The following is a 70,313-nucleotide window of genomic DNA, read 5'->3' on the forward strand; positions in this document are numbered from 1 at the left end:
TCCATGGAGCGGCGCGCCCAATGCACCGGAAGCTGCCACTGGTACCGCGCCGCCCTGGGGCGGCGCGGTGCCTGAGCAGCACATGACGCGCAGCGAGGCACAGCCGCAGCAACCTCGCCCACAAGGGGAAAGGGAGGCCGGCAGAGAGTCTCGGGCCGGAACCTAAGCGATTCCGCCGATTGACTCCCGCCGGACTCGACACTGAACTACCGACATCAGGCCGACATAAAGGGAGAAAAATTTTCGCCCCACCCACCCGCCCAGTTGTGGATCCCGCCCACCCGCGGGCTCCAGCTTTTGGGCCTTAACACTATCCAGGAGTGATGCTCTTGAAGGAGGGACAACCAAGCCCCTCCCACAAGTAGCTCCTACTCTCCTTCTGAGGGGAAACCCTCAGGAATCCCAAACCCTGTTAAAGGGAGAGGTATAAGAGGAGAGAGAAGGAAACTCACTCTACTCAGCCCGTACCGGGATGACTTGAGGGCTACAGGAGTAGCACCTGGGTCAGCCCAAGTGAGAATAATCCCACGGAAGAAAAAAGAGCCTGATGGTTACCCAGGCGACACTCACCCGCCCGCGGCACAAGGTAATGCCCAGCACAGCAGAATGGATAGATCTCGAGTTGTTTTCCTTCATCAAGATGTTTCCCAGATTCATAGTGAGCAATGCCACAGGCCAAATTTCACTTAAAAAAAAAAAATGCTGGCAAGGCATCATCTCCGGCTGCCCAGTGGCATCGCCGGGAAGCGGGCACACGGTTTAACTGCTTGCAGGAGTCTTGCCCAGAATCACCGCCCGGCAAGCGGAAGAAGCTCCAAGGATGAATCCATAAATAGGTACATGTACCCAAATGCCGGAGATGATTCCTCCCTGGCAAGTACCTTGATGTTGTACCTGCTTGCCCAGGTCCTTAGCAAGCAGGTACAAGATGCCCACCCAGGGGGAAACCTCCTGGACGCGCAGAAGAGAATCCATTGTTGCCGAGTGGGTACCAGTCTGCTTGCTGAGGCCCTCAGCGATTGGGTACAAGGTACTTGTCCTGGAGGAATCTTCCAGGCAAGCCAAAGAGATTCTATCCCCACCGGGTGGGTACATAGAAAGAAACATGAGGTTGGTTATTCTCATTGACGAGAACGCAAAATGACACCACTGAGGCGGAGGCTTTTGACTCTTGCTCAGATTCCGGAATCATCCCCGGCAAGCGGAAGAAGCTCCAAGGTCTGCACTCGCCCCGAGGATTCCTCCGGCGCAAACACTTCTGGAGGAGCTGAAGAACATTCATCTCCGCCGAGGACAAAGGCACACCCGTTTGGAAAGCCTCCCAAGCAAGTGTGTGTACACTTATAGGTACATGTACCCACTCGCCCGCCCGGAATGATTCCTGGACCATGGCAAGCAGGTCCCGGGTGCCCACCCAAGAGGAAGCTGCAGATAATACGTAGTTAATCTAGTATGTACATATATCTTCTTTTTTTCAATCTGATAACCATGGGGATATACCCAAAAGAGAATTGTTTAGGCTGGATTCATCCTCCCGAGTCTCACCCTCTGTTCTTCTTGGCGTCTTCGATCAGAGGGATATTGCTGGGGCTTAATAACGAGGCTCGCCTCCAGGGACTTGAGTTTGAGAGAGAGAGAGAGCGAGTGATTTGCTCTTGAGTTGATTAGGAAGAGAGACTGGGTGATTTAGGATGTGTTTCTCAGAAAAGGATGTCAATCGGGACAGGGACGGGGCACTTTCTATGTGTATGTATAGTTATGAATTGAGAGGTAGAGCATGTGAGATGGGAAGAGGAAGCAAAGGACTGGTTGGACACATCATCCTTCATTTCAATGCAAGCTGGACATCGTCGTTAACCAATTTTCGTCAGGATCGACCATCGTCGGCAGCGGAAAGAAAGAAGGGGTGGGTACGATATGTGTTGCAAGGTCAGTGTTCTTTGCGGTCCAGAGCAGGAGACGGTGAGCTTACGTTTTCTCTGACAGTAGACCACAATTTCTATAGAGAGAAAATAATACCGGAGTCAGTTCAAAGTTCATTATCTGAGTAAAAAGGGGGGATGGGGTGGCGGTACCTTTTTGTTGTGTTGTTCCCACCAGGCAGAAGTGAGAGAATCGAAGCCGATGCTGAACATGAACGAGCCGGCAAAGATGGTCGAGACGTAAGTCGAGTTACGCTTCATGATCGCGTTGTAGATCATTCTTGTGACCTGTTGTGTTTTCGAGGAGGGCGTCGTCCGGAAGAGCTCATCAATCTGTTGTTCTCTGTTTGCTGGAATCGAGACCGTAGTGGGAAACTTACGGCCATTGTTGGACGGTGTTGCGGTCGCTAGTTTTCGGATGGTGGGGCTGGTTTGGTTTCGATCGTTTGGAGCTGGTTTCTGGAGATGGTCAGTTTTCTGATCAACCCGGAAGTGGTTCTGGGGGGACGAGGGTGCAGGCTGGAGGGATAGATGAGGGAGGGGTGTGTGGTGAGTGGACTTGCCTGTTTGATGAGTTTCGTGGTGGTTCTTCGGGAACAATCGAAACTGGGAGTGAACCGAGGGGACCCGGCGTCCGTTCGGATCGTCGGGGACCGACGGGCACTCGGGGTGGCGGATCCGGATATGACATCAATCGATCGTCGCAAACAGCAGGATGCCGTTTGGCGGAGTGACCCGTACGCACTCGGCACACAACTTACATCACACATGCACCGGGGGCAACGCCGGCCTCCACTCCGGACTGTTTCTGTTCTTGTCACTGCCAGAGTCGAATGAGTCAGGTGAAATTTTAAAAATAGCCCTCGGGGGGAGCGAGGGGCGGGGGAATGAGCACTGACGTAGGGCGGGGTGGGGATGCACCAAACGCAGACAGATCGAAGAACGCTCTCTCATTGTTCCCCATCTCAACAAACACCACCACGCAATCACCACATCAGCAACAACAACAACAGCAACAGCAGTCGAAAACATCCAGGATGGCGATGGACCAGACACTGATCAAGACCATCAACAAGCTACAGGATGCATTTGCATCGGTGAGCACAATCAACTAACTACTAGCCATGGGACTACCTGCTAACACCTATCCTCCAGGTCGGTGTCCAAAACCCGATCGATCTCCCCCAAATCGCCGTCATCGGATCCCAGTCATCAGGAAAATCATCAGTACTCGAAAACTTGGTCGGAAGAGACTTCTTGCCCAGAGGAAGTAAGTCACATTCCCATCTACCACCTAAACAACACGGAAACTCACCCTCTACATCATCTTAGCCGGGATCGTCACCCGAAGACCACTCGTCCTCCAACTCATCAATCGACCCGCCACCTCTAAACCAACACCGGCTGCTGCCAACGGCGCTGAGCCTGCAGACCCTGATAACCCTGTCCCGCTCAAGCCAGGCGAAGACTCAAATCAAAACCCAGACGAATGGGGCGAATTCTTGCACAGTAAGCCACGCCACTCTATCTACCCAGTAATAATCACTCATCCACTACGCTTCTCTCTCTCTCTCTCTTTGAAGAACCTGGAGAGAAGTTCTTCGACTTCAACAAAATCCGAGACGAAATCGTCCGAGATACAGAGACCAAGACCGGCAAAAACGGCGGAATCTCACCCCTGCCGATCAACCTGCGAGTCTTCTCACCCCACGTGCTCACACTCACCCTGATCGATCTGCCCGGTCTGACCAAGGTACCCGTGGGCGACCAGCCGCGGGACATCGAGAAGCAGATCAAGGACATGCTTTTCAAGTTCATCACCAAGCCCAACTCGATCATCCTCGCCGTCACCGCCGCCAACACCGATCTGGCCAACTCGGACGGCCTCAAGCTGGCTAGAGAGGTCGACCCCGAGGGCAGCCGAACGATCGGCGTGCTCACCAAGGTCGACCTGATGGACCAGGGCACCGATGTCGTCGATATCCTCGCAGGCAGAATCATCCCCTTGAGGCTCGGATACGTCCCCGTCGTCAATCGCGGCCAGAGAGATATCGAACAGAATAAGAAGATCACCGCCGCACTCGATAACGAGAAAGACTTCTTCGAAAATCACTCGAGCTACCGAAGTAAGAGCCAGTACTGTGGTACGCCCTTCTTGGCTAAAAAGCTCAACATGGTAATCATCTCTTCCCTTCCTCGCGTCTTCAACTCTCATCAAGAATTGACGGCCTACATATTCTCCAATAGATTTTGATGCACCACATCCGCAACACGTTGCCCGAGATCAAGAACAAGATCGGCCAATCGCTTGCGAAATACCAAGCGGAGTTGACGGCGCTAGGCGGACAGTTCGGCGAGCCGAACTCGAGCAACGTCGTCCTGTCGATCATCACCGAGTTCTGCTCGGACTTCAGGACGGTCATCGATGGTAACTCAAACGATCTGAGCATCAACGAGCTCAGTGGCGGCGCCCGGATTGCCTTCGTCTTCCACGAGCTCTTCAGTAATGGCATCAAACAATTGGACCCTTACGACCAAGTCAAAGACGGCGATATTCGCACGATCCTCTACAACTCCTCTGTTCGTATTTATATATATATATATATACCACCGCGGTTGCCGAGACTAATCTTGTCGGTATCCTCGCTAGGGCTCTTCTCCTGCGCTTTTCGTCGGCACAACAGCATTTGAAGTGATTGTCAAGCAGCAGATCAAACGTCTCGAAGATCCCGCCCTGAAATGCTCCTCGCTGGTCTATGATGAGCTGATTAGAATACTGACCCAGTTACTCAACAAAAACGTCAGTCGCGTTATTCTCAATCTTAAGCCGAAGAAGAAGAGGAGCTGATTTTCCTGTGAGTATCATCTCCAGCAAGGATTCAAACGCTATCCTGCCCTGAAGGAGCGATTCTATTCAGTGGTGGTAGCGTTCTACAAGAAAGCGATGCTCCCGACGAACAAGTTAGTATCCGACCTAGTAGCGGCAGAAGCGACGTACATCAACACGGGCCATCCGGACTTCATCAGCGGCCACAAGGCGATGGCCCTGGTGAATGCGAAGATCGAGGCGGCCAAGCCGCCGCCGCCGTCGGGACCTGCGGCGCTGGACAAGGCGGGCAAGTTGCCCCCCGGCGCAATTAATAACGGCAGAGACCTCGACGTCGATATGAAGCAGGACCCCGGCTTCTTCGGCAGCTTTTGGAAGGGCGGCCAGCCTGGGCCTCGCAGGAAGGGCGCCGCGGGCTCGCTCATGGAGCCCCCGCCCCAAACTCTCAAGGCCTCGGGCACCCTCTCGGAGCGCGAAGTCATTGAAACCGACGTCATCAAACGTCCGTCTACTCCCCGCTCTTTCCTCTCTTCTCCATCCTAACCCACGTGTCTGTTGGCAGTCTTGATCAGCTCGTATTTCAACATCGTCAAGCGCACGGTGATCGACATGGTCCCGAAAGCCATCATGCTGAAGCTCGTCTCGCACTCGAAGGACGACCTGCAGCGCGAACTGCTCTCAGGTGCGCGCTCTTCTTCTCGTGTTCTGTGTGCAGCTGGGGGCTGAGAGACGGGCTCGTGCGTAGAGTTGTATCGGCCCGACGTCCTCGACGACCTCATGAAGGAAAGCGAGACGGTCGTCAATCGGAGGAAGGAGTGCATCAAGATGATCGGCGCGCTCGAGAAAGCTAACGAGGTCCGTCCCCTCCCTTCCCCCAACCCCCCTGTCCCCCTCGACTCACTCTCTTCATTTCTGCTTTTTCCTCGCAGATCACCGCGACCGTTTGATTTGCTCTCCTTCTTCCCTGTGTCTTGATAGCCCTCCTTTGTTTTTGTCTTGTTCTTAATTAAAGAAAGCCCTCCCCTCCCCCCCTCTCTTCCTTGTTTTTTGGATGATATTAGAGAACTACTTCTTACGGCCCGGACTTTCTCCTCTCTCGATCCCTCATCCTGCCTCTCCATCCTATTCGTCACCTCTCTCTCTTCCTTTTGTGTGTGTTGGTGTGTGTGTGTGTGTGTGTAATGAACCAAGAATCCTAAGAAAATTATAAACTCTAATCATCGTCGTTGTTCTTCATGTTAAACTACGTTCTTCTGTTTGGGCTACATGTTTTCATCGCTTCACTCACTCAGGGTGCCGTTTTGTCTCCCTTTCTTGCATATCTTTGTCGAGGGATGTGAGGTACCAGGAGAGTCAGATGAGCCTGATTTGCATGTATTCGACTCTTTCAGTATCGACAACCAGTGTTATGTTCTACATCTCTCCATATATGCTTTCTTGTTGTATCTATCACTCTTTTCTGCATTGGAAGAGGACCCTGGAAACCCCCTATAGATGTGGGCAACCGAAAATCCAAGATTTTGGCAAAATTCATACATCGGGGGGCACCGGGGAATGGCTTTTTTTGGCTGATTCATACATTTTTGTGCCTATGCCTGGGGCAAAATCGCCCCGGGGAGCCCGAAATCCCCGAAGTTAAGCGGGGTTCTGCGGGTTTTAGGGGATTTAACTGAGTATCAGCAGAAATCCATACATAAATGCCATGTTTGGTGCGTACCCTTTTGGGTTCCAAACCCCATTCATACCAATTCCGTGCCTAACATTTTGCAAAAAAATGTGAAAATTCATACATTTAGGTTACCCACCTACATTGGGGGTTTCCAGGGTCCTATTGGAAGTCTTCCCTTCCTGCGCTCCCTGAAAATTAACACATGTTAGCAGAGGCGTCTACAAATCCCCAGGACATGGGAACAAAAACTACCACAAGCATTCTGGTTTGTCAGCGACGCACGCACATTGTCCCAAGTCATACATTATTTTCCTGAATTGGGTTTGCTGAACGGGGACCTGCATCATGTTTGCAACCCCTGTGTTGTGGGATTGAGGCAGGGGAACACAATAAGATGGCCACTATCAAGAAGAACCTTTCCATCTCTCTCTCTATTTCCAGGCCTTGAGTGCCACTTGGCTGTCCTCTCCGTCACTATGGGGAGCCGCGAATCAAACCAAGGGGGACTAAATTATGTAGTACGAAACCGTCTGACAGATAAAGTCCTTTCCCCAAACCCTACTTTAAATTTTGAATTTGACACAATTTGGCGTGCAAATGTTTTTTTTTTTTTTGTGTCACAGCTGTGCCATCTGGAATCTGGATAGATACCTTTTCACAAACAGTTTTACATTTTGTATGTGCCAGCTCCCACAGAAAACTTTTGGATGCATATCTTCCTGTTCTTTCCACTCCCCATTGTAAGATTTACCATATTCCTCATTCTCCATCTTCACTACCAAAAGAGTATAACTCATACACATAGCCAGAAACACTAATGCACCCCAACTCAACAAAATCTATGTCACTCACAAGCACAGCATCAAGTCCACCGGTGAATCATATCCTGGCCTTTTTGGCCATAATCATTTCTTGTCATGCAATGTGGGATGTTTGTGAGCCTGTGGATTCCAGGTCTTTATCCCATCAGGGAACTCAAGTCCAACAGAAAAATGACCAAGATCATTGCAGTAAACTGTCATTGAGCGCAGGGATTCAGTTCCAAGCCCAGGGAAATATGATTCAAAACTCATTGGTCCAGATGGACCACAAAAACACTGCCACACTAGCAGGTCTCAGAAAGACTGGACAGCCAGGGCTTGTATCAAAAAATCAGTCTCAGGCTAAAATGGATACTGCCCATCTAGACCTTGGATCTCAAGAGCAAACAAACCATCATAGATCTAGCCTTCTTGAGTGTCCCTCATCCTTTTCAATGTTAAGGAGTGCTAGATTTCCAGAAAGAAATCTCAATCATGAATTTAGGAGTGATTGGCCTGTTAGAAGTACAGAACCCAAGCCATCTCATAACCCAGAATTCCAAACAAGTGCCAACGCAAAACTCAAAGGCCCACTCACTAGCACCCAAACAAAGAATAAAAACAAAGAGGTGGATCTGTTGGGAGATTTCTTTACATCATCTTACATGAACACTGCATTTTCCCAAGGATTTCAGAAACACAGGAAGCCAATTTTCTCAAAAAATCAAGTTTCAAACCACCACCTGAAGTATGATAAGATGAAGGGTGTTGGGAGCTCCATATCAAGTTATAAAATTAGGAAATCTCCTTATAGTAAGAACATTGAATTTGGACCAGTAGGCAAGAGATCTAGAGCCAACCATTCTTTGAAACAAGTTGTATTACAGAATAACAATCATGAAAATGTTTCTTTGGATCAATCAAAAACCAAAGACAGTTCAAATAGAGATTCCAACAATCTCAATCATTTCAAAGAAAGCAATGGTTCTTTTTCAGGTTTATCAATTGGTTTTCAAAAGGGAATGCACTCCATTTCCATCCAGGAGGGTACAAAAAACCATCCAAGACCACTTCATTCCAGCTGTGGTACCTCTAGCCCTATGGAAAATTACAAGCTTAGAAAAAATCATGATAATCAGCTGGAAGAAAGACTGTTGAAGAAAGCCAAAACCAACATGGACCCACCACAAGTTTCCCAAAATGACATAAACCAAGAGGATATAAAAAAAATGGGTCCTTCAGGATCCAATGAACCATTAAATATAGCATCATCAGTCCCTTCCAAAGGATCACTCACAAAGAATGGCCCTCACACAAGCAAAATCTGGAAGATGGTGGATGGAATGGGCTCCAATGCCTCCAAAGAAAAATGTGATCAATCAGTCCCTCTGAGGAAAATGAGAATCAAGCACTCTAATTTAAACCCTGTTTCTAGTCCTGAAGTAAATATGGTACCTGTGTCTAAGCAAAATATATCTCCTTCATTAGGTATCAAAGAGAGAATCCAGGATTCTGCAAAAGCTGGCTCACAATCTGCGTCAGAAACCAATCAAGCAAGAATTAGCCATTTGAAAAGACCTATGGATCATAAATTAAGAACCAGATTCTCATCTGGAGAAGGTGAAAGCTCAGGATTTAGATCAAGAGATTTGCAGGAAGGAAAAATTAAATCTGATTTATCCCTGAAAACTAAACCAAAATCAACTAATGTTGGGTGCCCCAATGCAGGCACTCTGAGCCAGACAGTTTCTTCTCAAAATGAAATGAATAACTCCAAAAAGGAGCTGGCAAAGAGCATTTTTAAGGGTCCCATGTCAGCCCAGGAGCGGGCAAAAGCCATTTCATGTTCAGTCCTCCGCAATAAAATACACAAATTTCAAAATATTGGGAATTTAAAGATGGAAATCATGTATTTTAACAAAAATAGCCTGTTTGCTGAAGATCCGTATAAACATGTTCAAGATAAATTTCAGAAGATTATTTCTTCAATGCCATTAGGCAAAACAGGGAGTATAAAATTAAGTTCTGAAAATTCCCCCATGGTTTTTGCTGAATTATACTCAGCTACTCATTGCTTAATGGTTTTGGAGGACCTTTCTGAAAGTGGATTAATGGACCGACATAAATTTTTCCATTGGATGTGTTTAAACAAATTTGATTTGCTCTTAAAAAACAAACAAATATGGTTCAAATTCTGGGAAAGACAGACTAATGGTGAAATTCAATTTAAAAGAGAAATGAAAAATGAAGTATTCTCATTGGGTGGCTGTGCAAAGGAAATATTCCCTGTGTTCCTATTCCATGTTCAAATGATCGATCACATCATGAATCATGGTGAATCTGTGCAACAAAAGATTCAGAATGCTCCAGGTCTGATGATACAGGCAATAGAAAACTTCAAAGTTTCTGCACCAGATATACTGAATCACGCAACCCTCAAACCACACAATAGAGAGACTTTCCCTGCTAGGATTTGGTGCTTATTGAGATATTGGATTGAGAACTCATGCTCAGAGGAAGTTCAGAGAATTGCATTGAATGAATCAAAAGAGATCAAAGGAATTTTTAAGGCATTTTTTAACCTAATTTTGGTATCCTCATTTGACCAGTTGAACAATCATCTCAGGTTTACCTGCAATTTTAAGATGGAAAGAATGAAGTTTGATCAAGATATTCTTTTTATCCAAGATCACAAGAGTAAAAACATCCAAGATGCAGTTAATAATATCTTCAGAAAAATACAAATAGATCAAAGTACAGGAAGCATCAAATTGACTGACAAAACTGCCCCCAAATGGTTCCTTGAGCTTCAAAAAGCTTTCCAAGCTGAATCTGAAGATGGAAATTATGTGATAAAAAATAGAAGGGTGGACCCAAACTTTTCAGTGAAGTTTCATGCTAAAACTGTTGATGAATTTCTAGAAACCAGACATCTGTGGCTATGCTTCTGGGAAAGGAAGAACAACAACATCAACCTAGTTGATTTAAAATTTGAAATAGAATTATTGGCAAACAAAGAATTCCCAGCAGATCTGCTTGAGAGAACCTATCCAGTGTTTCTTTTTTATGTTATAATGATTTCCACTATAATTAAACTACCAGTAATTGGTTTCTCCACCAACAATCATGATCACAAACATGAAAAACATCTTGAAGAACTGTTGAAAGATGCCAAGAAAAGTTTTGAGAGATTTGCAACTTCAGGTTCTTTAAGAAAATATGCACAACGGAATGCAACCCGGCAGGTCCCCTCTATGACGTGGTACTCCTTAGAACACTGGATGAAGGAGCCTGGGAATGAAGAATTAATGAAGGTTGCTTTTGGAGAACATAGCAAGCTAGGGAATTCTTTCAAAGGATTTTTCAACACAGTATTCAGAGCCTCAATTACAAATTTGAACACCCAATTGGATATGTTTGAAGTTTAAATGATACAATCATTGATTTATAATGTTCCATATTGCTCCAAATTCAATTCCTCCTTTGCTCACTCTTTCTTCCAAAGGGGATTTGCCCACCAAACCTAAACACTTTCTCAGAATCAGCAAAAAAGAGTTTAACATATTTTAAAAAACCTCCCGCAGAAATTGGGGGGTGGAGAGCATATGTTTGTGCATGGTGTTCCTGGTTGCAGATGATATTTGGAGGTATTTGCATACAAATTTTCTTTACAATACAGCGGACATGGTGGAGGCGTTTGTTGCTTGGGTTCGAGATAATCTCTGGAATAAATGATTGATAGACATGCAGTGATTATTTTTACAAAATGTTTATACATGAAATTAGACAAGGAGCAAAATGGATTACTGAGTAGCCCGGTGATGCTGGAGTGACTGGCTTGTATGGTTAGAGGAGCTACGAAAGGAGACGAGGGAATGATGAGTGACAGGTGTATAGCAACACAAGAAAGAGAGGGGAGGGAGCTTACCTGTCCTAAGGGGCCATCCAGTCCGCCGCCGAGGTGAGTACCTAGCGTTTCACCAGAAGCAGCCGTACCATATCCGCCATCGAGTAGGCGAAGGTTAGCGGCGAGCGGGGAGCCGGGCTGGTCGCCGAGCCCGAGTCCGAGAAGGCCATTGTTGGTCAACCCGTTGCTTCCTCCAATCAGTCCGTTGCTTCCTCCTATCAATCCATTGCTTCCTCCTATCAATCCGTTGCTGCCTCCCAACAATCCGTCACTACCTCCTGTCAATCCGTTTCTCAGAAGGCCGCCCAACTTTTCATCCGAAAAACGTCACCCGGGTCAGCTCACTATCTCTTGTCTAGTCTATGTGCTCGGGTAAGGGAAAGCTTACCAGGTCGCCCTGTGACGCCGCGGCTGGGGCCGCATTGTAGATTGGCCCGTCGTGGTACGTCCGGCCGTATGGCGACCCTGTCGGTGCACCATCCGGGTAATATTCAATAGCCTGTGACAAAGGCGCAGGCTGATTAGTTATATGAGGCGAATAGAGACTGTGATGCGGCGGGGTCTTTCAAGACTTACTCCTCCGGCTGGAGCGGCCAGGACGGCGGATACCGAAACCAGGGCTCCGAGGAGGGACAACTTGGTGGTTGAGGATGTGAATTGCATCTTGTTAGAAGGGTTTTTGAAATGCTTGGGTTTGGAGTTGCTGGGTGACCAAGGATGGAGAAAGCTGGGGCTAGGGATAAATATGTAGAAGTGTTTGGTTAAAGAATGTGTATAACGAAGTGATCTCTTGCTATGCTAAGGTGGGTTTGGCGGGATGATTGTCGAGACATCTGGGACGGTAGCCCGTCTTTTATCCTCTGCCAGAGCTCATCAGGTTGCCTGCTAATCCCTTCGGAGTGTCTTAGCTGTCTGTTTCTTCACAAGAGAAACCAGGTTGAGCTTGGGACACAGTCCATGACCAGACCAGCTGCAGCATTGGTCCCAATTATACAGCCTGGACCGCCCGAGTCAACAGCTTGCATTTTGTTCAACAAAACTTGGTACAACAAGATGAGACCGTCAGACCAGTACAGTCCGGCGTATTAAGTTTTTTTTCCGCTCTTGGCCCACATTGAAGTGAGGCCGTCTTATTGGTTCGACTGGGCTGGCTCCTGCCATGGCCATTGGTATGGTCTGCCCGTCAAGAGGACGTCTCGCGTGCAATAACCGGCGGCGAGTGTTTCTCGATGTTGGTTGGTTTAGAGTCGGCCGGCCGGAGAGTTTGTTGACAGCTAGCCCGATTACTGAGCTCTCTCCGGCGTGGTTTAGGGCACTGGCGCTGGTCAGAGTTGTCCAAGCAAGAATGACCTCATTCTCCACGAGAATGACATGGCCAGAGTCCCCGATACCCGAGCCCTCGGGGGTCGGAGTATTACACACTTGTGTTTGTCGATCGATGTTACATAGCTTTTCCATCAACCTCCACCTCACCACCGGCTACGATCAAAACACACTGAATCCTACCGAAGAAATCGTCATGGTCGGGTCTAGGAGTAATGATCCCAGTGGATCGGATCTCAGTCGTTCGGACAATCAACCTAAGCTCGTCGCATTGAATTTCGAGGACCTTGCCACTGAAACTTTGGTCGATCGGGGCGAAATTTGGCTACTACACTGGCTTAAAAATTTGGACTCAAACATCGAGCGGGCTGAAGAAGTTTGTAGTACTTACGGATCCTCCATCGGACTATATTTACAATTGACTAACAGTGTTTCTTCACCCTCTTCAAAAATATTGTGCGACTCTTTTTAAGTCTGCCTTGAAATCACTTCAAGCCCAACTCGAATCTGATCTGATTAGGATCATCACACATGTCGCACCAACTTCACAACCTGCGCCAAAACCTGGAAGGCCCATTAGACATCTTGTTGCACGGATCTTGGTCAAATTGTGTAAGCCATCTGCATCGTTGATCAAATCTCCATCCATCAAACAACCAATCGAACTCAACTAAAAACATATATATATATGTATAAATATATATATTCACAAAAGTTGATAGAGGCGAACGGAGGACCCTCTTTGATGTAATCGCAGCCTTACTCAAAGTGGCTGGTACTGAACCTGCCAAAGGTTTACCGGATAATAAGCTCCATAGAATGTTGGTCCTCATATTTGTGTTCTTAATTTCCCCTATGTTTTTGCTGGACTCAAAATATTTAAATTTGTAGTGCTAGTTTTCACGTCGTCGGCGAACTTATGAAGACGCATGGCTCACAGGTTATGTCACAATTCGCAGAGAGTGTCATGGTTGCAATCAGGGTACTCAAAACAACGACCAACGCAAGTCTTAATCACTTTCGTCTTGTATCCTTACCTTTACTGATCGAGATCTCCTTGATTTATCCCCTCCAGCCGCCCATCCTCCGATCTCAAGCCTTGTTTTGTCTGAATTGCTCGCTAACCGTCGGCTCAAAAACCCTCTCGCCTACCGACAATCTAGGAAGAGAGGTTCTCAAAACACTGAGGTATTCGATGACCGACAAAACGTTTTCTATCGTCCGGGGCAGTGCGGATTGTCTCCTGACTCTTTCAGACAGATCTTTGAATTTGATCAGCTCTCTGAATGATATCGAAGCTTGTCTCGAAATCTGCTTCAAAAGTCTCGAGGGCGTTGATTTCGATACGCGAAGGTCCTTATCAAAACTAATTGCCAGCTTGCTTGCTTCAACTCAAGTCTTCGGATCTGCAGTCACCTCTTCCAATCCTCCTAGTGCACACAACAAAGCCAAGAAGAATAAGGAAAGCCAGGAAGGTGATGAGGAAGATCCATATCCAACGACTATGACAGCTGAAGAAAAAGGGAAGACTCTATTGACACCTGACGAGATGCTTTCACTGCTGAATACTCAATACTGCAAGCCCCATACCTCTCGCCAAGCTCGAAACGGACTGATCGATGCCCAAGCCACTCTCTTCACACTTCTTGGTACCAATTGGGTCGAACAGTTCTATCCCGAAATACTAAATCATATCATCTTCAACATCGGATGCGGCAAATCATCGCCTTACACAAACCCTACACTTTCCATCGCTAGACATGATGCATTGGTATCCCGGAAGCTAGCCAGCATTCTGCTACGCGATGTGATTTCGGTGCGACTTCTTTCTGAACAGGGACAGATCGTCGCGATCCGAGAGATCTCGTCATCCATCATCAACAAATGGCCGGCTTTAATGCCTACTCATCAGCCTCCTAACAAAATCGCTTTGGTGATTGCACTAAACGAAGTGTCTGGTCTATTGAAGCAAGTTGGTTGCGCAACACAGCCTATTCAAGAAGTTCTTTACAATCCACTCATCCGTCTTCTAGGCCATCCCTCATACTCGGTTCAAATCTCTTCAGCTTTGTGCCTTCGAGCGTACTGTCTGGTTGCACCTGGAAAATTGACTAGCACGCTGAATAACGTTTTGGAGCTACTCAACAAGGACTTGTTACATCTAGGCCATCCTGGCGGTCCGTCAGATGCTCACAAACGAGCAATCGGCCATGCGCACGGACTAGCTGCATTAATCACTTTGATTTCATTACGGCCGCTATACGTCTCCTTCGACGTCTCTTCTAAGATCATGTCACTGGCCATCCAATTGCTAAAGGAAAGCGGAGCCCACGAGCTGCATATCTCGATCGTTGAAATTCAAGTCGCATTGATTCTTGTTAGTGCGCTGACTACTCTTGGTCCGAATTTCATGCGACTGCACCTTCCTCAGCTACTTCTGTTGTGGAAGAATGCTCTACCCAAGCCAGCAGCAAGAGATCCAAACACGATTCAATTCCGAAGCGATGCGGAATGGAGTTTCCTCTTGCACCTGCGAGAATGTACCCTTACTTCAATCCTCAGCTTCTTACAACACGATGGGGAAAAGCTGGTGACCCTCGACATTGCTCGTAGAATCGTGATGATGCTGAGTAATGCACTCTCATTCATTTCTGAATTTGAAAAGAAATGCCCACAAGCAGATCAAGAACCAGCTGTTTTCGCTAATTCCAAGTTGGGGTTTGCGCACTGGGAGCTGCTGTTACGAAGGCGCGTTTTTCAATGTTTTACCGCGTTAAGTAAGATATCGATGGCTTCGGTAGAATCACTTCAAATGACACTACTAGAAACCTCACTTGCTTTGTTCGCCGATCCGGAAAAGCACACCGGGTCGTCCGTTCAAGCTGCCATCAGCGCCAGCACTGGCAGTTTCACTAGTGTTTGGGACTCGATCGACGGCTTCAGTTTTGGTGTCACCAGCTTATTGACGGAGAACGGATGTTTGAATGTTGGCGACCAAGGCGATACCAGCATGTCGAATAGTGTCGATAGCTTGATGACTGACTGGCTGAACCGAGATTTGGCTGAAGTTTCAGTGGCTTCCGTCTTACAGCAACCATGCATCGAAAGCAACGAGCATGATTCATTAGTGATTTGCACCCCTCAATCAGTCGATGGACCGGTCCGGGCACTCGGCTCACATGCCACCTTACCTGCTCCGCCCGTTACGACCGCCACAGTTGACGCCGCACTAGAGTTATTTGCACTCTATTTCCCGCTTGTGACGACGAATCAGCAATCAATGCTCATTGATCGTCTTTGCAAATTTAGTCACTCGGCTAAGCTAGAGAAAAACCCCGGAAGAAAGATGGCTATTCTAGTCAACTCGGTGACGGCTATGTTATTGGCAGCAAAATCATGCATGTCATCCGCTTTTTCAGGAAAGTCAAAACACTGGGATCCTGCGGTCGTGAATCTGATGAAGGACATACTCAAAGAGGCACTCGTTCATTCGGACGCGCGTCTGCGTGCCGCTGCTGCTCAAACGTTTGGTCGGGCTTGTGCGCTGGGCGGAAACACGTTCATGTTATCCCAAATTCAACATTGTGTGACTCAAGTTGTCACCAATACTGATCCTGATTCTCGATCCGGGTATGCCTTGGCTTTCAGTCAAATTTACACTCAAGTCGGGTCGCTCTCTGCTGGTGCAACACTCAAGACGGTTGTAGATGTTCTGATGTCTTTGAGTGCCGATCCTCATCCATCAGTTCATTTCTGGGCTCTCAGGGCGTTATCGGAAGTCATTCATACCGCTGGTCTCTCCTACACACCATTTCTGAATTCAACTCTTGGAATGGTGGTTAGACTCTACTGTAGTGACTCTCACGAGCTTGAATCAGGTGGCGTTGGTTATGTCAACTTGCGAGCCAGTCTACCGAGTTATCAAAACTTTTGCAAGATCTTGAATGCTATCATCGGAGTCTTGGGTCCTGAACTGTCCAGTTCTGGAAAGTCCAAAACGTTAATTCAACTCTTGAACGAAGAACTGAACGAAGAAATCGACGAAGGAATTAAGGTGGAAGCTTTGAAGTCCATTCAGCACTTTATGATGTTTTCAATCGAATCAATCAATCTTCAGAAGCTTGTCCAAACCCTACTTAAGCATCTATCATCCAATCGAAGGACTTTGAAAGTTGCATCAATCAATTCGATATACCAGCTAGTCCAAAAGAATGCAATGGTGATGTCAAAGTTAGGTGGCGACAAATTGGTGGTAAACTTATTTTCGATATTGGATGATGATCCTACGATCGAAGGGGTGCGGCATTCGATTAAAAGTTGGCTGAGACAAACGGCCGATTCGAATCCGTCTGCATGGATTGACTTGTGTATGCGAATCATCTCACGAACCACTGCAGCTCAAGCATCGGTAGTTCATGAAGTTGGACCGACGGCGATGATGTTCATCGATGAAGAGTCACAAGGACTTGATCTTGGGCAAGATACATCGGGCTCTAGCAGTAATCACCACAACAAAGTCAGGGCGACCACGTCTCGTTGGCGAACTCAGCTCTTTGCCCTGCAATGCTTGCGCGAAGTCTTCCTCACCGTCATCAGGAGTAAAAAGGTCGAACATTTCAGCGTCCAAGCTGCTAAATCCAAAGGCTTTTCTACGAACTTCAAGCAGTTGATGTTTTGTCGAGTTTCTGATTTGATCAAAATGGCCTTCACCGCTTCGACGGCTAACATCATGGAAATCAGGCTGGAAGGCTTAAACGTTTTGCGTGACGTGATTGAGGTAAAGAAGCTTCCCTGTCCCTAAATAATCTGTCTGAACAAGTTAAACTAATCCCTCCTTTTCTTCGCAGAACTTCAAAAGATCAACCGACCTGGATTTCGATGATTCTCCATTACTAGAGCAACACCAAGCACCGATCGCGGCCGCTCTCACTCCGGCCTTTTCGAACGACTCTTTCCCAGAAGTTTTGGCATCTGCGATTCAAGTATGTGCTGTGTTTGTTGGCTCGGGTGTGGTGAAGGAAATCGATAAGATGGGTAGGATATTAAAGCTGTTAACTTCGGCTCTAGAAAGCTGTAGAGGTTAGTCGTTGTATATGTTTCCGTTTCCTGCAATTTTGAGATTGATTGTTCTTCCAACCCACAGAATCGGAAATCACTTCACTCGGGGAAATGAAAGACTTTAGTGCAACGGCATCGATTATGATCAAGACGGCTGTTTATGCGGCATGGGCGGAATTCCAAGTGATTTCGATCCATCAAGCGTATCTGAGCCAGGTGATAACACCACATCTGGCTTTGCTGTGTCCACTCTGGGTAGCCTCTTTGAGGGAATACGCACGCCTGAAATCGGACGAAGATTCCAGTTCAAATTCAGCCTCTCCATCCCTGACAGTCGATAACTTACAAGGAGGCTTATACCGAGAGATTTCTTTGCCTTACTACGAGAATGCGTGGCTCAAAATGATGAAGGCTACTGCTTCACTGATCAAAGCCAAAAATCCTATCATTCTTCAAGCTTTCGATGGAGTCGATCTGTCAAATCCTGAACAGCAGTCCAAATCAGTGGAGCCTCGTACGGAACCCGCGCTGTATTTCCACGTCTTACTCGGATTAGTTTATGAAGCAGCAGCAACGACGGCGTCGATTGGCACAGAAGATCCATCCTCGATCACCACTCAAACAATGGAAACCGCCTTGTTCTCCTTGGATGCTCTTCTTCAAATAGAGGTCGTTGGATCCGAAGGGCTTCAGAAAGATAATGCGGTCTTTGGAGAGATCTGTAACTTGTGTTATCGACTCACCGCTACCGAATCCGCACGTGTTCAAGTCTTGGTCGTCCGTTGTATCATGCAACTCGCTCATAGTTCGACCGGCTCAGGTCCAGTTGAATACAATTCTCAAGCAGAGTGAGAATACTCATTTTTTCCTCTCATGCTGGAGTCTATTCTCATTGACTGATTCACTTGTCTTTCTCATCTTTTTTCGGGCGGTCTCCGTCCGAAGGTTGCAACTCAATCAATGTCTCAGGGTTATCGTTCAAGTCCTAATTAATTCGAACCCTGGAATGTCTTCGATGGCGGCTTCTAAAGGTGGGCAGCAGATTTTATCCATCCTTTCTCAACATGCCTCCTAAGCATATGCAGCCTTTTGATCTGACCGATTAATTTTACATTTGTTGGAAGCTCGGAAAAGTCCGGTCAATTATGCAGCTCTAGTCATTGCTGCTTTCACTGCTTGTGCTGATTTGGCCGATAGAAGTACCCCGTCCAGTCGTGAACAGGTTTATGGAGTACTGCTAGGTCTATACAGTGGTAAATTATATTTCCCTTGAATAGACAAAGACCCTTTGCAAACCTCCAAATTGACCGCTTTTCTTGAAATGTTAACTTTATGCGTCTACCTACTATTTGCTCATAACTAGAGAGCTTGAAGGATGACTGTAGTGGTAGTAGTAGCTCGGCCGTGGCTGACCTAGCAGGACCTACCTTGCCGGCGCTGAAATTGCTGATCGAAAGGGCATTTTCAAATGCTGCTAGGGCTGACAGTGAACAATCGAAACCCACTGATTCCAAGATTTTAATCCACGTGTTACATGGGTTCATCACACAAACTCTTCAAAATATTGAAGATGCTTCTCGGAAACTTGAAGAAAAAAGTGCGGCAACAGCGATGAAGCTTCGTAATAATCTTCTCGCATGTGTTCTCGTCTTCACGTCCATTTCTCCTGAGGTTCAAATCAGTCAAAAAGCCCTCGAAGAATATTGCTCAATTATATCCAAATTGTTTTTGAATGACTCAACGGAGGTGAGCCATTTCTTTTCGAAAGCTAGAATTCAAGATACTGACCACAATCTCTTATGGCGTCACAATGAAACAAATAGATCGGAGCAACAGCCTTACATTGTTCGAAATCGTTGATTCTTAACAACAAGCGGGGCTTTCCTTCTTCGATCACACAAGTGGCTTTAACACGCCTATTACCCAGCTATTACGAATTGGTCTTCAAAGTCTCTCAACCGAATGTTGATGAGCAGCAACAACAGCGGAAGGTAGAACCCATTCGAATTTCAATGGTGGCCGAAGTCCTCAAGATCTTTTCTGGGATCGTTGGCTTGCTCCCATCTGAAAAACGTGAGTTTTATTTCTGTTGCATATTGATTTGGGCAGGAGTTAAACTGGTAAAAAGGAATGTCTGGAAATCCGTAGGACAACAAGCGCTAGTAATCTTCCTGCCCCTCTATCTGAAAGTGATCGAGTCCGAAGGATTACCAGAGTTACGAAAGATGGGGATCTCGTTAGTCTTGCAACTGGCCTCGACTGACCCGGTTAACTTCAAACAGGCAATGAATTGTCTCGAGGCCGACCAGAAATCAAGCCTCGAATCTGCCCTCAGAGGCTCTATTAACACCACCAAAGTCTCTTCTTCTGGCACCGATGGAGTCACATCGTCCAATCCCGCGATCCCTTCTATCGAACTTAAGAGCTTCGGTTAACCATTCTCTTTCTTCATTCTTTCCATTTAGAGTTTTTTTTCCCTTTGCAATCTCATGGGTCCCTTTTACTTCTTGCTCTCTCGCCCTCTCTTTGTATGTTGCATCCCTGTATATATGTTTGAGGACGAACACACAGTCAAAGCAAAAAAAAAACGAAATTGATGACTGCTTGTAAGTATATCTGCATTGTTGATTTCTCTCTCTTTCATTTTCTTTCATTGCCATGTGTTGAAATATTCCTTCCTTGAAGTCTCTCTCCTATTTTGATTGGTCATACGTATCAACTATGGCTCTCCAACTTATTGCAGCATACCGCGCGTGAATTCACAGATTACTCAAGCAGACACTTGACAGTCGCTGCAAAGAAGGTTTTATGTCTTCATGGCATATTCTGTTATGACTCAATGTGGCTGAACTTTGAGAAGTCCGAACATACAAGATTTGCCAACTACCACACAAATTTGCCTGCTACATAAGTATTGTCTTTTGCTTAAAGCTTGGACTATTTCTCAAATTTTCTGGTTTTCTTGACGGAGGGCAATGCCCTATTGTTCATATCCCTCCGCATGTTGCATCTCCACCACCCGGTGTCTGATTAGAATATTTGTGGAGTAGTAGATAGATCACCGGCTATTCTTGGTTTGCTGGTCCTGGGGGCGACGGCTTTCCGGATGGGTCCCCGTTCTCAGCTCCTGGGGGCGCCGGCTTTCCGGATGGGTCCCCGTTCTCAGCTCCAGGGGGCGACGGCTTTCCGGATGGGTCCCCGTTCTCAGCTCCTGAATGCGCATGTTGAGTATTTCCGTCGTTATTCATGCTGCCGGGTGAGTTCTGAGCGATCAGACTGCGAGTGAGCCCGTATCCGAGAAGGCCCCCGACACCTACGGCAAGCGGGATACCGACGCCTATCCCAAGACCAGCGGCTCCGACGCTTTGGAGAACCGAGCAGACGCTGCCCGCTCCAACCGAACCACCATAGGACGCCATCAAGGCCGCAGCTGGAGTTCCGGCGACGATGCCCTCAGCACCAAATCCTGCAGCCGCAACGGATGCTTGAACGACGGCAGGGCCGCTGAGAGCTCCCAGAGCAGTGCCGCATCCAGCTATGATGCCGTTAGAGTTGCCTGTGTTGTAAAAATCAAGTCCAGGTGAGTTTGATTTCAGTATCGTCCGTTGCTGCATGCTTACCGTCCGAGGCCTTGGGTTCGACCTTGCAGCGGATATTTTTGTCGGGAGAGAAGCCGGCTATTTCCTTCAATAATGTGGATGGTTCGTGCTCGGCGCTGTCGATTTGAGTGTCGCCAACGTACATCCCCAGAAGTGAAACGTTTCTCTTTTCAATTTCGAGGACGACCAGGTTCCTGAGGTCGGCCACGGTCGCAGTCTCCAAGCTGACAGTGATCTCAAACTGGAAGGGTGCGGTCTGCCCGCGCGAAGTCGGCAGGTCTCCGAAGCATTGGACGGTGGAAGGCATTTTGTCTGGGTTTCTATGATTGTTTCGATAAGTGGTTGCTGTTTGGCTGATATCAGATGTTGGCGGCCAAGCTTTGATTCGGTCGTGCCCCAGTGTATTTAAAGGGAATAAAAATGTGTGATTGACACCAGCACATGACAGAAAGATATATCCTTTGTTCTCCTCTCAAGTTGATATCGGGAGGGAACGAGAAGCATCAACAAGGGGAGATTGGCATTGCAGAAGAATGGAAGTTAATGGTACATGACAGTCAAAATATTCTAACATCTATCTTTGCCATTGGGGGTAATTTTTGGAAGATGTTTGAAGATGGCTAGAAACGGCTGTGGTCAAGATGGGCAAGGCCTCCACACAGCCCTTCTAAATATAACATAAACATGCTGGGGTGCCAAATCCAAAGCTCGCAAAACGGTCTCGCGCCTCGCTCTTGGACCAGGGATGATTGGTGGGGGTCGCCGGTGTGATTGCAAACACCTTGTGGGTTACTAACTTTTGCCCAACCTCCTATCAAACCAGAGTGGCCGGGTTTGCTGGGAACTTGGTCGGACTCGCCAGAAATGCATGTGGCACAAGCAGCCTTGCACTCGAACATGACACAGTCCCTGGAGACTTTGGGCTGACATTGCAAAGCAAGCCTCCTTAGACCCTAGCTATTTTGGGGTACTTGGTTTATTTTTTCTACAGCTCACCTATCACACGCGCTCCCATGTGATTACATAGCTCAATGTCAACAGAAGATGCTGGAGAAAAGAGTAGCAATCACTCCATCTCCAATGATCCCCTCTACATTTAATGTAGAGAGAACTGGAACTGTGGAAACTGGGGTGCTGAGCACAGACCTTTTCTAGCTGTGTAAAATCCAAAGTTTGGGTGTTTTTGATGTTTTTTTTTTTTTTTTTTTTTTTGGAGTGAATGATGTGAGATGCCTCAAGTTCTCCATGTTGGACAGAAACAAGCCAATCCTCAACCTCAGAATCCAATTTAATCACTCAAAAGTTTTGGAAGCAAGAAATTATGCACTTTTGGAAATTCCACCCACCAAAATCTATAAGAATCTGGCTGCCCCCGCAAAAAGAGTGATGCAAGTCCCTCCTGCTGAGGGCTGTTGGAGGCTTGCTTTGTAAGACACCCCCCCCCCCCCCCCCCCCCCGCAGCAGTGAGGGACTTGATTACACCACCCAGTCACTCAAATGTTGAACTAATGTTTGTCCCAAACATTTGCCCAACTTGTTTGGCCGGGTGACAAACATTGGTCCCTTTTTCATGTTGTGCTCAAAGGGGAACAATCCGTGAACTGGCTTGTCCAACCAGTCTTCAACATTTTTCATTCACCAAAGCAAGCCCATAAATATGCAAGCTTGACTGAGCCTCTCCAACAAGACTCAAAGCAGCTTACGTGTAAAGTCAGGGTCATGGCCTGAGAAGAATGGGATTTCTGCAATATGTTGTTGTATTTTGAATTCAGCATCCTGTAGCACCTACAAGTAAGCATACTATAAAGGAATAAAAATGGGGCAAGTGGAGCCTACCTTATTGCCCATCATTCTTAAAAAAAACTGTGTCAAAAGTGGCATTATTGAGGTTTCTGAATGTGTTCCAAGAAACCCATTTTTAGGCCCCGTTTGGAGCCAATATAAATATAGGTGACATAATCATTTGTAAATTCAGTAAAAAATACAAAACTCAACATAAAGAATCCAATTTTTTTTTGTAGGAAACCTACAGTACTGGTCTCATCAACTATGAAGTCAGATTTAACTGATTCAGCCATCTTCAGCACCATAATACCATTATATTGCTTTGTTTTGGTCAAAAGTGATATAATGGTACTACAGTACTGAATATGGCTGAATCAGTTGAATCTGGCTTCATAATTGAAGAGAACAGTATTTTAGGTTGCCTAGAAAAAATATTTGGAGGCTTTATGTTGAATTTTGTAGTTTTCACTGAATTAACCAATGATTATATCACCTATATTTATATTGGCTCCAAACAAAGCCTTAGTCTCTGGAGGGGATTTGAGGGTTGTGAAAGGGGGGTGATGGTGGTCTGCCCCCACAAGCAATCTGCAATTCCTGTGACATATTGGCTAAATTTACAAGTGATTTCAACCTGATTGATGGCCTTTTTTGCAGTTTGAAAATGTCAGAATATGTAGGAAATCCTCAGGATTCTTAAGGTGCCATTGGCTTCTCAAATTATGGAGGTGTTGTGGTTCATCTGATGGGTTTTACGGGAGGGTGCTTGAGTTGCACCCCGCAAGCACAGGAGGGACTTGTGTCAAGTTTGGTAAATCCAATATTGCAGCAGTGCAGCCTGTTGCAGGCACCTGAGCAAAAAGATGGCAGGATTCAACTCCACAACATCAGGAGGCACATCCTGGCTATGAGGCGCTCTAACCAATATAGCAGGCCAAATATGCATTGGAGGGCCCCCATAGACACTAGATTGCCTTGAAGTGTGGCCCAATTGTCCAGCTGTGACAAAAGCAGACACTAAACATTGGGGAAATCTTTGTCCAGCCTGTTTCAACCAAGGCCTTGAGCCCCAGAGGCAAGGTGAATTTGTTTGTGCAATACACTCTCTGATCAAGGATTGGCTGGACAAACCAACACCAATCACAGAAAGTGAACTGGCAGTGTAGGGTTGCCTTGCACTGCACAGCAGAATGTGTGGATCCAATCACAGAGGGCCAGGCTCACCCATGAGTTTTGGGCTGACCTGTTGGGTCTGGGGCTGGGCTTGGATCGGCTTTTGCCTCCAAAACTGAAATTCAACCCAACAAACCACAGCCCCGCCCTGGTTTGTGGGGCAACCATGTTAGATTTTGGGTTGAGCTGCTGACCCAGCTACAGAGCTGCCCTGCTGGCGGGCAACCCTGAAACAAGCCACTCAATGCAAATCACTAATTTTCAGGGGCGCTCCTCCCAATCTGTGGTTTGCGGGGGGCTGGGGGCGTCAGCACTAGATTCTTTTCTCAGCAAACACAGTGTGGTCCAGCTTTGAATCCAGATTTATTCACCATGCCTGCAAGGTGCCACACCCAACCATCAGGCCCCCTCAAGTGCAAGAAGCGTGTTCTCTTGATATTAATGCTGGTATGCCCCATCCCATGCCAACTGATCACAAACAAAAGTTGCCTGAATATGAAGACAAAATTGAGATGGCCAGTGGACCCAGTCAAACAGACACTGGCCTCCTTTTGTATGCCTTAACGCTGCCAGCATATTTGGCTGGGATGAGATCATCCCAGCTTAACTGGGATGCACTCAACCAATTTGAAATGGGTTGATCTTGACCAATGTAATGTGATACCAAGGGCGGGGGCACCTTGGATTTATATTTCATCAGTCGAGATCTGATCAACCAAGTTTAAATTGGTTGAGTTCATCCCAGTTTAACTTGGATAACCTCAACCCTTATGCTGGCAGTGAGCTTCTGCCTTGTTTCCCTAAGGCTTCCCAAATCTTCTGGAAGCTCTCCTTGACCTCTTTTCTCTCAATCTTCTGCTCACACGCACTTGTGTTTGTCATGTTGTCTTATGGTCATGTACGCTTTGCCTACTACCTAGTAGACTTTGATTCATGGTGAGATTAGACTGTTGAATTTCCATTATGTTCTCTGATATGTGTGCACTCTGCTTGTGACAGTCTAGATGTTATGTATGTTCTTTCTAGAAGATTCTATGGCTTTCTGTTCAATATACTTCTCTCCCCCAATTCAGCCCTGTGTATCTAGTCTACTTCAACATGTAGCCTAGCCCTGAGCAATCACATCATTGGCTGATCTTCCTCTTCTTCTCTGCTTCATCCTCTGCGCCACATCTGGTGAGCACCCCAACCTCTTGAGCCTCTGGGCTTCTCTCTGAGTTTTCACATCTGAGTTTGTGCGTCCAACAGTCCAGATCCCAACACTTGCACACCTTCAACAAGAATTACACCATAAAAACTATACAAGCTCTTAAACCCACTCAACTCAGCCCCAAAAGAAGTGTCAAACAGCACACGCAACAGGAGATTTGGAGCTAATTCCAATCCAGTGGGGAAGGTCTGTTTAGCGTTTTTGAATGTTGATACAGATATTAAAGAGAAGAGATGTAGGGCTTGCTAAAAGTGTGTGGGGAACAAAATAGCTCTGGATCAGACACCACATGAGCAATGCAGCACTTTTGAATCACAAACCAAGCAGACTTTGGTCCAAGTTTTGAAAATTTTGACTGCATTGAATCAGTGTTTTTTTTTTTTCAGCAAGCGATGTTGTGTGATCTTCTGACCAAGATGGTGGTGACTGACAAGCAATCATTCAGATTCGTCAGTTACATAACCAGCATGAAAGACTGATGTGTCACTTATTAAGAACCAGTTTTGAGTGATCTGAGCCCGCTTCTGAAGAAGTGAGTATGTAGTGATCTTGTTTGAGGGGGTTTGTAGTTCGGGTGTTCGGGTGTGTCCCGGTGCTGTTCCGGGGGCTGGTTAAATGGGCTGGTGCAGTGGTGGGGGTGGGGTCGTTTCCGTTTACCGTCTTCCGGCGAGATGGCCGACAGCGAGCGGCCCTTCCAGCACAGACACACCCCGCCAGCACCCCCAGTCCCGCCGAGGCCAAGCAGAACACTCCCCCAGCTGCCGCCGACGACCCCAAAACCACCGCCCAAGCCACCCAGGCCCCGCCAGCGCAGCCACACCACGGCAGCCGAGCAGCAGCCACCCCCACAACCACCACCCAAACCACCGCCCAAACCACCCAAGCCCCACCCCGCCGGGCCACGCGCATACACCCCCCACAAACGAACCTCGATCGCATTCCCCAGCAGCCACCGAACACCCCCCAGCTACGACTCAGACGACGACGACACCGAAGAGGAGGAGGAGGAGGAGGAGGAGGAGGAGGAGGACTACCAGCCATACGGCTCATGCCCGCCCCCGCCCCTCCCGCCCCAGCTCAGCCCAACCCCAGCCCGCCCCCTCTCCCGGGCACTCTCCGGCAGCTGGCTCGACTCCCCGCTCAGCCACCCCCACTCCCCCCCGCCCAGGAACGAGCAGCAGCAACCCCGGCTGCAGGAGATGCCCGACCCCACCTTCGCCAACCGCCGCCCGCCCACGCTCAACCCGCCCGTCGCCATCCCCGTCGCCGCCCAGTTCTCCGCCTGGGCCCTCCGCGGAAACTGGCTGTGCACCGGCCACCACTCCCTGCGCCTCTGGCACACCGCCTCCGGCGACTGTCTCGCCCACGTCAGCGCCCTCCAGGACATCAAGATCACCGCCATGGAGTTCAAGGCCGCGCCCAGACCCGCCCAGCGCGCCGACCCGGACCGCTTCGTCTGGTGCGGCACCAAGGACGGCCAGCTCTTCGAGTTCGACTGTCTCGAGCGCAGGATCGTCGACTCCCGCGCCGCCCTCCACTCCTCCGCCGTCGTCGGCCTCTTCCGATGCAAGGAGGGCGGGATGTGCTCGCTGGACGAGAGCGGCAAGGCCCAGATCTGGGCCTCCTCCTCCTCCTCCCCCGGGCCCTCCTCCTCCTCCTCCTCCTCACCCCCCGCTTCATCCCCCGTCCGCATCTCCGCCGCCCCCCGCACCCAGCGCGTGGCCGAAAAGACCACGTTCGCCAAGATGGTCTCGCACCGTCTATGGACCTCGTCGGGGCCCTCGGGCTCCAAGACCGCCCCCCTGGCCGCCCAGCGCGGACCCACGATCAGGGTGTACGACCCGGACCCCTCCTCGGCGTGGACGGCGACGCCGCGGCCGCTGGCGATCCCGGACTCGGTCGTCGGCCGGGCCGCCGTCGGCGCCGTCTGCGCCGCCGCCGTCGTGCCCTCGCGCCCCGAGCTGGTCTATCTGGGCCACGACTCCGGCCACGTGTCCGTCTGGGAAACCGCCCCCAAACAACCCTCCTCGTCCCCCGCCGCCGGCGGGCCCAACGACTTCGGAAGGGCCCACGAAGCGGCCGACGACGCCATCCGGTTCAGGAAGATCGTCAAGCTCTCCAACTACCAGATCACCGCCATGGAGGGCGTCACCAAGTACCTCTGGGTCGGCTTCCGCACCGGCACCGTCTTCGTCTACGAGCCCGAGATCCACCCCGAACCGGCCCGCTCCAGCCTCGCCCCAACTAGCCCCGTTCCCCCCCGCACGCTCGGGCCCCAGAGGCCGCCCCCTCTCGATCCTGCCAGGTCTTGGAAGGTGCTTAAGGTGTGGCAGGCGCACAAGGAGGCCGTGCTCAAGATCATTGTCGATCCGTCGCTGCTGTGGGACGAGGTCAGTCGGCGTCCACTCCCTCTTTCTTCCTTCTCGTACTGACGATCTTGGGACGGGACGGGTGCAGGTGGGCAAGCTGCACGTGGCGACGACGAGCACGGACTGGCGGGTGAAGCTGTGGGACGGGACGATGTCGGTGGACTGGCTGGCGGCGGAGATGCGCAAGCGGCAGAGCGAGTACTGCACCTACCGGCCCATCACCGCCCTCCTCTGTTCCTGGAACGTCGACGCCTGTAAGCCGAACGACCTCGCCGGAACCTGCGATAACCTGAACTTCTTGGAGGACGTGCTCCGCTCTGCCGGCCCCTCGACGCCGGAGAAATCCCACAACGACCAGCGCCCGTCGGCCTCTACTCCCGACCTCATCGTCTTCGGCTTCCAGGAAATGATCGACCTGGAGAACAAGAAGCTCACCGCGAGTCCGTCTTTCCTCTCTCTCTCTCCATCGCCTCTGCCAGCGCCGCCAGACCCCACGCTGACTTGGGCCGTTTTTTTTTTTGTAGAGACCGTGCTCCTGGGCGGGCGCAAGAAGGCGGCCGGGACGGAGAAGCTGTCGGACTCGGTCTCCCAGGTCTACCGCAAATGGCACGACAAGCTCGTCGCCACCGTCCGCACCTTCATGCCCCCGGACGACCCCTACGTGGTCATCCACACCGAGAACTTGGTCGGCGTGAGTCTCCTCCTCCTCCTCCTGTTTCCTGGGGGAAGAAGGGCTGACGTGAGGAGGACGCGGACAGCTGTTTACGTGCGTGTTCGTCAAGTCGTCGGAGCGCGCTAAGATGCGCGACATCGCGGTGACCACGGTGAAGACGGGGATGAAGGGCCGATACGGCAACAAGGTACTTTCCAGAGACAGATGTGTGCGTCTGAGCAGGGGGAGCTGAAGCTTGGTGTGTGTGTGTGTTGTGTGGTGACAGGGCGCGATCCTGGCCCGCCTGGTCATCGACGACTCATCGATCTGCTTCATCAACTGCCATCTCGCGGCAGGGCAGAAGCACGTGCGGCAGCGGAACTCGGACCTGATCGACATCCTGGAGGAGAAGTCGTTCTTCCCGGACGCGCCGGAGCGGCCTGCGAGCAGCCAGCCCGCCCCGTGCTCGTCGACGGCGGGGGAGCTGGGCGGATGCAGCGAGGTGTATGTGGGGGGCGGGACGGGGGCGGCGATCGCCGACCACGAGATCTGCTTCCTCCAGGGCGACCTCAACTACCGCATCGACGCCGACCGCGACACCGTCATCCGGGCCATCGCCGCCGGCCACCATCGCCAGCTGCTCGCCTTCGACCAGCTCCTCCTCGAGAAGTCCCGCAACCCCCTCTTCAGACTCCGCGCCTTCAACGAGCCCCCTATCCGCTTCCATCCCACCTACAAATACGACCCGTGAGTCCTTCCCCTCTCTCTCTCTCTGTGTGTGTGTGGGTGTAAGGGGCTGATGGGTGTGTGTGTGTGTGGGGGGACAATAGGGGCACGCATATGTACGACTCGTCCGAGAAGGCCAGGGTGCCCGCCTGGTGCGACCGGATCCTGTACCGGACGCCGACGGAAGACAGCGACACGCTCTCGCCGCCGACGCTCTACATCCAAGCGGCGGCGCCGGGCTCGCCGCGGCCCGCCCCGTCCTTCCCGGTGCCCTCGCCGCTGCTCGCCCCGCCCTCGGCAGCCGAAGACCCCGGCCCGATCGTCGTCCCGCTCGACTACCGCAGATACGAGGTCAACATCTCCGACCATCGCCCCGTCTCCGCCGCCTTCCGCGTCCGCGTCAAGGCCGTCGTCCCCGGCCTTAAGCGCCGCACTAGGGACATCGTCGCCGACAAGTGGCGCGCCCAGCGCGCCCTCATCCTCGCCCACTCCCGCTCGTATTACGCCGACTTCTAGCAGGTCGGGTGGCTCGGGGGCTTGTTGTGTATCCTTTTCGTGTACTCGTTATTCAGAGCTGCTTGTGTACTGTGTGTACTGTGTGTGCTCTGAACTCGGCCGCGTCTGTGGGCCCGTGTGTGCGCTTTGGAGCGCGCGCGGGGCGGCGCCGGGGCCGGGTGTGCTGAGCCCGCCGGCGGCCACGCTCGTCCCGCCAGGCAAGGAAGGAACACGGGGAAGCCCGGGTGCTGCGCGCTGCGCCGCCGATGGGCCCCTCCGAGGCCCTCCGTGGCCGGCCGCGGCCACTCTCTCGACACGGCTTGTCCTGCTTGCAACTGCCCCCCCTCTCGCTCTTCCTTCGCATCCGCTCGGCTACTATTCAATGTGCCAGCCCCGGGCTGGAAGGCTGCGTTGGCCGGGTGGCTTCCGGGCTGACAACCCCGAGAGGGCTGTCGGCCCGCCAGAGGCTTGAGAGTTCAGCCCTGGTTTGTTAACCGGAGGCTAGCCCGGCACCAAATCCGGGCGGCCGATCAGGCTCGGTCGGGTCCACTCGCCTCAGCCCGGCAGCTTCACCCGACCCCGGGCTCGTCCGATCCTTTCTCCGGTCGTGGTGCTTCTCCCACGGCTCGCTTGCGGCGCACCACTGGCCTGGGAACGGCCCCTTCAAAGATATCTAGCCGGCGGCATAGTCGCCGGCATCCGTCTTCGGCCGCTCGCTCCATGAACTGTCCATCCCAAGCGCCCAGAATCCGTCCACACAGTCTGTCTTCGGCACATCATGCCTAATCATGCCCCCAACACTTTGTGTCTCCCACTGTATCAAGACATTCAATCCAAGCCCGCATTCTCATCGTCTCAAATGCCCCGGCTTTGGCTCGGGGCGGTCTGGTGCGGATGGCCTGCAACAGACATGAGAGGGAAACCCAACAGCTACCGTCAAGTCTGGACACCCAAAGCGTGGCTATTTAGCTAGCTAGAAAAAAGGCCGACGAGCGCGTAAGAATTGGCAACTTTGATTCGAGTGGTGTGTGAAGAGCGAAGATATCAGGATACTACTAGAAGTGATGGTAAAACTCCCCCAAGGGAAGAATATGATTTGCAAAGCATGTAGAGTATATATACAAGATTGATTATGTAATTGGGTTGATGAGTAAAACTGTGTAAAACCATAATGAAAGTATGTAGTAATGTATAATGTGATATAATGAAAATACGTAAAACCATGACAATGATGTAAGACCTAGAATGACCAATCATAACACTCCCCCCCTCAACAACCCAGAAAGAAAAGGAAAATAGAAAACAAAAACGCGAAACACAATCCACAAAAAGAACAAGTAAGAAACACAAAATAATAGTAAGGGAACAGCAAAAAAATGGGAAGAAGAAGAGATATCGAGGGACGGAATTCAAGGGGAAAACGAGGTGTGAAGGAAGAAGACGACCATCGGAGAAAACCTGAGAGCGCCATGCCAAAAAAAAAAAATAAAGCATATTTGGTTAACCTCTGTTGAACCAATCACATGGAGAGTCCTGACAACGCGGAGAGAGACGGACAGATGCGGGGGGCGTATGTTCGTCGCAGCTAGCGCATACTCTCCCCCCTATACTTGCCAAGGTTGGAGACGGGCACCGCAAGCCCGTCTGAGTGGCAAACTCATTGACTTTCCTCCATCCCAACGCCTTCGTGAAGATGTCCGCGAGTTGATTGTTGGTGGAGATCCAATCAAGGCGAACCTTCTCCTGATACAAGAGTTCGTTGATGATGTGGAACTCCCAATCAATGTGTCGATGTTCCTTGCGCGTTCCACAATCCTTGCTTATGTAGACGGCCGCTTTGTTGTCGGAAAGAATGAGAGGCGGGGAGATGGAAAAGAGTTTCGAAACCAGGGACAAAATATAGTCTTTTGATGCGAAGGAAAGAGCCATGTATTCAGCCTGGCACGTCAACCGTGCACAACAGGTCTGACGTTTGGAAGCCCAGGAAACAGGAGCACCTGACGCCGTAGAAATAAACCCATGCACAGACCAAGAGCCTTCTCCGCCCCAGTTCGCATCAACAAATGTCCTGACGCAGTCGGATTCATCCCCACCCGCGATGATGGGAAGAGACGCCGCCACAGTGAATCAAACATAACAAACAAGATGATTGAGAGCAGCCCAGTGTAAATCGTTGGGAGCCATGGAGAATCTTGCCAAAAAGTTTACGGCATAAGTAATGTCGGGACGCAAACCTTGAGACAGGTAGAGAAGACATCCAATGACGGAAAGATAGAATTTGTCCATCTCTTTCAAGGGGTTAGACAATAAATTGGATGAGGAAATCGGAGTCCGAGTCTTGATCTTGGAAGGAATAAGACTAGTGATCTTGTCAACAAGCAATGGTTGATCAATCCAAAAACCGCCAGGGACCTCGCGGACTTGAAGTCCAACAATGCTTGACAATTGTTGATCCCACTTCAAGTCGAGGACCAAGTTCAAAGAGATCTTGAGTTTTTCGAGCAGAGCGGCCGAGCTGGCCGTGAAGATCCCATCATCGACATGGACCCAAAGAAAGGCAATGTCGGCCCCATCACGATAAACGTAAGTCGATTGATCCTCAAGATTAGAATGGAACCCAATGGAAGCCAGGCGACTTTTGAGGTGAAGCCACCAGCAGCGACTTGCTTGACGCGTACCATACAGAGCTTTCCGAAGTTTGAGGACGCAGTTTGGGGAAACCTTCACGCCGGGCGGTGGACGAATGTAGACGTCATGATCAATATCGCTGTGAAGAAAAGCGGATTTGACATCGAAAGAAGCAACAGGCCACCGGAATCTTGAGGCAATTGCCAAAAGAACGCGAAGAGAGGTAAACGTGGGTGTGGGGGCAAAGGTCTCGCCAACGCTGACACTGTGAATTTGACGGAAACCTTGGGCAACAATTCGAGCTTTGAACCGAACGACCTCGCCTTCTTGATTCCTTTTCAGAGCAAACACCCATTGACAATTTAAAATCTCGAAATCCGCAGAGTGCGGGACCTCGTCCCATACATGAAGGGAAATCATCATGCCAACCTCGTCATCGCACGCGGCCAACCATTGCGCCCCCAATTCCGACCTGACAGCCTGACTCCACGTCTCCGGGGCCTCAGAAAGAAAAGGAGAGATTGAAACCGCAGACTCGAGACATGCATCTTGAATTTCAAACTCCTTCATGATTGAGAAGTCACCAAGATGCTGGACGGTGATAGAGTTCAAAACAGACGTCAGCTCGCCAGGATTTGATAAAGTACAAGGCAGCTCATTCTCGTGAAACACCACCGATCCACCGCGGTCCAGTTTATTGGTGATCGGATCCCACAGAATCCAGCCGTGTGCGACGTCGGAGATGCCAACATGAACGAGTTCTTTTGCCCGGGGAACGAACTGTTTAGGATAGTTCAAGTCATGAAGATAAGCACGGCACCCGAAAATACGCAACATATCAAGAGACGGCTTGGATTTGATACAGATTTTGTACAGCGTCTTGACGGAACCATCATGCACTACCCGATTAAAAATGAATGTAGCATGCTTGAGTGCCAAAAACCAGAGCTGAGCCGGAAGGTTTGCGTGAACGAGAAGCGTGCGAGCCATGTCAAGTAAACTTCGGTTGGTGCGTTCAACAGCGCCGTTTTGATGATGCTTGTACGGAATTGACATTTCATGGCGGATCTGATTGTCTTTAAGGAAATCATTAAACTTGTTAGAAATAAATTCTCCACCATTATCTGACCGAATACAAGCAACATCATGACCGGTGTGTTTCCGGAAATTACGATACCAATCAATGACAGAGCCGCACGCATCCGCTTTGCGTTTGAGACCAAAAGTCGACGTCATCCGAGAAAAAACGTCATGGATCACAAGTCCATAGACACTTCCATCAACGGCTTCTGGAAATGGCCCAACCAAATCGACAGCCACGATAGCACCGGGCTGATTGGCCAAATTCCTGGAAGGAGACATCACAGGAACATGTCGGCTTTTCGCAAGGGAACAAGAGTTGCATTTCTTGTTAGTCGAGTTGAAACGCCGATCAGGCAAGCCGTACACAGAATTATTGATAATAGCGCGATTCAAAGTGCGAGCTGATAAATGACCGAGACGCAAGTGCCAAACGCGGGATGAAACACTTGAGAGAGAGGAAACATTGACAGGAGGCCGAGGAGAGGAAGAAGGAAGTTGGGAAACCGGGAGAAACCATCTATAATTCTCGAGATAGGAATTGAAAACATAACCAGATTGATGAAAACAGAAACGACCGTCCACAAAAGAAACTGAGCCGTCCCATTGATCGAAGAAACCGACCGATAACACCGTACCGCGAACCCGAGAGCAGAGGAGAACGTTACTGAGCCAAAGAGTACCCTGGCAGCCATTTATCACAGTATCCCCAACACCCTCTACGGGAATGCATTCTTCAGACGCCACACGGAGTCGAAGATTAGTAGGTTGAAGGGACACAAACAGATCACGACGCGACGTTACATGATTAGTTGCGCCAGTGTCAACCAAAAGATCTTCAGACTTCTCGGGGGTCGCAGAGATGGAAGCCAGGGAATTGTCCAATGTTTGCAAACGGTTGGAAAAGGTGAAAGACTTTTTAGGCCTCCACAAAGGATTGTTGATTCGAGGATCGGCAAGAGGCGGAAGACCGTTCCGAGTCCTGGGACAATCCGGAACCCAGTGAACCCAATCCCAACAAGAGCTGCAAGGGGACTCAGGAGAAATGTGAGCCTGTCCCCACAAATCAGCAGGCAAGACACCTCGAGGAACACTACCAGATTGGCCACCACGTCCCGTTTGTCCGCGAAATCCACGACCACCTCGAAAACCCCCTCTTTTACCCTGTTGAGCGGCGATACCCATGACCGTGGGTTGAGAGCTGGAAGTAGAAAAGGTTTTTGAAACCCTAGTGGCAACATTGAGAATGTCTGTGGCCGTGACCGCAGTGGCTGGCGAGATGGCCAGTCAAGCATCCATTGCGTTTGTGACTTCAGGTCCATGACTGCGCAAAGCTGAGTGGAAAGTAAGCGCCAGAAGTTTGTCGGTGCTCCATCCACCCAATCGCGCCTCCAAGTCGATCAGTCCACGCTTGAAAGACTCAAAGGTAGCAGCAACCGAGTCGGAAGCATCATCCAAAGAGCGAGCAATGTCCGTCCAGCGAGTGGTGATGGCGGACCAAGATGCAGCCGCAAACCTCGAAACCAGAGAAGTCCAAGCACCGTGTGCCGTCATGCCGTCAAGAGACAAATGGAGAGCTGGATCGATGGAGTTCTTGATGATAGTCAAGACGCCGAGTGCAGTGTCCGAATCTTCAGAAAAAGAATTGTGGTCAAAGTAGTCCTCCTGTTGGGTAACCGTCGCGATGAGTTCCTTCAGTGACGCCGACCAGAGATGAAAATTGGATCTGTCGATTAAAAGGGATGGCTTCAACTTCTCGCCGGCTTTCTGCCAATGAAGATGGCTCGAAATCGAAGAAGATGACACCGCATTAGTCTTAGGAGGGACAGCAAGAGCATTGATGAGTAAAAGCTTCAAAACGTCCTTGTTAAGACCATCGAAACCCTTGGGACCCATGACTCGACGGAGAAGTTCAGCACCAGAAAGACCGTCCAAATCGGGCTTAGCAGGAGAAGCAAATTTGGGAGAAGGAGGGTCAACAGTTTCTCGAGTTTTTCCTTTGTCTGACGGACCGGGAAGAGGGTCAAAAGGAACCGGAGGAGTAGGCGGGCGTGAGACTGGTGAAGGAGCCGGATGTCGAGAGGAACGGAAGTTAGACCTCATGTCGACTTCAGGATTCAAAGAAACAACAGGAGGAGAAGGTCGAAGAGGAGGATTGAGAGGAAAAGAACCAGGAACGACTGAATGAGAGCTATTGTCGTCGTCGGACATAGACAGCGCTGGTTCGACGGAATGGAATGAAGAAACCGAGGAGTTCAATGAATGGATAGAACTCGTCGTGATAGAGATGCGTGGTGGAGTGACTCTGGCGGAGAAGTCGGGGAGGATAACTTCAGGATTCCGCGAGCGAGTGTGAACCATAAAAACAGAGTTAAGGAAACTAGCTTCGACGTGAGTAGATACAAAGCTAATCTCAGAATATCATGTAATGTGGGGTAGAGTGCTTAAAAATCCCGCTGGTGACAGCGCGGGCTCATAACCTGAAGAGCGAAGATATCAGGATACTACTAGAAGTGATGGTAACACTCCCCCAAGGGAAGAATATGATTTGCAAAGCATGTAGAGTATATATACAAGATTGATTATGTAATTGGGTTGATGAGTAAAACTGTGTAAAACCATAATGAAAGTATGTAGTAATGTATAATGTGATATAATGAAAATACGTAAAACCATGACAATGATGTAAGACCTAGAATGACCAATCATAACAGTGTGGACATCTTGGCGAGCGGTTAGTTTTTCTCCAGCACACTGAACGCGGCCGGCTCTCCTGCTGCCGATCGGCGAGAAGGCCCCGGATAAGCCTCCCAAGCCCGATTGTCGAGCCACATCTTTCTGAGAGCCTCGCCTATGTCCGCTGTGGTCAGCGGCCACCACTTTCTCCCGGATTTGCTCGCCCAGGCTCCCCACTCATCAATCTGAGTTTCGAGCACGTTTTGAGCCATCCGGTCTTCATCCGTGTAATACCCCTGCCCGTCGATCTTGGTCCTCAGTCTCGCCGCTTCTTCCACTAGGCCCTGCCCCGGCATCGCGCTGTATTTTTCCTGGTATTTCGCCTTCAGGACATCCAGAATCTTGTCTGGCGTACTGCTCGTCTCTGCTGTGAACAGGCTGCCATCTACTCAAGACAATTCATCGGTCAGCTTTTTTTTTCACTTTCCGCGGAAAGAGGGGGGGGGGGCAAGTGGACGCTTATTTACTTCTGTCCGAGGACTTTTTACAGTTGCCAGCCTTGATCTCCGCACCGGCCCAAGCGTCTGCCTCTCCTGCAGAATCGTGCGCAAATTTGACACGTGGACTAGTCAGCTGGCAATGTCCGGAGTGATGCAAGCTCCCTGGAGCGAGAGACACAAGCAAATATCTTACCGGGCTTAATCTGCCAACCCGCACGTACCGACATGTGACTGGCCCCTAGCATGCAGAGAGCGATGTACAATAGCATCTTCTTGGCCATCATTGTGGTCTCGTGCCCGTTATTATTGGAGGAAATTATCGACGGGTCAAGCGGTCTTGCTTGAATCTCAAGTATGGACTATCGTTAGTACGAGTGGTGGAGAGGACGCGGCCTGGAATTGTGGCTGCTGAGACGAGCGGGCAGGCGCGGCAGACCCTGTCTATTTATGAGGACCACGGCTGGTCGCTTGAGAGCGCGCGACGCTTAAACGCTCGCCGGGGTGGGATGTTTCCAGTCATCCGGTGCTCCTGCAAAACCCTTACCGCAACAGGTTTGAGGGATCCTGGGAAACACATCGAGGATGTTTCCAGCCATGAACGCGCTCTTCGTGCTGTTTCACAGCTGTAAGCCGGCGTCCCAGAACGCATGGAGTCGGGCCGGGAAATCTTGGAAAGCTTGGTGCGTCAGGCTTGTACTGCTTACAAGTGTTGCCGGAGTGTTATAGCCGCTGGCTAGGCTGAAACATGCAGTTATCCGCACCAGGTTGATTCCCGGCGGCTCGGCGAAGACCAGCGAGGCCACTCCCTGAAGTCTAGCAGGGCCGTCCAGCTACAAGCCAGATACCCGTGTGGTGGGTATGAAATGGAGTAACCGGGATGTTGGCATGCTCAGAAACTTCCGGACAGGAACAAACATTGGGCGGGGTAAGAGATAGGACGGCGTGAGGCGCTGGATTCCAAGAAGAAGCCTGAGGAGATTGTAACAGGTGTTTCCGACTTGAATGCTGTCCATATACATGCCGAATGTGGACGAATTGATTAGAATTGTCGCGACAGGAAAGATCTTCTCAATCATCGACCAGACCAATGCGTTTTTCCAGACCACAATGTGTGAGGCCGACATTCCCCTGACAGCAGTGAAGACGCCGTGGGGTCTCATGGAGTGGCGCGTCATGCCGATGGGACTGACAAACGCCCCAGCCACTCACCAAGCCCGCCGGGAGGAAGCTCTTGGGGATCTCATCAACAATATCTGCGTCCTGTACCTCGATGATATCGTAGTATACTCCCAAACAGCGGAAGAACACGACTCTCATGTACGATCCGTCCTCGACCGTATTAGGGTGGCCAACTTATACTGCTCGCCGAAGAAAATCTTTCTCTTCCACGACGAGGTGAAATTTCTTGGCCACTATATCTCTGCCAAGGGAATTCGACCCAATGAAGAAAAAGTAGAGGCTGTACAGAACTGGCTGTCACCTAAATCACCAAAAGGGGTTAAAAAGTTCCTGGGGACGGTCCAGTGGATGAAGAAGTTCATCTGGGGCCTCCAAAAATATGTAGGAACACTCACCCCCCTGACGAGTACAAAACTAAAGCCGAAAGACTTCGTGTGGGGCGAAAAAGAAGAGGAAGCATTCGCCAACATCAAAAAATTGATGACTTCTCTCCCTTGCTTGAAGAATGTCGACTACAAATCCGACGACCCGCTCTGGCTGTTCACTGACGCGAGTGGATCGGGCCTAGGAGCGGCGCTCTTTCAAGGCACCGATTGGAAGGCGGCCTCCCCCATAGCATACGAATCGCACCTCATGACATCGGCAGAAAAGAATTACCCGGTCCACGAGCAAGAACTGCTCGCGGTAATCCATGCCCTACAAAAATGGAAAATGTTGCTCCTGGGCATGAGGGTCAATGTCATGTCAGATCATCATTCACTGATCCACCTCCCGGAGCAAAGAAACCTTAGTAAACAACAGGCGCGCTGGACAGAATTGATGGCAGACTTTGACCTGCACTTCAACTACATACGAGGCGAGGATAATACGGTCGCTGACGCTCTCTCTCGGAAGGACTCACCCGCTGAAGATGAGGAAATCACACCGGTGGACATCGCCTGTATAGCCGCACTCACCGAACTCTCTACTGAACTGTTGGACAGTATTAAGACAGCAGTCACGGCAGGATACGAGAATGACGAGTTCTGCAAGGCAATGAAGGCAACAATGCCCTTGAACGACGACTACTCAGAGATAGATGGGTTCCTGTTCGTGAAAGGACGACTAGTCATCCCGGCAGACAAGGCTCTCCGACACTCGCTACTATCGGAAGCTCATCAACGGATGGGCCATATGGGCCACCTAAAAACATTGACAGAGCTCAGGCGGGATTTTTTCTGGCCTCGTATGACATATGATGTGCTGAGGTTCGTGCAATCGTGCTTGACCTGCCAGCGCACCAAGGCACAAACCACAGCCCCCGCGGGAAAAATGGCGACACCAAGCTTCCCCCGACTGCCCTTGACGGACCTGGCCATTGACTTTGTGGGCCCACTCAAGTCGGCGGCCCACTACGACATGATCCTTACTTGCACGTGTAGATTATCAGGCTACACTAGAATTATCCCGGTGCTGCAAAAAGACACCGCAGAAAAGACGGCAGCGCGGCTCTTTAGCGGATGGATGGCGACGTTTGGGGCGCCCAAATCCATCATCAGTGACAGAGACAAGGCTTGGACGTCGCGGTTTTGGAAATCGCTTATGTCCCGGCTTGGCATTAACTTCCACATGACGACATCTTTCCACCCTCAAGCGGACGGATGCAGCAAACGCACTAATAAAACTGTGGGCCAAATACTACGCTTGTTCACGGCAAAGAAACAATTGAAGTGGCTGGAAGCGCTCCCTTCTGTCAAACTGGCAATCAACTCGGCCGTCAACGTAGCAACAGGGTCCAGTCCATTTGAACTCCTGTTTGGTCGACCTCCTGGCCTCTTCCCCTCAAAAGATTCCTCAGATGACTCACCGGCAGCCCTGTTGGCATGGCTGAAACTGCGCAAAGGGGCTTGGGCTGACGCAAGAGATGCATTATGGTCCAGCCGGGTGAAACAGGCCCGACAACACAACAAACATCGCAGTACTCATCCCGCGCTACTCCCAGATGACTGGGCCCTCCTGAACTCTGCAGATTGGCGAGGAAAGCACCAGACCGGCACAGACAAACTGAAGGAACGATTTGAGGGTCCGTACAGGGTGAAGAAAGTATTCAACCACGGTCTCAATGCAGAACTAGCACTACCGGACAACAACAAGCGCCATCTGGTCTTCCACGTCTCCAATCTTAAATGCTATGTCTTCACGGACGACAAAGACCCTCCCGGCTTATCGACTCCTCCTCTTTTATAGGGGGGGAGACTGCGAAGCCCTCACCACCTCACCGGCTCAGGGTTCACGGAACAGTCCCTTATGCTTACTCAGCAACAACCACCGCGACCTTTTAAGCTCGACGCCTCCGCACCTGCCTAGCTCAGTAGAGAAAAAGCTGATTCCTTCTACTGAGCTAGGTATGTCTCACAATTCCCCTTCTCAATCTTGTTCCATTCCCTTCCCTCATCATCCATTGTACATAGAGAGAAAAAGCTGATTCCTTATACTGAGCTAGATTGTGCAATTTATACTGTTGGGTTCTAGAATTCTCTCCAAGACATAAGGTCTTGTCTAGTCCCAAATCCATTACTGGATCCTTCTGGATCATACTTCACTGGACTGTAGTGAAGGACCTAACAGAGGTCCTTACACTGGCTGTTTTGACGAGTTGGAGGTGGCTTTTGAAGCATCAAGAGGATCTTTCAAACTTTTCCGAATTGGCTCCTTCAACGATTCATCGGGGAAATCTTGCAACACGCTAGTTTTAATTGACTTTTTGTGAATTGGATCCTTCGAAGGGAGTTTATTAAAGTATTTGCTGAGATTGTTTGACTGCTTGGTATCCTTTTGAGGAAGCTTTTGAATGGGTTCTTGTGTAAGCACGCCACCAGAACCTGATTCACAATTGATAAAGTATACAAATCAAATTAGCTGTTATCTAGAGTGACTCAGCCATGCTGGAAAAGGTACCTTCAAAGCATTTGAAAATCTGCTCCAGTTTGATGGCAAGAAGCTCATCCGCATTCCATGAGGAGTGTTCATGAGCTTTCTGCAAGTAATTCACAACCAATTCAATTTCAAACTTTCCAGACTTAATATTTTGTTGGCAGTTTTCCACACCAAAGAGAGAATCCATATTCTTATTGACAACAAACCACATCCCCTCGTCTTCTTCTTCTGCAGGAACCACTGGAGGACTACTGAACCGCTGAAAAATTGTGTTGTGTTGTGTGGCTTGGGGTATTTGGGAAGGTGATTGGGATATGTTGAGGATATTTTCGAACAGATCTGGAACAATACTATTGGAATGCATCCTTAAAACTGAAGAGCCAAATTTTATCAAGTTGTTAGTTTTTGAGTTGGGTTTGGCCAGGTTCGGCAAGGGATAGGCTTGAATGAGTCTAGAGTCTATTTTTGGATAACCACACACCCACTATTCTTTATGCATGCAAACACATGCAAGAATTCAAACTAATTCAATGCGGGCAAAAACAGGCAAAACCCAAGGGCATTTCCAAGTGCTGTCGAAATCATCACCCGGGGGGTGGGAGGATACATAAAAAAAAATCAAGCTTGGGGTCAGCTGCCGAGGGGGGGGGGGAAAGAGGAGCAGGCCCTTTCCAGACCTTGGCTTGCATACATTTCAAGTTACTACCCTCCCATCCCCAGGATTTTTTTTATACCTTTGTGGTGTGTATGTTTGATGACAAAAAAGGTCATTCATACACATTTTGTGCGTACCATTTTTGGTTTTTGCCCAAAAATTCATACATTTTTGTTATGGTCATTTATGGGGGCTTTCCTGGGTCCTGGCGGTAGTACGACGCGTGCTGTTGAAGCAAAATTGGGCTGTCAGCTGTCAGATCTTGTATACACAAAGAGATTTTTTTTTTTTTTGTCTTCTTTGGAACCAAGGTCGAGAGGGCGCTCCCAAATCAAAGAACTGCCTGAACAGAAAAAGAGAAAGAACCCACTTCCAAGAAGTGGTCCGAGGCGAGAACAAGTCCACAGAAAGACTGAGTCAACTTGAGAATCAAAGCCCTCATTGAGTGCTGGTGACGTAGTCGAAGAGGTTGGAAGATCGGCGAAGTCGAAGGGCTGGTTGCTGGCAGAGGACAAGATGTAGAGGATGTCTCAATACCCCCTATGGGGTAAGGTCGATATACATACACATACCCCCCTGGCGGGGTTGGGAGTAAACACTTGAGACCCGAACGCGGGGTTGGACGTTCGCAGCACCGCAGTCCTCTTGTCGGATTACATACGCGTAATCCAACAAGACAACTGCGGCGCATTGGATGAACCCCTGCGGGACCCTATAACTTCGGGCGGGTACAATCAGCACTAAGTATCCGGGCCCCCAAGCCCGACCAGCCAATCATCAGAGGCGGGGTCGAGTCCCCGATCACTACTTGCACACCGAGGCTTGCGGCTTCAATAGCGCGCACCCTAAGGTGCTAGAGCAACAGCTGCGGCCGCAACCACAGCACAAGCAGCACCACTGCGCAACTGCGCAACTGCGGACTACAGACTGCGCGCAGCACTTTGACTCCCAGAACTGAAAAAAAGTTATTGTCAAGAAAAACCCCAAAAATGACAAAAATCAATTTTTTGGCCAATTTTCACCCTGTGCAGCCTCTCAAGCCACGTGGCCCAGAAGACGTCACAATCACCAATTCTCCAAGGATCCTGAAAATTACCACGTAAATTCACCATTTCACAGGTTCAAAAGTTGACAGAAAGCACTTTTCACGTCAAAATTGTCTGGGGACAGACAATAAGTTGGGGGAGGATGTGGTAGACGGAAAAGTGGAAAAATAAAAAGTTTTTTCTATGCCGCACAATTACTCATAATAGGCCTCAAGATACCATCAAATGGACCCCAGAAATGGATTCTACGGCCAATTTCATCCCTAGTCACCACTGGAAGCACCCCTGGACCCCCTCTAGTGTGGAAGTTACACCTCATGGACATCTATCACACGGCCAGCCCCAGTAACCCAGCTGTCACCTGCTTCAACCCAAGTTTCACAGTAGTACACTTATGCATATCACAGGATAAAAACATACATCTCCCTGTCAGGCTACACTCATTACATATTAGCTAAATACACTCGTTTATATACATAGTATGTCCGCCGGGCTACTATAATAAGTTAGAGCCCGGCTTACTAGTGTAACATTACCAAAATTGTATGTACTGATAGCGGCGCAGAGCGCCGCGTACAAATAAACTTCTTTCTTGGGAAGACTTAGCTGCGGCGTGGAGCACCGCGCACAGAATAAAAACAACAAATAATTATATACATAATAACAAGATTCCTTAGATGAGTAGGGATAACAGCTCCGGCCGCAGAATAGACAGGAGAAAGAACAATAGTTTAAAACCCGTTCTCAAGCCAAGAGAACGGGTTGCCATACAATTTCAAGAGATCACTCAACCAAGAGTAGTCTCCATGAGAAATAGAAAGACTTTGGCTGGAGAGGAGAGAAACAGAACTATACTACTCCTCCTCCCCCGGCCAATGGTTAAAAACAAACCACGCTATTCCTTGAGCCGAGGAATAGCAAAAAGATCACATGACAAATGAAAATGAACGGGAGCAAAGGGACTAGTAGAATCCCCCTTCACTCCCGTCACCCTTGTCAGAAGCACGCCTTCCTCCGGCCGAGAACCTAAAGAAGCATTTGCGATAAGAGCTACAACCCTACCGGTTGTAGCTCGAATATATAATGGAGGGCCTTCGGGCGAGGGAAGGCCCCTCAGATACCTGTTATAACCAATTCGACGCCTCGCCAGTCTCGCCACTCGTCTCAACGACCAGTTCGCCAGCCTGACTTCGCCTCGACTTTGGTTTCCATTGGATCGATCATGTTTTTTGCCGCAGACTTCCTTGTTAAAGTAAGTCTGTGTTTTTTCTCTTTCTATCGGGATCTCTATCCCCATCCATCTCCTGGGAGCGTTCTATCGCGCAAATACCACCTTGTTAAAGGGCCCCAGACGTCACAGGCTACAAAAACCCCTGCACATCCTGTGCGCAGGCCCTGTAAGAACTGCGGAGGGCACTAAACCACCCCAGGCGCCCCTGGCCCCTCCGTTAACCCCTTTTTTGGGTTCATCAGAAATAGCTTTTTAAGCTATTTCACACTTATACCGCGCATTTGCTGCGCGCGCTACCGCCCCATGCTCTGTCGCCGGCGTAGCTAGAAGAGTATTCATACTCCTGGCATCACCAAGCCTGACATAGTATGACATCATTTACACTGTTTCTGCAGCCTCAAACTTTGTGTATACAATAATTCCCCCTGGATGACAGCTCATGCAGTCTACCGTCACCTCATGCATGCGTTAGAATGTTTTTTTGTATATTCTGACATCATGTATGCACCCCTGGCATGTTTAGAATGTTCTGTTGTATATTCTGACACCATTCATGCGCCCCTGAGGGGTTATGGCATCATTTGTATCTACTCCCACCAGCTAAAATCCCTCACCCTGTTGTCTAGATTAGCTGAAACCCTAACCCACAAGCCCCTTTGGGGCTCCACTTTTGTCTATAAAAGGAGCTCTCTCCACCCCCAGTGGTCTGCTCCCCAGTTCCTCACCCAGAACTCACAAGTCACCCAACACTCATCCACACTCAAATCCTAAAACCCTTATAACAATAAATCAACCCTTATAACAACAATTTGACCCTTATGACAAAGTAATTAAAACACTTGCACGTTGCCAGTCAAACAGATTTCACCTGGAACAGACCAGACCTATCACTTAATAAAACTTGCCAAGCTGAGCTTGGTGGGTCTTGTTGACTGATAACAGAAGGGCAGAGCTTGCAACTCCACCATACCCTTCACCATTCAGCAAAAGGGTTTCATTACCACTTTTGAGTCTTACAGTGGTACGTCTCAACCAGAATAATTATCAAATTTTCCTGATTAGTAACTGTGGGAACTATTAAAGACGGGTTTTGATCAACGCCAATGCTGAGTGTCTTCATAGCGCTATGAATGAACAGATTTGAGGTGTGGTTTACACGTCAAATACAATGTTGAATTTTGGTTATTTTCGCCTTTTGACTTCAACAAACAAAGCTGCTAATAGTGTCTAATGTTGTTTGGAACGCTTCATATGCATAACGTGTGATCTTCAGCTAATCTCACATAAGTTTCAATTTGATAATCATTGCCAGTGTGCTGGATTGTTCCCATAGCCTAAATCCTTATCACGACTCATTGTCATATGGATATTGGCTAGCCAGTCTGAAAGGGAAAACATTTGTCTTCTCTGGTTTTTCAGGGCGGACCATTTGCTTATTTTTTTGTGAACTCTTTGGATCAGGTGCTGGACTGATCTTGATTAGGATTTCATTATCACAGGAAATTTAGCATAATGTGCATCTTGAAATTTGAAGGTTAAGTCAAAGCGGTGATAGGCATGTCAAAGAATAGGGTTGACTACAGTAACTAACTGACGTTTTTGCTAAACTTCAGCTTTGACTTGGCGGGTTTGGAACTCAAAGCTCGAGTCGGTGAGTCTACAAACGTATACATGTGTAATCTACACCTGGGCTCATCGACTGTATATTAAACAAGGTTGATGATGCCTTTCTACAACCGGGTGGACAAGCCTCCAGCTGCCTCCAGCAACCTGATCTTTTTTTCTACATGGGTCAAACAAAGATAAGCATGCAATCAAATCTTTGACAAACGCGAACATTCTATAAACCGCACTGGCTAACATGAATGGAGATATATGGTCGCTAAGACAACTGGCTCAACCCATGAACCTTGGTGCGACGCAAGCCGCTTAGTGGCGCGGCGAATTATAATTATGGGTAATTTGACTAACATGAGTCCCTGGCACGGCGGACTTGATGTGCGTTGCATCTGTTGACTGTTGTGGGCTAATTGGTTGTTGTGAACCACGACCTAAGCTTCGCTCTACCAACAATTTAAAACAGGAATGCCACCTCCCTTTGCTCAGTTCAGGCTTGGTCTATGGTGAGCATGACAACACCTTGTGGACAAGGCAAACCCTTTGCACAAGGAGTTGTTCCTGCGAGCTGTCAAAGTATATTAAGCGTGAGTTTACCCTGTCCCGGGCTCTATACAAAAAAAGTTATATTTTGTACTACTTGCTTATTATCAAGGAACTCATCAGGATAATCATTGCCCGAAATCACCCAATCAGCAAACAAACGTAGAATTATGGTTCAAAGCAACCGCGCGCTCAGGTTGATGAAAAACTCACTCTGCGAAACAGACCGCCTGGGTTTTTGGGGTGATATTTTTGTAGAGGATGACGTGAGTCAATTGAACCTTATCTAAATCAACACCGCTGACACTCTTGCGCAGGTTTTGGACAATATCAATAGGCTTGGTGTCATAGAGACTAATCTTCTTTGGGCTTCTCTCCGGTCAAGCGCGCCTGGGCTGATGCCATTGTTTCCAGTTAACCTGAGCGCAAGCGTTTTCAACGGAACAAACATATTGTCTTGGCGAAATTACTCAATGAAAGGTTCAATTTGTGGCTTCAGTCGCGATGGATTGCTTCAACTTGACTTCAGGTCGGCGACTCCTCTCCCGACTCCGGACTTGACGTCTCATTCAGGTTTTAAACACCTAACGGTAAACGCCGTTGGGACGATCGTAGAAATCTCAATGTCATTCGGCAATCACCCTGGTCTGGGGCCGGAATATTCAATTATGGTAGATCACGAGGTGTGTAGTTTTGGATATGAAGGCCAAGTCAATGGGAACTGATGAAAATATATAGGTGAACTTTAAGCGGGTCCATGTAAACTTCGTCATTTCTCCAACCCTAGCTACAATGATAGGCTTGAACTCAAGTCTCTTAGGGTGTCGAGCGTGGTTTTTGGGCTTGCTGGTTGGTGTTGATCATTGGACGCGGCGGTGTATTGTTAAGGTGAGATCACCCTATAGGGGCATAGATTAATGGTGATTTGCGATTGATCTTGAATTTTCAATTAGGTTCATTAGGGGGGTTCACAATTGAAATTTACAAAACTTTGGGACACATTTTAAAGTGTTTATGAACATTTTTTAAAAAAATTGATAAGTTGCACTGATTGATCTGTATCACCTGCTACTGTGCATTTTCCCAAAATTTTAAAATTTTGTTCATAAAGGCCTTAAATTTGCCTCCAAAGTTTAGTGAAATTCAATTGTGAACCCCCCTATTGAGGCCGCGTCGCCGGCGCCCTCAATATTGAGTAGCGCTTGAGATTAGCCCGTGGTTAAATGAATAGCTCTTTTTGATAACAAGAGCACTCCTTGGGCCTGTACAACTCAACTACAATACTTGATTTGATTGAGTTATTTTTTTTTGAGAAAGGCTCACCATGTGGTGAAGTGTTCGACAATTTCAACATCATCGCGGTTTGACCTACTATAAACTGTAAAATGTTTACGCTGAGAACAATATGGCACTGCGATAAGAGCCCAACGGAGGTATGGTGGGGAGCGTCTTGGCCTTTGCGATATGGGTTTATTTGAGATGTTGCATCAAATCTTTTAAGAGTTCACCTGAACATGATGTGGCATAGAGGTTAACTTTTGTAGTCGCACGGTTAAATTTGGGTTCAAACCCACAGCGGCGGAGCCGCCGTGGCCTCTAGTGAGAATTTATGATAGAAAAGCTACAAATAAGAAAAGAATAAAAAATTGAATCTGATCCCTGCAGCGGTGCAGCCGCATTGGCCTCTATTTTTACTAATTTTTTGTATGTAATACCTTTTTTGGACGCTTTCTGGGGCCAATTCTTAATTATACAATTAGTACATGAAGGAATAGGAATAAGGGGTTACTTTGAGTGGGTGACCCCCCTTAATTTATGATGAGGAATCTGATTCTGCAATAATAATTCCCTAATTATTATTATTTACTAAGTTATTGCAGTCTTTTGAATACTTGATGTATCTCTAAGGCTGACAGAAGTGGTGAAGGTAAATGTCATACAACAGATAATGGTCCAAATGTTTAGGCAAAAGGACAACTCATTTTCTTTAAAAGCAGGGGTTGGCCAATAACCAGTCTTTGGCCGTTCACAGTAATCTTCAAGCTGTGTGAGATCAAAAACCTTTTCTTGACCTCTTGCCAAAGTCTTTAAAGGTGTCAAGTCATGTACCCCCTCTTGACTAGCACAACTTATGAATCTACTGAGACCAGCTTGTATTATCAATCTTTCTTCTTGATTCTCTATCAAAGTTCTAATAACATTCAGGCGTATGACAGTGAAGCAAACACCCCTTGCCTTGCTCACAGTCATCTCGTGGCCACCTTACTGTTGGCGCTTAGAAATCAACAGGCACCGCAGGTCCTTTTAATTATGCATCCCTTTCTGCCTCATCTTATGAAATACCTGCTTGTGTGTGCTACTCATATATATTGCTCCACCTGTTGTATGCGTTCTTTCCCTGATTAAAGTTTCTAGCACCTTTGGTTGCCTTCTTGTGCATTTGTTACTCTGCACCCCTTCTAGTGTTTCTGGCTTAAAGCCTGTTTATCAAAAGCACCTCCCCAAATTTGGAAGATACTTCAATCTCAGCCTTTCATTGCTGTTATTTTTTCAATACTTGATCTCATTCACCTAGTGCCCACCCACCTGCCTGTACCAGGCGCTGCGTGACAGTAAAGGACCCAGGTACCTGCTGTGGAATCTCTACTGCTTGCAGTTGACAGACAGGGTGCTCCACCACACTTCCAGTGCCATTGTAACCTCACTTGTAATTACATAATTGCCTTTTAAGCACAGTCTCACGGTTCAGAAAACCCTTTGAAAAAGGTGGGGGTAACACCAAAAGCCTCCACCAGGGAAGAAAGTGTTGCACTCTCTAGAGAGTGCCAGACCGTAATTTTTGTCTAGAAGTCTGCCAGATATGAGCCATTTCCCCATGTGCAAATGAGTTGTGGGTTGGCCATGTGTTTATACTCACCTAATACTGATCTTATCTGTATCAAATCTTGTTGGATTTGGTGAGTTAGACTTGTATAATGGCTTTCTCCACTCCACCGCCATTACACACACATATTCTCCACTGACTGGTGTGTACCGGCCAGGAATTTGAGACAACCTCCAATTGATTACTGTGTTGCATGGCCATCAAGTGGAGAAAACCTCCGTGTAATGACTGGTTTAGATGGCCATCAGGTGGAGTGATTCCCAACTCCATGATGCTGTGTAATGGCCATGAAGTGCATCCATCCTCCAGTTCATGAACATGTATCCCAGCATTCGAGCAGAGACATCCTTCACCCAATGACTGTTGTGTATGGCCATTGAGTTAATGGATTCTCATATCAATAACTGGTGTATACTGGCCATTGAGTGGAGATGTCCTCCACTTGATTACACATTAATGGGCTTTGAAACACCCAGCTAAATGACCAGTACATGATGTTCATCAAGCAGGGACTTTCTCATATTGACGAACCAGGAAGAATTATATATTGCGCTGGGGAAGTCCCGGATCAATGCTCAGTACATGCTGATGCTGGCCATCCAGCTGGGCTTTGGAGAGCTAGGTGGCCATTATATACTGCCTCGCGAGCTTGGGAAGGCCTGCTCGATGACCAGTATGTGCTGTTCATCGGGCTAGGGCCTCTATGTGATGACCATCAGGTACTGGTCATTGGATTTGGGTTCGGCGAGGCTGCAGATTGACTAGCTTAACAAAGCCTCTCGAGCGGAGGGTCCGGGGGACCCCGCCCGGAGGGCTCTCCGCAGGAGAGGCTTATGAGTTATGTCTTGATTTAAGCAGGAGCAGAAAGGATCTGCTACACTAAAAATCCGAACCAATATAGAAAAACTGAATACACAGAGTTTTAGGTTCTGTTCTTGCAAGGAATTTGAGCCACTCATTTATCTTGTAGCCAGAAAAACAACTCCTGGAGTCCCAAACAAGTGGAGCCTCATTTGGAAGACTTGTGCATTTTTGATCTTTTGAAAAGGTCAACAGATTGGGATAGAAAAAATCTGAGTGGACCAAATTGTAGAGAAAGAAAAGTAGCATAGGGTACAGATAGGGCATATTGGTGGAGAGGCTGGGGGAGGAGCTATAAAAATTTTAAAAACCTCTCAGCCAAATGAACTTTCTGCTCCCGCGTAAAATTTGGGATAATGCGCAAGTCCCTCCCTGCGGGAGGGGCGGCTTCGCCGCCAGCCACAGCGCTCCCACCAGGGGGGACTTGTGTTAAGTTAGGCAGATTGATGTCCACTGCAATTGTCCACCATAACGTACGGCCGAACCTTGTGGTGGACAAATTACAGGGGTCCCCGAGTCGGGGGAGCCCTATTGCGATGACCAGCACTTATTTGGCTTCGGGGACGCAGCAGATTAATGTACACTGCACTTGTCCACCGTAACGTACGGCCGAACAATGCGGTGGACAAATGAAAGGGGTCCCCGAGTCAGGGGAGCTCTATTGTGATGACCAGCAAGTACTGATCATTGCGCCAGCATTTCTGATCTTTTAAGGCAGTACACACTGCCCGTCAAGCTCAGAAAAGCCCAAATGGATGGCCAGCATGTGGTGGCCATTGAGAGGCAAATTTTCCAGCGCGATGAACAGCACCCACTGTTCACATTGAGTCTGGGTAAATGTGTGATATTTTTGGAAATTTCCACCCCAACATTTGCCCAAACATGAGCGTGGACATTAAAACAGAAAAAAAACCCTCACCTGGGAAACAGGGGGATGCTAAGCCAATCTGTGTTTCCCCACACGTCCATAGTTCAGTTGTGCCAACCTTCAAACCCACATACACAAATTGTTTTAACACTTTTCCTCACAAATTTTGTGGCACTCCTGCTGGCCCATGACCAATCATTTTGAGTGGTCTGGATACAGCCTGACCGCAGTGCAGAACTCTCAACTGACAGCAGGTGCTACATCAGCACCATGTTATGAGAGAAATCAACACCATGTTGTTGCATCATAGACATGGATACCTGTGATGAAATAATGCTACACCAAAGAAAATTAATGGAAAATGGTTGGTGAAGAAAAGATACAAGATGATCAATCTACAAGACAAATGGTTCTAACCACACTGGGATATGCGTGGGGATTTAAGCATTTATTGGATGACTTCCTGTCAAGATCTGCGGGTCTCCCAGAAGTGATCTAGAGCCCAAAAATCTAGACGCTCCTGCAAAAATTCAGAATTTTTGGGTCTAACTCAAAAGCTGTGAAGGTTCCAGATGTGACAGGAAGTCCTCCACTGTTCACTTTTGAGTTCTAAGACCGGCTGTTGAATTATTTTTCCAGCTTGTTCCAGAAGCAAGGGAATATTAATGCACCTGTTAATATCCACCAATCTACCCCTTTTCCCTTCAGAAGCTTTATTTAGGATTCTAGACAACATTTTTTGGTCAGTTGTAGTTAAATTTACAAAATTCTACAATTTTTAGTCATGTACTAGGCAAGATGCATATTCCAAAATGAACAGCTATTGGCACTGAAAAATTACAAAATTATGTTTCATCCCTTGGTGAAAATGGTAGGGAAAACTGAATCCGCTATTTTCACATTTAATATTGCTTTGAGTACAATTGCATATGAAACAGGTCTTCTTAGCTTTGGTGTGGTAAGGGTTTGATACTTGAAGAACAGAAATATTATGTCAAACCACTTTCCTCCCAATTTGATATGGGAATTGACATGTCAGAAATATGCCACAAGGATTCATCCACCAGTGTGCAGATCCTCTGAATTTGCTATATCTCACAAGTATGTTCCATAATGTGATTTTATGTGTGTTTTGAATGAAAAAATCTGCAATTCAAAAAAATACCTGGCAGTCGGCTAAGGATATGTTTGAGGATAAAGATTCATACATTCTTGGCAAAGTTTGTGTGCAATGAAGATCACTTCTGCAATTGTAATAATGATGAAACAAACACAAAACTTCAACAGAGAGATGCTTGTGGGTTGGCATTGAGTTATAGATCATTTCACAAACACTTGACCTACAGTTACACTGGTATTGGGAAGAAAGTGAACAAATAATTAAATTTAACATTGAACTCACATCAGACTAACTTACATACAAAATTACGGCCTGGCACTCTCTAGAGAGTGCAACACTTTCTTCCCTGGTGAGCTCCCTCAGATTCTGGCATGTCAGCTGATTACATTGTTGAGGGGTTGTGTTGTCTTTTCTCCTTTTCTCCATGTTTTCCATCTGCTTCCATCCTGTTCTCTCCTTTTTCTCTCATGTCAAAATCTGTGACACTTCTTCTTGTATGTAGACTAGTTCAGTGGGGCAGACACGGAAACTCTCTTCCTCATCCTTTCGGTCCACTGTCTTGTCTGGCCTAGGTTAGTGTTGTTTATCATTTCTCTTTCTCTACATGCTTCCAATGAACTAACATCCTTTCCGTGCACTGTCCCATCTGGCCTAGTTCATTGTAACATACAGTTGTCACAATTATTTTTGCAGTGATCAGCTGTTTTGACCGGTCCATCATGTCAATTTTCAATGTGAATATGCATCTTGCTATAAAGATGCAAGGCAAAATGGGAATGGAAGGGAGGATGCTGATGTTGTGCTGTGGTGTAGAATGAGGAATTGGGGCATTCCCCAGAGCAATTACCCCTCAAACCCCAAAGATTTAGCATCATAGTTGCCTTGGTCTTGAGTCTACATAGTCCATCTATGATTCTATGTAGCTCAAACTTGAAAGATACTGCTGTACTTCATTCCTACAAAACAAATGTCATTCTTTTGTCATTTGCTACTTACAAAGTGCTGAATGGAGAAAGAGGACCCTGGAAACCCCCTATAAATGGGGGTGGTGTAAAATCCAGAATTTCGTCAAAATTCATACATTTTGTGAATCAATTTATACACATTTCATGTGCACACTCAGGGGAGTTTCCAGTTTTACACACATTTTTAATGCCTACCATTGCTGCTGAGGGGGGGGGGGGGGTGAAAAAAAAGAAAAAACTCACCAAGGTAGGGTACCAAAAGTAAGGGCCTGTGCTTCAATTTTGCAAAATTCCCCCTTTTCTTGTCCTCTACACAACATTTGAAAATAATAGGAGGGTTCAATTGTTGAAATTCTTCACTTTTGGGCTCAAGAATGCCTTCTGGTGATTTTCAGCTTGATTTTTAAGAAATATTGAGGGAGATAAAATTGGGAAAATTGAATTTTGATTCCCAAACAAGGTGTGCTGCTGAGGGAGGGGGGGGGGGGGGGGGGGGGGGTTCTGGGATCTTAGTTACTACCCTCCCTTACCCAGGAAAAAATTCATACACTTGAAGTGCTTACCATTGAGGCCAAAAAAGCCCATTCATACCATTTTTGTGCCTGACATTTTGGTTTTTTTCCAAAAAATTCACACATTTTCATTACCCCCATTTATAGGGGGTTTCCAGGGTCCTGAAGAATGCCAACTCCAAATTGCATTTGAGAAGATGGCCTCCCCATAAGTATTTATGGTGTTCAAAATTGCATAAGATTTTTTTACATAAAATCATAAACTGCAATTTTGGCTGGGAGATGTCATTCAAGTTTTATGCACGCTGACATCTCCCAGCCAAAATTGGCTTTATGATTTTATGTAAACTGTGTGTAAGCCCCCATCCCTGGAGTCTCACAATAACCTTTCACAAGAGCTATCACAAGTATTACATAAGCTACAAGAGTACTTAGTCTCCTCCTGCTACTTCCCTAGTCCGGCAGAGAGCTTCACTCTCTCCCGGCTAGGTAAGCTATCTTTCATTCTTCTCATTCCCTTATGATCTAGTTGTACTTACATATGAGAGAGCTTCACTCTCTCCCGGCTAGATACCTGCAATACAGCCCCTACGTTGGTACTAGACGGTTTCTTAGGCTTTTGCCTTGTCTTTTGTGCCCCTCGACGACGACCAGTGAAGGACTCAAACGGAGTCCTTACACTGTGACATATGCAATTTTGAACACCATAAAAGATCCATGCCTTCCGGTCTACTATTTATTTCGGAGACCAAAATATTGATCTACAGTTACAGCTAGGATCTGCTATAAAAGGAGCAAGTTTGGTTTTTCTTTCTCATGACAGTATCCTAGTTTTCATTATATTATTTTCACTATGAGTATTGACCGACGGCAAGTTGTTTTGATCCATGCGTAACGGATTGGTGAATCGGGGCAGGCTATGAGAGCGCTTCGAAAAATTTACAAGAATTTTTTGGGGCTATTTACTGGAAGACAAGGTGCTTGTTTCTGGCGGAAATGTTTTAATTTCGATTTCTACTGATTCTGCCGACTCCCATGGCCGGGAAGGAATTATATGCCGATTAGTCGAGTCCATTTTGGAAGAAGCACCGGTCGAGTTTTCTGACAGTGAAACTGGTGACGCTCCATTCAATTCCTCCTTGTATAACCTCCACTGTTTATTCGCAAAGCAGCGGTATGAAGAGCGTATATGGGCAGGGTTACAATATAACTTAGTTATAGAGTTATAGAAAATGCTGGGCATGAAGAAGGGTGCTAAGTAGAAAACTTACGCATTGCCAAGTGATTGGGAAAGCAGACCAAGTGCCAGAAGCAGTCGCAAGCCACGCCGCCAACCCTCGCCAATATGGTCTAGCGACGACAAATTCCATGAGGCACATTCAACATTGCTGCGTCGCGTAAAACTCAAGTGCAAGGATTGGCTTACACTCTGATAACATCGGTGGTACGTATAATGCCCAAAAGGAAGAGAACCATCATAGTCATCATTGCGACGATCATTCCTAAAGATCGCAAGAGCAGATGAACTGAAACATCCTTAAGCAAGGGGTTGAAGTCGGTCAGTGATTGTTGTGCATGCAGATTTAGGAAACAAATTGGGTGGCTGGAGTGGCATAACCCACAAAATTGGCGTCTCTTTGCGATATCATACAAGCTTAAGCTGGTGCTAACAGTTTGCTCCATACCGGCTTCGGGGGATATCTTTGGCCTGAGCCAGCGCTGGAAGACACTCGCCTTGTATGATTGGCTGCCTGCACAGTGCACCCTTTTTTGGTATTGATGAATCAACAGCCAAAACATGGTGATGAAAATCTGCAGCGTGCGTCAGTGCTCGATGTGTCAGTAACTCCATCCCATAATGAAGACGAAGATGAACATCGATCTGCCAGCTTCAGCTTGTCCTCAGAGTAAGCAAGTTGCTCACCAGGTACGTTATGCAGAGGAGTACCAGTAAAACGCTTTGGAGGATTTGGAAACAATGTACAAGGCGATCGAGATGAATATTGACTTCATCTTCGAGCTTTTTTGTTTTCGTTGTGACTTGGAGTAGCTGAGTTGTAAGCTGGATTTTTTGTTCGATAGACGTCGATGGAACTCTCAGTTGATCCCAAGTAGAAGAGCCCTGCTTCAAATAATCCAGTATCTTGCCGGCTCCAATTGAAAACAGCTTATGGGCAGAGCACAGCCACGTAAAAAGGCCAATGACTGTGGCAACGAGGCATATGGGGAAGCCAAGAAATATTAAATTGATCGTGGTCGGCGATGGTGTCCATCTCCTCAAGCCTTTCGTTGTGTCTCCTTGAGTCTCGTTGTCATAGTAGCTACCGAGTCAGAGATGTTCATGAAGTCAGTATGCGATGATTCTAATCATTTTCAGCCGGGGCGAATCATAGAACTTTTTGGTAGACTACTGGACGACTGGTCATCTTGATGAATTTCCTGTAGAATGTTGCAAGTGAAGCAACTAACATTGCGACCAAGAAGCAGTGCATTAGACCCCAGTAAGTAAGCATCTCACCCAGGAACATTACTCCTAAACTGCAGATGGGGCAGGTGTGAGGCAAAAAGAAAATGAGTTGTCACGAGTCCGACTCTCATTATGTATGTGTACATGCCAAAAACTTACGGAGGTTCCAGTTGCGAATGTACGGCGTAGCTAGCCGAATGTGCGCTCTTGATTTGTATCAAGATGAAGGCTTGAGCACCAAGAGAGCCCATCAGCTGGGACGTGGTCATCAGGATCCCGGCATTGACCCAAAACAAAGGAGCCTTATGAACTGGAGCAGGAAAAAAAAAACGTAAAGCCCAGTTAAAAATAAGCAAGAATAGTGTGGTGGTTGAAGCGTCAAGATGTACCATTTGCTCCCATGTTGTCTTTGATGTATAGCCTCCTGAAAAGCCATCGTAATTGCTTGATACCACGAAGGTAGGGCAGTAGCAAGAGGACGAAACAGAATATAGCAATAAATAAATGGAAGATAAAACACACTATCAGAAAGGTCGTGGCGGTTTTGGAGAGCGGTATAAAGTACCGCGGAGTGATAATGTTGATGATGTAGTCGAATGGATTGACACCGGGTGGATTGGTGCTTAAATCGAATTCTTCACCAGCTGACCTGCGCTGGAGGCTCGTCATGTCTTCGAGGATAGTTAGCGGCATTCGCCAATCAAATATTCGTGAACAATCGCAATCGCAGTGCTACGAGGCATCAAGTTGAAGCTGATGGAGATTCGAAAATACAATCAAGCACGTTTTCGGAAGATGTGAACGGATGTGAGGGTAAAGAGTACGCTGCTGACGGCTGGGTTATACAGATGCCATTTTTTCCCATTTCATCTCGACCGCAGGCTATACTCTAAAGATATCAAGACAGTCGTGGCTGTGTGGACTCTGCTGATGTATGGCCCCATCATTCATGTAAGTACGCATAATGGCCATGTGGGCCGGAATTGCCATACAAGTTTATACACACAAATATGTAAGCTCAAGTCAAATCGCGATGCTTCTGTGAATTTGGCTTAGGCCGACGTGTGAAAATGAAAGAATCAGGAATTAGCGAGGATGCCAAATGAGGCGAAATGTGCCGCTTTCTATGACAGTCAAGTTTCCCGTGATCCTTGGGCCTTGGCTGCCTTGGCCATGCGCCCTTGGGGTTGGCCCTAACTTGACACAAGTCCCCCCTGGTGGGAGGCTCGCTGTGGCTGGCCGCGAAGCGGCCCCTCCCGCAGGGAGGGACTTGTGCACAAAGTCAAAATTTTGGCTGAGAAAGAAATCATGAATGGCTGGAGGAAAAATACTTAGCATCACCCAGCCTCCCCCTCAGCTCCTGTGGACCTGCCCCAGAGCCAAATTACACTTCTCAATCTCAGCTTTCAAATGGCGCTGGTCTCATCTCCTCAATCCTTATCATTTTTTCTGTACTAATGTTTTAAAAATAAAAAAACACAAAGAAATGTAAACCAAGGAATTACAACCATCATGCCTTGTGGATATTGGATTCACAAGCCTGCAGATATCTGCAGATCCTACACCTGTAGCCACCCAATTGTTGCAGATAGGATATTCAATTGTGCATATTATCAGAAAATCCAAAATTGGATCTTCAGTGCAATGTAATATCCTCCAGGATTCCTTTGACCTCCAAAACGGATTCCTTCAATCAGTTTTGGAGTTTATGCCTCAAAAACTTGGGGGAGGGTGCCCATCAGCACTGCCAAGAAAACTGTCTATTCAGTTTTTCTTGTACATATTTTGGTGAATTTTAAATTTTGTTTTTGTGTTTTTAGGATTGAAAATCCTTCCTTTGTCTGCCAGCCTGCAGACATTATTCATAAGCCTCTCCTACGGAGAGCCCTCCGGGCGGGGTCCCCCAGACCCTCCGTTCGAGAGGCTTAGTTAAGCTAGGGTTGGCCGGGAGTGGGTTGCAACTTGCAACTCTCACCCAGTTGGACTGGGTCGTGACTCGGAGCTATACCCCTGGGTCACTCAAACGTTGTCGTAACCTAGCTTTGCTCCCAACTTTTGTCCCACCAATGCGTTTGGCTGGGTGACAAGTGTTCGTCCCTTGTTTTCATGTCCTCAAAAGGGAACGATCCGTGCACCAGCTCCTCCAACGAGCCTCTAAAGCTCACCAAACCGAGCCGGAACTCCGACACAGAAGTTGGTGCAGCCTGTTGCGGACACATGGATGAAAAATTAGGGGGAATCGAGCCCCAAGCAGCAGGGAGATGTTGCTTCTGGAGAACTGCCGGTGCCGATGCGTCTAGGGGGGAAGATCACCCAAATTTTTGCCCAATCATCCAAGTTCAACAAAGTCGAGCATCCAAGGTTGAGGTCACGTTTGTCCAACCTACCAACGGTGGGCTGCTACGCTAAACTATCCGTAGCGTGCGCTATCCGCTAGTTTAGCATTGCGTAGTTCCTGACACAGTGCCGTTAGCTGTAGCGCCCGCTACGAGCCGCTACACTACACTAATGGGGGCTAACAGCGCTATCAGCATTTTTAGCAGTTGAATAGCACTGCTAGCGCTGATAGCGGCAATAGAGGCCCTGTGGTTTCAAGGGGTGCCTGTTAGCAGTAGCAACACTGAAACAAATACAATACATGGAGGCTTTGTTTGGAGCCAATATAAATATAGGTGATATAATCATTGGTTAATTCAATGAAAACTACAAAATTCAACATGAAGCCTCCAAATATTTTTTCTAGGCAACCTACAATACTGGCTTCAATTATGAAGTCAGATTCAACTGATTCAGCCATATTCAGTACTGTAGTACCATCATATCACTTTTGACCAAAACAAAGCAATTATGGTGTTCAAAGTTGGTTTGCATAATTTTATGCATGCATAAATTGTAAAATCATAAAAATATTTTGGTGAGGAAATTTTGTATTACATAATCAGACAGTCATATCCCCTGCAGAAAAGATTTTATGATTTTATGATTTATGCATGCATAAAATTATGCAAACCAACTTTGAACACCATAAATATAATGGTATTATGGTGCTGAAGATGGCTCAATCAGTTAAATCTTACTTCATAGTTGATGAGACCAGTACTGTAGGTTTCCTACAAAAAAAATTGGATTCTTTATGTTGAGTTTTGTATTTTTTATTGAATTTACAAATGATTATACCACCTATATTTATATTGGCTCCAAACAGGGCCGGAGTGTGTCTGGTAAACGTTTTTCATTGAAGATGGAGACCTACATGTGCTATTTTTTGTTTTCAGCCATCCTATACATAATAAGGGCTAAAAACAAAAAATAGGACTTGTAGGTCTGCATCTTCAATGAAAAACGTTGACCAGATACGCTCCATGTATTGTATTTGTTTCAGCGTTGGCAGTAGCGGGAAATCACTGTCCGCTAACAGAAAACCCCTTCATTTGTAGTTTAGATCTGCTACGCTGCCCTGAACTACGGACTAAATGTAGCGTAGCGGCCCACCGTTGAACCTACCCTACAACATGGGCGCACTTTCTTGAATTGGGACCGTTGGTCCCGCGGACAATCTCTTTGACCGTCTCGCCAACCCCTCAGGCGTTGGCAAACTGGTGAGAAACCCCGGTCGGTGGCTCAACGGTGGTCAGACCGTTGGTCAACCGGTTGCTTTGAAACCAAAGACAAAACGGATTGAGCCGTGAATTGCCAACGGCTGTTGGCAAATTTGCTTTTGCCAGCACCAAGGCTTGAGCTGGGGTTGGCTGCCCCCAGTACATGTAGCCCTTGAGCCAGACCACTTTCCACTGCGGGCATCTCGCTGTTGCTGCAGCCCACATCATGACGCTGCATATCAGAATATGATATGCAGCGTCAGCTACAGCAACATTTGGCCGGCTGATTTGTATTTGGACAGCCGGCCACCGCAGTACATAACAACCTCTTGATGACTGGTCCTTGTGCCGGCCATCAAGAGGATTACCCACTCCTCTCACTCCTCACGGTGACCAGCTCATGGACCGGTCATTGGGAGGAGTCCACACTCCTCTTGATGCCAGCACACACCGACATCAAGAGGAGTACAGACACCTCTTGATGGCCGGCACAACGACCGGTAACCAAGAGGAGTACACACTACTCTTGATGGCTGGCCCAAGGCCCGGTCATTGGGAGGAGTACATACACACTTCCCTTGATGGACGGCACAGACCGGGCATTGAGGTGCATGTACTCCTCTCGAAGCCGGCCTGTGTTGGCATTGAGAGGAGTATGGATTCCTCCTCCCGATGACCAGTCCTTGTGCTGGTCATTCAGAGGAGTGTGGACTCCTCCTCCCGATGACCAGTCATTATGCTGGTCATTGAGAGGAGTGTGGATAACTCTCAATGGCCGGCACAAGGACTCCTCCTGATGGCCGGTCCTTGGGCCAGCCATTGAGAGGAGTGTGTACTCCTCTTGGTGACCGGTTGTTGTGCCAGCCATCAAGAGTTGCGGTGTGTGTACATACCCCGGTGGCCGGCTGATGGACAGCAGCCAAGTGTTGCTGCAATACTTGTTGCGCAGGGTTTGAATCCCCACTGAATTGTCAGATGTTGCTGCAGTCCGCTGTGGTAGATGGAAAAGTGGAAAAATAAAAAGTTTTTCTATACCACATAAGTACTCATACTAGGCCTCAAGATACCACCAAATAGACCCCATAAATGGATGCTATGGCCAAATTCACCCCAAGTCACCACTGGAAGCACCCCTGGACCCCCTCTAGTGTGGAAGTTACACCTCATGGACACCTATCACACGGCCAGCCCCAGTAACCCAGCTGTCACCTGCCCCAACCCAAGTTTCACAGTAGTACACTTATACACATCACAGGATAGAAACATAAATCTCCCTGTCAGGCTACACTCATTACATATTAACTAAATACACTCCTTTATATACATAGTATGACATCATTTACACTGTTTCTGCAGCCTCAGACTTTGTGTATACACTAATTACCCCTCATGTATGACAGCTCATGCAGTCTACTGTCACCTTATGCATGATTTAGAATGTTCTGTTGTATATTCTGAAATCATGTATGCACCCCTGACATATTTAGAATGTTCTGTGGTACATTCTGACACCATCCACGCGCCCTTGGGGGGTTATGACATCATTTGTATCTACTCCCACCAGCTAAAATCTCCCACCCTGTTGTCTAGATTACCTGAAACCCTCACCCAAAAGCCCCTTTGGGGCTCCCCTTTTTTCTATAAAAGGAGCTCTCTCCACCCCCAGTGGCCTGCTCCCCAGTTCCCCACCCAGAACTCACAAGTCACCCAACACTCATCCACACTCAAATCCCAAAACTCTTATAACAATAATTCAACCCTTATAACAAAGTAATTCAACCCTTATAACAATTAAAACACTTACATGTTGCCAGTAAAACAGATTTTATCTGGAACAGACCAGACCTATCACTTAATAAAACTTGCCCAGCTGAGCTTGGTGGGTCTTGTTGACTGATAACAGAAGGGCAGAGCTTGCAACTCCACCATACCCTTCAAAATTCAGCAAAAGGGTTTCATTACCACTTTTGAGTCTTACACCGCAGCAAAATCAAGATTCTGGCAGTGTTCCAAGCTGATCACTACATGCTTCTCCAGTGGCATTAGCACTACTTGCAGCCGAGCCACTGAACATGGGTGCCTGCTGATTGGGCCCCAAGGAGGTGGTGGTGGTGGCCCGGGCCACCAGGCCTCTGGTGGTGGCGGCTGGCCAAAACGTTCTGAAATAGTTGAATATATGTTTGCCATGATTCAATAAATTTAGGGTGTTCAAAATTGATTTTTGAATCTCATTTTACATAAAACCATAAGATTTATCAAAGTTTTGAGAGGTGCTTGAAATGAAGAGAACCCTCAACTTTCACCCCATCAAAAGTTTGGACATGTAGATCTTATGATGTTATGTAGAAAGTGGTTTGAAAATCAATTTTGAACACCACAATTATTTCAAATTTTTGCCACACAGGAAGATGAATTCCAGGTCCCCAAATAACTGTACTTATTTTGATTCTTAATGGGTTTATACAGCATACAAGGGAGCTTCAAAAAACTCCAAATAATTAACGGGGGACAGTAAAAAGGCTTTCTATTGATTCATCAAAAAAAACTTGAACATTTTTGCCCCCTTCATCTGCAGTGCGCAAAGTGTTTGGAAATGCGCGCACTGCACAGTGCACGACAAGTTTTTTGCAGGGGGAAAAGGACAGCAATTTCAGAAAAGCTTGCGGCCAGCTTTTGGACCACTGATTTCAGCCTCAAAACCTGTATGGCTCCTGTACGTCAGGAATGCCATAAGAAGAAAAACCCCAGTTTCTTTGTTTTCCACTCTGGGGCCTTGAGGGCCCCATCATTAGATTCCTGGAGTGATTTTACTTTGATACGGCCCTTTGCCGCCCCTGCCTCCCTTGCCCCTTGCCTGGCCCAGCACTCATGTCAAGTGAAACCAGCTGCCCGAACGGGTTTTGTCTGCCTGTACAGTGAAGCTGTACAGGTCTGTGGCTGAAATGCAGAAGTCATTTCAGCCACAAAATTTGGCAAGCTTTTCTGACATTGCTGTACATCCAATGGCAAAATACAGTGTATTGCATTGGATAAAAAATGCAATACAAATACACTGTATATGCAATACATGGCATATACAAACGGACTTACTTCGCGCACTACAAAAAACTCTTTGCGCACTGCACAGTGCGCACAGTATCAAAAACTTCGCGCACTGCGGGTGAAATACATACTTTTTTCAAGATATTTTCTGACCAATCAATAGACAGGCTTTTGATTGTGAGATTACAGGCCCAGATGGAAGGCCGCGCCCTCATAAATTGAGTAAGCGGCTGGGATCTGCACTAGCTGCGTAAACAGGTAAGCAAAGCAAACCTGTTCCGAAGTCCAAAAATGGTTCCGCAGGGTCAAAAAAACTGACACATCAATCTTTGATGTATGCAGACTTGACTCCAACAACCAGCAAACTCAGGCTTGTGGAGAATCCCGGCCCATTGTCACGCAGAGCTAGAATATCAGCATCTACCAAAGGTAAGTTGCTGATGATTAAACTCTGAAGTGATTAGATAAGAGCTAATGCCTTATCCAAACTCCCTTAGACAAAGTCAACCAGGAGAAGATCAACCAAACCAATTCCACTCAAAGAGAGGCGAATAAAATTGGTGAGTGGCTGCATCCAAGCAAGGCTAGGCAAACAAAAGGCTTATGAGGAATGCGAAAGTACAACAGATAACGTTGCTCATCTCCTTCGCCGTTTTGCTGAAACCAAACAAAAAGGACCTTAAGGGCCACAAGCGCAAAGAGCACTGCCTCAAAGCTAAACGTTGTGAACAAGATCTCATGTGTTTTTTTTCTCTTTATTTTGTCTTAGTAAAGAGCGGCCTATTGCCTGCTCTTAGCAACGGTGGGTCGCTACTTTACTCTACGATAACCAGGCCAGGAGAGTAAAGTAGCGACCTTCAGTTACGTTTTTCACGATTATCGTTATTGCTAGCGCGCAGATAGCAGTGTCATGGTTATCGTAACTGGCCTTTCTTCATAAGGCTGTTACTGGTAAATTAACGAGTTATTGTAATGAAAGGCCAATTTTGCCCTAGAATGGCCCTTTCATACAGCTGTTACTGGTAAATGAACACATTGATGAGCAATGAAAGGCCAAATTTGCCCTAATATGGCCTTTTATTGCTCAATATCTTGCTCGATAACTGCTGCTCTGCACATAGATATCGTAGCTTCCTTGAAAAAAAAACTCTCCCTGAGTGCGTTATCAATATTGCACCAGATTTCACAGTGGTGACCAGTCCGGTTATCGTAGAGTGACCAAAAATCGCTACGATAACGCTACTTTACCAATAACCGTAAAGTAGTGACCCACTGTTGCTCTTAGGGAAATCCCCTCAGCTATAAAAGATATTGTTTTTCTTTCTATTAAATAAAAGTTGTATGGAAGCCTAACAAGAAAGGATATCTTAGCTATCTGAATTCTTTCATTAATTGGTCTCTCTGAATTTTTTGGGAGTTTTTTGAAGCATTCTTCCATGTTAAAAAAAAACAGAACAAAGGTAGGATGTGGGGGCCTAAAAAACAAGGTTCCCATCGCCCAAAAATTCCAAATCATTTATTGAGTAATGAAATATATAAGGATGTACTTCGCGCACTGCAGGGGGAATCCACTCGACGTCCCGGCCACAGTGCGCAGAAGCTCAAAAGGCTTCGCGCACTGCAGAAAATAAACCATCAAATTCTCATTTTTTTTTCTGCCAGCCGGCAGAGGGGATTTTTCTTGCCCCTGCTCCATTTTCTTGGGGCATTTGGAGCCCCCAGCATGACATAAAAAATACAAAAAATAAGCGGAGCGCCTCCACGGTGTGGTGTGCCAAATCTGTTTCAAGTATCAAATTACATAAAGTGATGGTTGAATACATGAGAAGGAGATATATTCTTAGATTTATTATTGCATAATTAGATTCTGAAGGCCATTTAACCCCTAGTCACTCACTTGAACCACTAGGATAGCTCCACTCAGTCAAAAGTTATTTTGGTTAAATGGGGTTTCATCCAACATAAGTACATAGTATAGTGGTACATGGGTAGTACATAATATGGTATTAGAGCCAACTACAACTGGGTCATATTTTTTGTGCATATTCAATTAGAGTTAGGGCTAGAACCACAAGTTGGCCATATTTTTATGCATATTCAATTAGACTTAGGGCTAGAACCACAAGTTGGCCGCCTTGTAGATAGACTATATAAGGAGCCCTTCCTCCACCCTCATTTGAATTCAGCATGTGAAAAGCAGCCACCAACCAACCAGTCACTCATTCATTTAACAGTGTGATCTCAAACATCCACTCACCCAACACCTGTGATCATAATCAGGTTCTTAAATAGCCTTGTGTCATTGCACATCATCTGCATTGTTTGATCTAAGTCTGATAGAGACTACTACACATAGTGATCTCTATCAAGGTTTTGCCACAACAATAAATAAATTTTGTTGTCAGAATCCTTGTGTAGTACAATAGAGGGGCAGGTCCTTCAAACCACCCATAACATAAATATTGCTTAACTGCATATTTGTTATCTCCCCCTCGCAGAACTGCCACCCGTCCCAAAGGAGTTCTCACAACGGGGCGCACCCGCTGGGGATTTTCAACATGCTAAAAAGCCATGGATCGGGTACACAGCCCCTTGAAAACAGAGTTTGAGGGGCTGAAGTACATACCCCATGACTTTGCCGTGCGGATGGCCGGCACAGGCTGGTCCCGGAGTGGAGTACATGCACACTCCCCCGATGACCGGCCAGGACGCACGTGGAGTGCAAATCACCGGTCATCAAGGGGATTACACATTCCTCTTAATGACCGGAACGGTCTGTTGAAGGTGTAATCCCTGTAGAAGGGAAAAGGATCAGCAGTGCTCTCACTGCTGAAGTTTCTACTGCCAAGTATGCTCAGCTTCCTGCTGCCAAGTATGCTCAGCTTCCTGCTGACAAGCATGCTCAGCTGTCCCTTGCTACAGCTGCTCATCACAGTGCAGAAATCAATAAGAAAAGAAATGAAACAGAGGAGTGGAGCATTCCTGCAAGGAGGAGAAAAGTATAACTACTTTTATCTCCTGTCCTTTTGATGAGGACTTTCCAATAAGAAAGTACGCTGAGGAGTAATTCCTCAGCAGCATTTGTTTACAATAAAAACTGGGCTCTCTTTGCCCCTCTTGTACCACACACACTTACTCATACTCACTCATATATACACTCACTCACACTCACTCACATCCACTCACTATACATATTCTCAATTATCATCTCATCATCTTATCATCTTTATACATACACATCATTATCAACATTTGTCTGGTAGCCTCGCTCAACAGACTCACAAACTAAACTTACCAAATACATACACACTTTTACAACATAAAGTTAACAAGGTCCTGGTTATTGAGAGGAGTAAACACACCTCTCAATGGCCGGAACAGTCCCGGTCATTGAGAGATTAAGCATTCCTCTCGATGACCGGAACAGTCCTGGTCATTGAGAGATAAGCATTCCTCTTGATGACCGGAACAGTCCCGGTCATCAAGAGATAAGAATTCCTCTTGATGACCGGAACAGTCCCAGTCATCGAGAGATGATCATTCCTCTTGATGACCGGAACAGTCCCGGTCATCAAGAGATTAAGCATTCCTCTTGATGACCAGAAAAGTCTTGGTCATCAAGAGATAAGCATTCCTCTCGAAATGGGACAGACCCGGCCATCGAGAGGAGGAACACTCTTGATGACCGGGTATGTTCCGGTTGTTGAGAGGAGCAGTGTTTACTCCTCTCAATGACTGCTACTGTTCCGGTCATCAAGAGGAATGCTTAATCTCTCAATGACCAGGACTGTTCCGGTCATCAAGAGGAATGCTTATCTCTCAATGAACAGGACTGTTCCGGTCATTGAGAGGAATGCTTAATCTCTCAATGACCAGGACTGTTCCGGTCATCAAGAGGAATGCTTACGCTCTCAATGACCGGGACTTTTCCGGTCATTGAGAGGAATGCTTAATCTCTCAATGACCGGGACTGTTCTGGTCATTGAGAAGAATGCTGTCATCGAGAAGAATGCTCAATCTTTCAATGACTGGGACTGTTCCGGTCATCAAGAGGAATGCTTATCTCTTGATGACCGGGACTGTTCCAGTCATCAAGAGGAATGCTTAATCTCTTGATGACTGGGACTGTTCCGGTCATCAAGAGGTGTGTTTACTCCTCTCAATAACTGGGACCGTTCCGGTCATTGAGAGAAATGTGTAATCCCCTGGATGACCGGTGATTTTCACTCCACGTGCGTGCTGGCCGGTCATTGGGGGAGTGTGCATGTACTCCGCTCCGGGACCAGCCTGTGCCGGCCATCCGCACGGCGAATTCATGGGGTATGTACTTCTGCCCCTCAAAGTCTGTTTTTGAGGGGCTGTGTACCCAATCCATGGCTTTTTAGCAGGTTGAAAATCCCCGGGGGGTGCGTGTCAGCCTTAGAGTCAACCCAGCTGACCTAAAGTCTGCCTTTATCTACTTTTTACATATGAATTACTTCATATCTTTTTCATCTCAAGAGATAAACTTGTTTTGACTTCATATTCTGCTTCCTCACGCAATTTTAACCCTAGTTACAACTTACCAATTCTTTGTAACTATACTCCTTCCCTGAGTTATTGAGTTGTGGCGCGCTTGGGCAGTTGTGATGTGTCAGCGCTACCAGGCGCGCCAAACCACATGTACATATGTAAATTACATAAGCAAACTGTGAATTTTTTTTTAGTCAGGATCCCCCTTGCCTGAGGCGGATCTCCAGACTTCAGCACACCAGAACCACACCCCAGATAACCCCAGGATCACCACCAAAGAGTTTACAACACTCCCAGTATACCTACCGTCACAGGCGCCTAGGATATTGACAGTAAGTAACCTCTTTCACTGAACCTTGCTTATCTCAGAGGTAAAACTCTGTGTCTTGCTTGATCTGCTCTTTTCTGTTGGCCTTTGCCTCTTCTTGATCACAGGGCTGTCCCTTCATATCTGCTTTCTTTTTCTGTGGTTTTTGCAAGAAAAAACCACATAGGTTTCCCTTTAAAGAACCTTGACTATCCAGAAGGAAGCTAAATTTTTTTGGCTGGATTAAACTTATCTAATCCAGGATCCCTCCACGTTTCTTTGGTGAGAGGAGGCTGTAGCACTCTCTAGCACAGCTTGGCAGCACTCTTCTGAAGAGTTAGCATTGCCAGTGGACGTGTGTTCCCACCAGAATAACCTTGAACATCTGCTTATCTTGATCCTGCTCAGTTTCTCTCTCTTTTTCTATCTCTCTTTTATGTTTTTATTTTCTTTATCCAAAGAAATGCAAATATTCCTCCCCTTCTTTCTTCTGTCCTGCTGTCACTATAGAGACCCAGGCTCACAGTGCGCCCCGGGGAGGCGCTCCGCTTATTTTTTGTATTTTTTTATCATCCTTTTTTTATGTCATGCTGGGGGCTCCAAATACCCCAAAAAAATGGAGGAGGGACAAGAAAAAACCCCTCTGCTGGCTGTTAGAAAAAAAATGAGAATTTCAAGGTTTATTTTCTGCAGTTCGCGAAGCCTTTTGAGATTCCGCACACTGTGGCCGGGACGTCGAGTGGACGCCCTCTGCAGTGCGCAACAAGTTTTTTGCAGTGCGCGAAGTACATCCAAATATATAACAACAGCTACTTTGATAATTTTGAGCAACTTTGTGTGAAAATAAGGGTATGCAAAATAAGGAAATTTCACTACATGATAGCACACTGCATCTAAAATATACTCATTTTCCAGACCCTTATCCTGGCACAAAGTAGCAAAACATTTCCAAAAGACCTGTTCTTATATCTTTACGGATGTACTTTGCGCACTGCAAAAAACTTGTCGCGCACTGCAGGGGGCGTCCACTTGACATCCCGGCCACAGTGCGGGGAGCTCAAAAGGCTTTGCGCACTGCACATGAAAAGCTTGAAATTCCCCTTTTTTTTCTGCCAGCCGGCAGAGGGGATTTTTTTTGCCTCTCCTCCATCTTCTTGGGGTATTTGGACCCCTCAGCATGACGTAGAAAAAGGATGATAAAGAAATACAAAAACTAAGCGGAGCGCCTCCCCAGGGCACACCCCCGTGGATTTTCAACATGCCAAAAGTCCATGGATCGGGTACACAGCCCCTCGAAAAAAAGAGTTTGAGGGGCAGAAGTACACACCCCATGACTCCGCCGTGCTGATGGCCGGCACAGGCTGGTCCCGGAGGGGAGTACAACAGGCAAACTCCCCCAATGACCGGCCAGCACACAGGAGGAGTGCAAATCACCGGTCATTGAGTGGATTAAGCACTCCTCTCAATGACTGGAACGGTCCCGGTCATTGAGAGAAGTAAACACACCTCTCTATGACTGGGACCATTCCGGTCATCAAGAGCAATGGTGGGCCAGCTGCGCTAACCGTAGCGTTAGCGTGGCGTAGCGTAGCGGAATTCTGCCAAATTTTAGCGTAGCATTAGCAGAATTGTGCCTTCTCTGCGCTAACGCTACGTGCAAAGGATGGGCAGCTAATTTAGATGTTAGCGTAGCGTTAGCGCAGATACGCGCAATTGAGCTAACGCTACACACGCAGGGCGCAAAAGAGCGTGCACTACGGTGTGGTAGACGGAAAGGTTCCACTACATCAAAAATAAAAAAATCTCTGTTTTCTTTTCTTTACATAACATTCATCAGAAATCATGGACTATGGCGCAAGGACGGGACTCTACAGGACTAGAAGTTACATTCCAAGCTACATATACACCTCACCTCCTATTACAACCTCACGTTTACATACACAACCCAGCTGCAGGACAGCTACACATACTCATTTACACTGCATAGTATATACATACATTCTAAACTAGTGGGTTTTCACAACTGACAGCTGCAGGCGACATCATAGAAGTACCACATTAAATTCCTCATGTTCTGACCAATCATAGTCACTCATTCAGATGTTTGTACCTTCTACACGTCATGTACATTCCTGACCAACCACATTCACTCATCCAGTTTCCCTGCAGCTAAAATCCCTCATACAGGGCTTCCTTGTAGCTAAATTCCCTCACATTTGTCTATATAAGGAGCTCTCTCCCCCCCCTCAGTTGTCTTTCCCTCAGTTCAGTACCCACCTATCACATACCCCACAACATTACATACCATCCAAACCCTTTACACATTATAACAACCCTTACCAACTCAATAACAACTGAACTCACTCTCATATTCTCATATCTCTCACCTCAGTTCATTACTCACCAATTACAGTCACCCCAACATTTACATAAACAACCTTACATACATTTAACAGCCTACATACATAACAACCCTTACAATAACAATATCAACAAATTATTCAGTGTCATCAACAAGCTCATCTTGAACCAACCAACCCTATCACTTCATTAAAACTTGCCAAGCTTACCTTGGTGAGTCTTGTTTTCTGGTAGTATAGAAGGGCAGAGTTTGCACCTCCATCATCCCCTTCTCCATTCAGCAAAAGGTTCTCAGGAACACTTTTGAGTCTTACAACGGTGCGCCACAGTGCTTTTAGCTGAAAAAAGGCCTTTTTTTCCGCTAAAAGCACTGTAGCGCAGCGTAGCGTAGCGTAGTGACTGTAGCGGCGCGCTAACACTAACAAACAATTGGCGCGCTTTTAGCGCCGCTGAAAATTAGCGCAGCGTAGCGGCGCTAACAGCGCGCTAACGCTACTCAAAATGGGCGGGCCCTTTTTACCGCTACGCTAAAGCTGTGGTGAGAGCAATCAACGCGCACAGCGCGCAAAAATAGCCAAAAGTTAACATATTTTCAACATGAACATATGTAAATATAACTTATATCACTTTCACAAGATGTTAAATAGTTTACTCATCAATTTTTCGCGCTTTAAAAAGGTATTTTCTGGCTATAAATACTCAATATATATAATCCTTCTAGAAGGGCCACTTTTAGAAATAAAAGCTATACAAAAAGAGATATACAAGCAGTTTTCTTCACACTTCAATCCAGTAGTTACTTCTCAGAGCTATTTAACATCCTTAAGGAATATTCCAGACTAAAAATCATTTACATATAGAAAATCCAAGATCCATATGTAACTACAATTTCATTACATAATTGTATATCTTTCTAGACTAAAAAAACTACTCTCATACTAGCTTGTTTTCTATAAAAGAAGCCCTTTTTGGGGCCTTTTCTTCCTCATGTCAGCATTAGAGAAATAGTACCACGTTACTATTTAGCTTTCATCACATCTTGTAACTTGAAATTGAACAATATAAGTTTTGCCCTTGAAAACCCTTGAATTCAACCCCATCTTTGCCGTAAACCCTCTTCTCTTAGCCTTACAAGTGATTGACAAAAGTATTTCGTAGTAGCAGCGCCTATAAAGATTAAAGAAGCCACAAATCTTATTTTTTTTCTTCATGCTATTTCTACCAGCGTT

General features: G+C 47.4%; 7 protein-coding genes across 7 annotated transcripts; 3 read left to right on the forward strand and 4 right to left on the reverse strand.

Annotated features, from left to right (window-relative positions):
* Nucleotides 1-1,930: 1,930 nt before the first annotated feature.
* On the reverse strand, nt 1,931-2,613 carry PtA15_17A34 (uncharacterized protein; the record flags this gene model as incomplete). Its single annotated transcript, XM_053164457.1, has 3 exons — nt 1,931-1,999; nt 2,076-2,441; nt 2,530-2,613. The coding sequence occupies 3 exons, from the start codon at nt 2,611-2,613 to the stop codon at nt 1,931-1,933; spliced, it is 519 nt and encodes a 172-aa protein (XP_053028108.1).
* A 346-nt stretch (nt 2,614-2,959) lies between these two features.
* PtA15_17A35 (uncharacterized protein) lies at nt 2,960-5,696 on the forward strand (the record flags this gene model as incomplete). Its single annotated transcript, XM_053164468.1, has 10 exons — nt 2,960-3,019; nt 3,078-3,192; nt 3,255-3,431; nt 3,506-4,098; nt 4,170-4,502; nt 4,573-4,722; nt 4,795-5,251; nt 5,312-5,431; nt 5,495-5,604; nt 5,679-5,696. 10 exons carry the CDS (start codon nt 2,960-2,962, stop codon nt 5,694-5,696), a joined length of 2,133 nt encoding a protein of 710 aa, XP_053028109.1.
* Nucleotides 5,697-11,064: 5,368 nt separating this feature from the next.
* On the reverse strand, nt 11,065-11,788 carry PtA15_17A36 (uncharacterized protein; the record flags this gene model as incomplete). The annotated part of the gene is made up of 4 exons (XM_053164479.1): nt 11,065-11,073; nt 11,147-11,434; nt 11,514-11,624; nt 11,702-11,788. The coding sequence occupies 4 exons, from the start codon at nt 11,786-11,788 to the stop codon at nt 11,065-11,067; spliced, it is 495 nt and encodes a 164-aa protein (XP_053028110.1).
* A 775-nt stretch (nt 11,789-12,563) lies between these two features.
* Nucleotides 12,564-19,941, forward strand: PtA15_17A37 (uncharacterized protein; the record flags this gene model as incomplete). Its single annotated transcript, XM_053164490.1, has 12 exons — nt 12,564-12,824; nt 12,922-13,060; nt 13,164-13,269; nt 13,340-13,451; nt 13,524-17,225; nt 17,296-17,527; nt 17,592-18,354; nt 18,452-18,537; nt 18,631-18,759; nt 18,870-19,252; nt 19,330-19,579; nt 19,655-19,941. 12 exons carry the CDS (start codon nt 12,564-12,566, stop codon nt 19,939-19,941), a joined length of 6,450 nt encoding a protein of 2,149 aa, XP_053028111.1.
* A 630-nt stretch (nt 19,942-20,571) lies between these two features.
* PtA15_17A38 (uncharacterized protein) lies at nt 20,572-21,412 on the reverse strand (the record flags this gene model as incomplete). Its single annotated transcript, XM_053164501.1, has 2 exons — nt 20,572-21,062; nt 21,127-21,412. 2 exons carry the CDS (start codon nt 21,410-21,412, stop codon nt 20,572-20,574), a joined length of 777 nt encoding a protein of 258 aa, XP_053028112.1.
* A 4,532-nt stretch (nt 21,413-25,944) lies between these two features.
* Nucleotides 25,945-29,536, forward strand: PtA15_17A39 (uncharacterized protein; the record flags this gene model as incomplete). The annotated part of the gene is made up of 9 exons (XM_053164512.1): nt 25,945-26,171; nt 26,397-26,880; nt 26,989-27,105; nt 27,235-27,663; nt 27,731-28,082; nt 28,167-28,333; nt 28,401-28,502; nt 28,581-29,041; nt 29,125-29,536. 9 exons carry the CDS (start codon nt 25,945-25,947, stop codon nt 29,534-29,536), a joined length of 2,751 nt encoding a protein of 916 aa, XP_053028113.1.
* Nucleotides 29,537-53,754: 24,218 nt separating this feature from the next.
* PtA15_17A40 (uncharacterized protein) lies at nt 53,755-55,956 on the reverse strand (the record flags this gene model as incomplete). Its single annotated transcript, XM_053164524.1, has 8 exons — nt 53,755-53,949; nt 54,068-54,146; nt 54,223-54,322; nt 54,419-54,608; nt 54,721-55,117; nt 55,266-55,334; nt 55,423-55,573; nt 55,653-55,956. 8 exons carry the CDS (start codon nt 55,954-55,956, stop codon nt 53,755-53,757), a joined length of 1,485 nt encoding a protein of 494 aa, XP_053028114.1.
* Nucleotides 55,957-70,313: the final 14,357 nt, after the last annotated feature.

This window comes from Puccinia triticina, chromosome 17A, assembly GCF_026914185.1.
Source record: "Puccinia triticina chromosome 17A, complete sequence".
NCBI classification, from domain to species: Eukaryota; Fungi; Basidiomycota; class Pucciniomycetes; order Pucciniales; family Pucciniaceae; genus Puccinia; species Puccinia triticina.